General features: G+C 38.3%; 3 protein-coding genes across 11 annotated transcripts; 2 read left to right on the forward strand and 1 right to left on the reverse strand.

Moving 5' to 3' along the window:
* Positions 1-14,523: 14,523 nt before the first annotated feature.
* On the forward strand, positions 14,524-15,634 carry LOC101083537 (olfactory receptor 5K1). The gene has a single exon (XM_003991559.4). It carries the CDS (start codon positions 14,524-14,526, stop codon positions 15,475-15,477), a length of 954 nt encoding a protein of 317 aa, XP_003991608.3. The 3' UTR covers positions 15,478-15,634.
* Positions 15,635-33,963: 18,329 nt separating this feature from the next.
* On the reverse strand, positions 33,964-44,346 carry CLDND1 (claudin domain containing 1). Of its 3 annotated transcripts, none has more exons than XM_045036793.1 (5): positions 44,183-44,346; positions 40,058-40,367; positions 37,864-37,971; positions 35,551-35,688; positions 33,964-35,406 (listed from the first exon to the last, which is right to left on the reverse strand). In XM_045036793.1, the coding sequence occupies exons 2-5, from the start codon at positions 40,347-40,349 to the stop codon at positions 35,186-35,188; spliced, it is 759 nt and encodes a 252-aa protein (XP_044892728.1). In that variant the 5' UTR covers positions 40,350-40,367; positions 44,183-44,346; the 3' UTR covers positions 33,964-35,185. The 3 variants fall into 3 exon arrangements, with proteins under 3 accessions (XP_044892728.1, XP_044892727.1, XP_044892729.1); XM_045036792.1 differs by lacking the exon at positions 44,183-44,346 and adding an exon at positions 42,042-42,199; XM_045036794.1 differs by lacking the exon at positions 44,183-44,346 and adding an exon at positions 40,589-40,643.
* Positions 44,347-50,194: 5,848 nt separating this feature from the next.
* On the forward strand, positions 50,195-70,022 carry GPR15 (G protein-coupled receptor 15). Of its 7 annotated transcripts, none has more exons than XR_002735854.2 (4): positions 50,195-51,119; positions 61,473-61,587; positions 68,906-68,999; positions 69,661-70,022. XR_002735854.2 is itself a non-coding variant. In XM_045036791.1 (3 exons), exons 1-3 carry the CDS (start codon positions 50,265-50,267, stop codon positions 65,953-65,955), a joined length of 1,002 nt encoding a protein of 333 aa, XP_044892726.1. In that variant the 5' UTR covers positions 50,195-50,264; the 3' UTR covers positions 65,956-66,963. The 7 variants fall into 7 exon arrangements, 4 of the variants coding, with proteins under 4 accessions (XP_044892726.1, XP_044892724.1, XP_044892725.1 ...); XR_006584991.1 differs by lacking the exons at positions 68,906-68,999; positions 69,661-70,022 and adding exons at positions 51,724-51,824; positions 65,924-65,938 and having other exon boundaries at positions 50,195-51,331; XM_045036791.1 differs by lacking the exons at positions 68,906-68,999; positions 69,661-70,022 and adding an exon at positions 65,924-66,963.
* The last annotated feature ends 2,067 nt before the right edge of the window (positions 70,023-72,089 follow it).

A 72,089-nucleotide genomic window follows, 5' to 3' on the forward strand; every position in this document is an offset into this window, starting at 1 on the left:
AGTTTTTAATTTTAATTTCCTTTTATTAGTTTCTGGTTTTTATTTGACATTTCATGTTGATAAATGTAAACACATAAAGAACTGGAGAATATTGGCATTATCTGCTGTCCATGAAGCTACCTTCATTTAATGTTTTTATGGCAGTGTCAGATGGACCTATCTGGTCAAGTCTGGCTGGCTTGAGTTAGCAGCTGATCCTGGGGTTTGAAAGCCAGATTGAGTCAATATGATGGAATGAGTGTGTCGCTCATTCATTAAAAGAGGAGCCAGCCTCTTTCTCCCAAGCATTGAGGGTTTGAAGTGGCCAATCGTAGTCATCCCACTTTACTTTCTCTGAAAGTGCTTTGATTTCAGGCCCATCCAGAGCTCTAGCAGGAACCTAGATAGTGAGTGATAAGGTTGAGTGATCAGCTATAATGAGCCCAGGAACATCCACATATACTTGCATAAGTAGAAGAGAGACTAAGTAGGAGAACAAAGGAGAGAATAGAACTGGTCTTATTTTTAAGATTCTATTTATAAGTAATCTCCACACCCAATGTGGGGCTTGAACTTACAACCCTGAGATCAAAAGTCATATGCTCTCCCGAATGAACCAGCTAGGCACCGCTGAAACTGTTATTGCTGTTGCCGAGTGTTTTTGTAGTTGGAAGCACTCACAACATTTTCAGGAGGAGGGCAGGAATATTTGTCGACTAAATTATTGTGGTTTGATGGCACTAGGAGAAACTCAGGCCAATAATACTTCTGGGTTCTTCATTAGAGAAGCCATTATCAGTTTAAAGTTGAAGAGTGTGGAGGTCCTTTATAAAACAAACCTTTGATATAGACTGGGGTTAGGCTACTAACGTGATTTCCCTGACATTGGATTGTTCTCATTTTCTTTAATAAAAAGATTGGTTATCAGCCTTCAGGAGAGACTTTCTAGCATTCTTTGCTTCATACAATCAAAGTATGATCTTTGAAAAATAAACTCAGCCCTAAGTCTTGCTAATGATGTCTCTGGCCCAAAGGGCTGCCTCAGTACAAACTCCCTTCTCATTCTTTCACACTAATGTTCCTTTACTAGAAATCCCTATCTATTTCCTAATAATGTCCATTGTGCATTGTTTGAAAACAAAACAAAACCTGTTTGCAGTTATGGAACTTACCCAATTCCCAGTCTCTGAGGGTCAAACTTTTAATAAAGTCTCTAGTGAGGACCTTCAGGCTTACTAAAAATTTCACTAGGTATTATTAATTCATGCAAATCTCTTCAGCTAACCAGTTAAAATGAACCAATTTATACAAAGCCATTAATGATTTTAGCAGCATGCTCTAAAAAATGGAAAGACACAAAAGCATTAACAAGACAGCAATAATTACAACAAAATTACTATACTAGTATAACAAAACTTCATAATATCTATAAAACATCCACTATTAATGAAAACTTTCCCTGGTGGTCCTTCATACAGTGTTTCTATCTTGAAAAAAAAACTGTTCACTGGTGTTACCAAGCTCTCTTACATATTTGTGAGATGAAATGTTAACATTTTTCAGTGTTATGGTTCACTTCTGACCACCTATTTGCTGTAGGCAACACCTTGCTTTACTATGCCACAGGACCCAGTCAGTTAATGGATAGTACCATCTCAGAATGTATGGTGAGTTGTACAAAAAGTTAAGTTTAAAAATTAACCAAAATATGTAAAAATAACTTGATTAAAATCAATCTTATTGATCTCCAGTTTGTGATCCTCTTGTGCAGAATTTGAAACATGAGCTGAGAATCACGGGACATAGTCTTGAGTGACATGAGAAATGTTTTAAGAATCCATGGAACTTGATGTCAACTTGATGATAAGTTGGACATGGGGGGTGAGGATAATGTCAATGTCATAGATGGTCCTGAAGGTTTGAACCTGAAGGTGTTGAATGTCTCCCTGTTGCTGTTAGGATACACTTGAGAATCTTGCCCCTGGACTATGAGGTCCTGTGATATCTGCCCCCTGACTCCCATTCTAACTTCGTTTGCCACCGCTACTCCACTAATTTACTGTGCTGTAGACACTCTGGTTTCTTAGTTCCCAGAATACACCAGGCTACTTCCCAACTCAGAGCCTACAAATGCTATCTATGTTATAAATGCCATCTGTTTCACTTCTTCCCCAATATCTGGTTAATTCACATATTGTCAAGGCTTTAGCTTATGTGCCGTTTTCTCTAGGAAAATTTCCCAGGTTCTATCCCCAGACTGGGGTAAGACCTCTATTATATATACTTCTCATCATAGCTCTTAGTAGAGTTGTAATGATTTGTTTAGTGTGTTTCTCTCCACCACAAGATGATAAGTTCCATGAGGGCAGGGACCACGTTAGACTTGCTCACTGCCCATCCCAGGAGACTGCCCTCACCTTATGTGTTATTTCCTCAGGGATACTTTTCCTCTCCCATCTTCTACATCCTGTGACAACATGGGGAAGTTAATAGGGAAAGCTCTTTCTTGGTACAGGTAATTTCCCTTGCAAGTGTGGTAAGTTTGAGGCATGATTAGATATTACGGAAATATCCCACAGACATCAGTTATGTGGAGTGATCAGGGCTGTAGGTGATGATCTGGAAGTCAGCTGCATCCAGCTGTGAGTTACTAATTTCTAAGAGAAAAGAAACGGTCAGATGGAACTTCAAAAATGCCTATGTTGAGATGGAAACAATGCTAAGAATGACAGGATGGTTGAGTTTTCAAATATTTTAGAGAGGTCAAAGAGAACAAAGGTTCTGAAAAGATAATTTGACTTGATGGACAGGTCATTGGGGAGTGCAGTCTTTACAAAATGATGGGAACGAAATCTGGGTTGCAGGTAATTTAAGAGAGTTAATGAAAACGGCAGGTATAGAATTCTTTTGAAAAGTGTGGTGCTAAAAATGGAGAGAAATGGGACAAGAACAAAAAGGTGATAGTGAGGTCAATTAAGGTTTTCCAAAATAGGGCAGAACTGTGCAGCTACAGGGGAAAAAAACAACAAACAAACGCCACTTTCACAGTGGGAGTCTGAAGTCCCTTGAATCTTTTGACCACTCTTTTTTTTTTTTTTTAAGAAATACTATTTCTTGGCTTTTACTACACTACACTATCTCTCCTCCTCTTCATTTAGCTCTCTCTCCTCTCTTTTTTTCCTCCCCTTCCCCCACCTTGGAGCTGTGCTTTCCAATAGTAGCTCGTAAACACATAGCTAGTAAGTACTTGAAATGTATATAGTCTGAATTATTATGTGCTGTAAATGTAAAAATCACACCAGATTTTGAAGGCTTGGAAGGAAAATAAGTTAAAATAGCTTATTAATAATTCCCTGTGGATTGTTGAGGCTATAATATTTTATATATATTGAGTTAAATAAAATATATTATTAAAATTAATCTCATATTTTTTGCTGTGTTGTTATGTGGGTCCCTTGCCTATCTCCCCACCCTCTTTTGCACCATTTACCCCAACTGTCTGCCTCATGACCCTCTTTCACTACCTGGAAATTGTCATGCTCCCTCCAGAAATCGGGTCTTTGTATGTTTTTCTCACAACTCACCCACTTTACCTTTTCCTGGTAAAATCTGTTCAGCTTCCAGATTTGAGTTTAGTCATCACTTCTTCAAGGACATCTTTCTATCACTTCCCCCACACCCTTACCCTCCACAAGTACTAATGACAGTGGTGACCATAGTGGTGGTGAGTGATGACAACATTTAGCACTTAGTAAGCATTTACTATATACTGGAATCTCTTCTGTTTTAAACATAATTCATTAAATCTTCAAAACTACCTTTTCGTTCCCCATTTTCAGACTATAATCCATTATAAAAATTCATTTTTTTTTGATGTGCAAATTGACTCACAGAGAAATTAACTAATTTTCCTGAGATCAGTTAGAAAGTGCTTAGCCAAGATTCAAAATTAGGCATTTAACCATAGTGCCTGCCATTGTAGCTGACATAAAGTAGACACACAATATAGTTGAATACAAGTATACAAAATGTGTCAATATATGAAAGAAGGAAGGAAGGAAGGAAGGAAGGAAGGAAGGAAGGAAGGAAGGAAGGAAGGGCAAGTTCCTCCATATCTCCAGTTATGGATTTCTCTACTGAGCACAGCTTAATCTACTACTTTCTATTTCTCAAATCCTACATGTGTCTAAGGAAGTCAGACTCTGGCAACAACAAATTCAATGATCCTGTCTGGTATGTACTAACTTAAGAATTTCTGAGCAATTAGTTGATTATGGATAGCTGATTCATTCAATATTATTTTAGGCAGAGCATGTCAAAATCGGATCAGCCATTAAGTAATCTGCTATGACATAATTATGAGTACCAAGTTCTCTAATTACACCCATACTGCAGCCAGATTTGGGGCTACTTTCTAGTCCTCCAATACTTCATGAGCTTTCGTGCCTCTGACACTTTGCTTAGCATTCCCTTTCCAACTTTTCTCTGCTAAGAAAATGTCTATATATCTTTCAAGGCCAGGGTCAAATGTCCTCTCCTGGGTAATCTATAATAAAACACCCCTTATCACTTTTTGTTGTGTATGTGTGTGTCTTATAGAGATGCTAGACCTAACTGGAGGATATTTTAATATGACTGCTCAGTTGAGGATATGTCTGTACCCTTGTGGTTAAGGTTGGAAGGTCCACCGGAGAGCTAGGCATGCAGTGTCAGTCACAGGGGGAAGGGTTAAGCCCTCAGATTCAGAACCCAGGAATGGAATGCCTGCTCACTCTTTCGTCTTTCACATTTCTAGAAATGGATACCTTGGGGCTGAGCCAGGTCTGAACTTCCAGGTAACTGGGAAAAGACATCTGCCTCTTAGAAGTAGATTTGGAGATAGGTAAGGAGGCCTTGCCATAGCGAACCGTAAGTGTAAGATGAGCGACTCACTCATGTAAACCAGATTATCAAGATCAGCAGGCTTCAGACTATTTCAGCACTCTGATCTGTCACAATCAGTTATGAGATGCATCACAATTGGTGCATTTCTAATAATAAAGTACCATAGTTTAATACGATTTACCTTTTCAAAATATAACTAGAGTCAATTCCAGATTATCTCAGGAATACATTGCTCACTCCTTTGCATCACAATATATCTTGAATGTGAGAAAATAAAGAAGAGTCATAGCTAGCCAGCAGGCAATTGCTCATTACTGGAGGAAGCTGAAAGGAGTGTCAACATCATCTCCCGACTTGCTTTCTCAGTAGAGAGAAAGTGTTGAGAACTGCTCTTCTAGTGGTGTATTAACACATTTTATTTCCCAGTGGTTATCTCCAAGTCTAGTCAAGACATATATACAATGGATCCCTCTTAATCTCTGTGCTGCAGGGATTCGTTTGGGCCAGAGTGAATGGAAGAACAATGTCTTCTTGTGGCTCCCAAGGGTTTCATAGCAGTGGTGACTACTTCTCCGGGGGGAAAATGAGAATCCGGAAAAAGGTTTGGGGGTGTGGAGATTTGCTTCTCCCACATGGAAATTTGATCTCTACTGTCAACCTAAAGTATTATTTTATTTGGGAAGAGACAGTTTTCTTACAGAAAGCCTTTTTAACACCCCCAGGCAAATTAAGTCACTCCCATCTGTTCTCACAGCGTTCTGAATGTATGATTGTACTATAGATTCTATCACTTTGAATTATAATTATTTGTTTACATAACTGCCTCCCCAGTAGAGTAAGTTGTAAGTCACAGCAAACAGGAACTGGGGTCTTATACTGCTATGAAGTACTATGGCTTGTTAGCACTATGCTTGGCATTCTTACAAGCACTACTAATTTTTGATCATGAGTCGAACATGACCAGAAAAGCAAAACAACATTCATCACATTAAATTGGGTCTTTTTTGTTATATTTGATTTTTTATATATAAAAATCTTAGCGTCATCTTCATTCCACAGCTTTCATCTTACATGGTACATAAGGGGCATCCAAACATTTGTTGATTCATTTGTCATCCTTGTCATGTCAACATACAAAATGTCGCATACAGAATAAAGCAATGAGTCACACACAGAATTGTTTTACTGAAACTCAGATCTGATGGAGTCAGTCCCTTAGCAAATTTATTCAGGGCTTACTAAATAAAATTCAAGCTCCTTGATTTGGCATTCTGACCTTATCCTTTTTAGGATACTTCCTGTTTCGATATCACTGTATTTTACTCCCACCAGGCATTTTGTATGCTAGATAATCTGGTCTTATCCAAAACAGAAAGTCCCAGAGGTCTCTTTCGCAATCACCCTTCCTTCTTTTGCCTTCCAGCTTTCTGTAGATGATGTCACTCAGTTCCAAGGCTTTACATGTTCATATGCACATGACTCCTAATCTCTAGCCTTATCTTTCACATTCAGTTGCCTCTCTGACATCTTCACTTAGATAACTGCTATGCATCTGAAACATAACAGTGATCAAATAAAACTCGTGTTTCTAGCTCCCCCAACCCTGCCAAGAAAATATTTCTGCTCATCTCCTTCAATTTGAGAAATGCTACTATCTTCCCCTCAGATGCTCAAGGCAAAAAAATCTAGGCATTTTCTTCACTAGCTCTTTAACCCCCTCACACCTGCCTCTTAAATCCACATTGTCAGCAAATCCTGTTGATTCATCCTCAAAATGTAACTCAAATCCATCTACATTTCTCATGTCAATGACTGTCATCCTTATTCTGAACAGGATACTGTCAGATCCTCCCACCTGGTCTCCCCACCTCCACCCTTAGCTTTCATGATCCATTTTCTGAAGGACTGAATAGAGTGTTTGTTATAAAAATGTAAATAAGGTAATGCCATTTCTCTGCTTTAAAAATCTGGTTTGGTAGGCAGAATAATGGCCTACCAAAGATGTCTTCATCCTAATCTTAGGAAATTGTGAACATGTTATATTACAAACAAGAGGGAATTAAATATTCCTGGATTATCCAGGTGGGCCCAATGCAATTTTATTAACGTTGACACAAAGCAGAAGAGTCAGAATTCGAGTGAAACAATGTGAGAAACATTTGGCCATTTCAGGCTTTGAAGGTGGAAGGGGGCCATGAGCCAAAAAATCCAGGCGGACTCCAGAAGCTAGGAAAGGCAAATATCGATACTCTAATTTTAAACCAATGAAACTCATTTAGGACTTCTAACCTCCAGAATGGCAAAAGAATAAATTTGTGTTATTTTAAATTACTGAGTGTGTGGCAACTTGTTGCAGCGCAATAGAAAACTAATACACCCTCCAAGGCTTCTCAATGCACTGAGAACCCTATACTCAGTGTTACAAACCCTATGAGAACAACTTTTCAATCCCATCACCAACCACTTTCCCCTGGCTTTTGTGGATTCTTCAAACATGCCAATTTTATTTCTGCCTTAAGGAATTTTCACTACTTCTTTTGTACCTATCATACTCTTTCCCAAACTGCTAGGTCTGGCTTCTCACTACCTGGCTTGACTGCTAACCTTTTCCTATAAAGCTTTTCAAACCATCTGATCTAAAGTAACTCCCAGCCATTCCTTTTCACATTACACTATTTTACCCTCAGCATAGCGTTTCCTAATTTTTGCTATTGTTCTTATTTACATATGCACATATTAATGTCTGCTTTCCCACTCTATTAGAATGTAAGCTCCATGAGAACAGAATCTATCATTGTGATAGCCCATAGTAGGCACTGTAAAGTGCTTATCACATGAATGTATGAACTAATAGAGCAATAAATGGCAGGCGTTCTGTGGTACTAAACTCCAAGACTTGCCAAAATCTTAAGTAAGCATAAATTTTTTCATAAATTTGTAAGAAAAGTAGAATACCAACGAATGAGCTACATGATTCTTTTCACTGATTCCATGAATCTTTCACTGACCCCACGTTATATCATGAGCTGAATGGAGTAGTAAGCTAGGAGCAACATTCTTCATTCTTCGACAGTTCCTTTGGTAGTGTCTTCCTCCATCATTTTTTAACTAGCTCTCATTATAGGAGAAAGTTTCCCCTTGGTGCCATACTAGCACAAAAGAGAACTGTGGTCCTCACCTGAAACAATCACATTACTCTAGAATTTAAGTTCTTTTTTTTTTTTTTTTTAATGTTTATTTTTGAGAGAGAGGGAGAGAAAAAGTATGGTTGGGAGAGGAGCAGAGAGAGAGGGTGAGACACAGAATCTGAAGCAGGCTCCAGGCTCTGAGCTGTCAGCACAGAGCCCAGTGCAGGGCTTGAACCCACGAATCATGAGATCATGACCTGGGCTGAAGTCAGATGCTTAACCAACTGAACCACCCAGGCACCACTTTAGAATTTAAGTTCTGATGGGAGGGATTTTTTTTTCTCTTCTTTGTTCTTTGTTATGTCCTTGGGTACATTTCAGAAATATGCATGACCCTGATGTCAATGAGTCTGTAATCAAGCAGAGAAAAGCCACAGTTAACCTATGAAATTCCAGGGAACCACACGATGCAAATAGTGAGACTTGGGAGTCATTAGATGGGTAACAACAGCTTGGGAGGTTGCGAAGAAGGTAGATGAGCTTATCCCAGGAAAGCTATATAGACATTGGTCTAAATATTAAAGGGGGGATAGGATTTTCATAGATGAAAGAAAATGGTGGCAGTAATACAGAAGAGGTAAATACAGATGAGACAAAAGTCACAAAATGAGGAATGGAAGTGACATATTCAGAGAACCATGAGAAGGGCTTGGCTTAGAGATGGTACATTAGGAGAGCAGAATATAAAGAGAGAAAACAAGCTCAAATGGTTAAGAGTTACGATAAGCAGGATGAGTAATTAACCAAACAGAGATTGAGATTGATGGGCAATCTCAATAGTGTAATGGGGATTCATTACACTATAAATGATGGGAGTTCTAAATAAGGGACTAGTTTGAGGAAAGGAGACTTTTTGAGAAGCTGCTTCTGGATTTGCAAGAAAAAAAAGTAAAGTTTATTCTAGTAACTAAGATGTAAGATTAAACACATTATGAATATATTTTTAAAGGAAGATTCTAGGGGCACCCGAGTGGCTCAGTTGGTCAAATGTCCAGCTTCAGCTCAGGTCATGATCTCACAGTTCGTGAGCTTGACCCCCGCGTTGGACTCTGTGCTGACAGCTCGGAGCCTGGAGCCTGCTTCCGATTCTGTGTCTCCCTCTCTCTCTTCCTCCCCCGCTCACACATTCTCTCTCTCCAAAATAAATAAAGATTTAAAAAAAATTTTTTTAATAAAGGAAGATTCTAGAAAGTGTAAACTGATTTTAAAATGAGGTGGGAAAGGTGCCCTTTATGACTTCTGCTCACTCTACACCTTCTTCTCTCTGTGGCAACAAATCCCAGCTTAGTTTCCACTTCTTTTATAAGCCTTTAATGACCAATCCAGTGGGAATTTTTTCCTCCCACTTAGAATTCTATATTCAGATTGATGATAAGGAAAATGGCATAAATGGACATAAATTAAAATCAAAACATAGCCCTTAAAATTTTTTTGGAGATGGGTATTTGCTTTACTATCCAGGTCTCAAGGGATACATTATTTCTATTCAGTATGTCTGTAATGTGTAGGAAATTAGGTCTCCCAGGCTCTGATGTCAATGCCAAGTAAATCCCCTCAGAATTATTTAAAATATTTAAACCATTCTCTATCAATGACATAAACATTAGCACCGACTTGTTGGTAAAAATATTTTCCTGAACAATCAAAAGGATAGAGTTTTATTTCTGCATCTACTTTAGAAATCAACACCAGACAACCAACTAGCTTCCATAAAACTCTTATCAGAGAAAACCAGGTAAGAAACTAAAACTTTTTCTCTCTCTCTCTCTCTCTCTCTCTCTCTCTCTCTCTCTCTCTCTCTCTTTTTGATGGAAATATTAACCTCTAGAAATATTTCTTTTTTTTTTTTAAGTTTATTTATTTTTGAGGCAGAGAGAGACAGAGCATAAGCAGGGGAGGGGCAGAGAGAGAGGGAGACACAGAATCCGAAGCAGGCTCCGGGCTCCGAGCTGTCAGCACAGACCCCGATGTGGGGCTCGAACCCCCGAACCGTGAGATCGTGACCTGAGCCGAAGTCGGACGCCCAACCGACTGAGCCACCCAGGAGCCCTTAGAAACATTTCTTTAAATTCTTTAAGGTTTTGTGGGGTTTTTTTGCAATTCTTACTTTTCAATCTTTTATTTTAAATCTTCCCTTAAATGTAAAGTCTGTTGTGTAAGATTCAACAAATGACTATAGATCATTTGTATCACTTCTGATTTTAAGAGAAGCCTAAATTACCAAAAATAAATAAGTAAAGGTGCACTATCATGGTAATAACAGGAAACATTAACAATATTTTTGAAACTTCTTTGAATAATACGGTTTGCCACTTTTACAACTTAACAGATGAAATAGATTGTTCGCTTGCTTCTACAGTGAACTGGTATTTAAAATGCCTGTGTTGGACATTCCCTCTATATTAAACAAATTGTATGAGAAATGAATAGACAGTTAACCCTGGAACAAAGTGGATGCTAGTGATGCTGACCCTGTGTATAGCTGAAAATCCTCATAGAACTTTTGAGCCCCAAATAGTAGTAGTTCACCTGAACTGTTCACTAGAACCCTTATAAAGTCAGCGAGAGTTTTCTCTATATTATTAGGAAAATCATAAGGAAGAGAAAACACATTTACAGTACTGTACTGTATGGAAAAAAAAAATCAATGTTTAAGTGGAACTGCACAGTTGAAATCTGTGTTGTTCAAGAGTCAGGTGTAATTTTAAGCCATTCTTTTAAAACCTTGATGTAATGTGTGGGAAATTTCTAGTTTCTCTTTTGATTCTTAGAGAAATAAAATACCAGTGTAAAACTTAACTTTTGTCAGACTAATTATAAGCAACTGAGAAAACTGAAGAAACTCTTACTATTTTATGTAACTTCAAGCTGGCAAGTGTAAGGCATTTAATGAAAAAAATTATTCAAATTACACTTATATAGATTTAAAATATTCATTTCTAGACTTCAGGTTGCCAAGAGTAAGTCATTTAATGAAAATCTAATTCAAATTATAGAGACTTCAAATGTTCATTTTTTAAATATTGCTCCTAAAGGAATTAATCCAAAATAGTCTGAGATTTAAAAGTTAATAATATTTTCAGGAAGGCAAAACGAAAGAGATCTCCCTACATCTCTCCAAAACACCTTTCGTCTGTTCCTGGAATACAAAGTGTGGTTCTGGTCAATGAATATCCAGAAAACTATCAACATGGAAATGTCCAGAGGATCAACTGATCTTCTAAGAAAGTACATAGCACAGAGCAGGCATTTAATAAATACCAGGCCAATGAACAAATGATTCTTGAATTAACTAAAATAAACAAAGGTAGATTGAAATAAAACATTCTCCAACAAATTAGAACTCTATCAATAAGGCAAAATGTAAGGGATAGATAATTGAACTTTTACAAATATACTAAAAGTTTAATAGATTATAGAAGCTTAAAATATCATGCTAACATTTGACACTCCAAAGAGAAAAACCTAATACCAAAAATTCATTGCTTTACATAGAGAAAAATGTCCTTATGAATGCATCACCATGGGGCACCTGGGAGCTCAGTAGGTTAAGTATCTTGGCTCAGATCCTGATCTCATGGTTTCGTGGGTTCAAGCCCTGCGTGAGGTTCTGTGCTGACAGCTCAGAGCATGGAGCCTGCTTCAGATTCTGTGTCTCCCTGTTTCTCTGCCCCTCCCCTGCCCACACCCGTGTCCCTCTCTCTCCCTCTCAAAAATAAACATTAAAAAAAAATTTTTTTAAAGAAAAAGAATGCATCACCACAAGATATGAATGTATTCCTGAATGACTCGAGATATACCCAAGAGTGCTGGCAAATTATTATCATTTATAACTGAATGTCATTATCACGAAGATGGAGCAGATACTTCCTCAATGCATCCATTGTGATGTTATCCACAATAGGACTATAACATGCAGAAAACAATAATGATTGTTGTGGAGTAATAAGTTATAAAACACAACAGACCTAAGAGCATGTCATTGAATTTATTTAATAAAAATTGTATTTTCTGATTATAAAAGCAATATTCATTGTTGAGAATTTGAAATAGAGTAAAATATTTAGAAGAAAGTGACCTATAATTCCCATTGCACAGAGAAAACCAGTATTAATTTTTGATGTGTTTCCAAGCTGCCTTTCCTTTATATTTATGTAAGTATTTACTTGGAAAATTAGGATTATTCTGGATATGAACATTATATTTTATTTTTCACACATTTTTTATGTTTATTTTATCATCATATTAAACATTAAATAATGACTGCACAATATCCCATCACATGGATGATTCACATTTACTTAATCGTATTGAGCAAATGTTTACCCTTCAGGTGTTTTGAATTTTTTACAATGGACATTATATGTAAGTCTTTTCCTGAGGTTGTAAATATTTCTTTCTGCAATTAATTACCGAATTATTTTCCAGTGATGGCACCAATTCATACTTCCACTAGGGATGCAGTTGGGTTCCCATCTCAGTGTATTTTAGACAGAACTAGAAAGGATCGTTTGTTTTTTAAAAAATTCTTACTATTTTGAAAAGCAAAACAAATTTGCCCTCTCATTTAAAATGATATCTTTCTGATTAGTAATGAAATAAGACATTTTTATTTTTTCAAAATTGTATTTCTTTCGAGATTTTTCTGTTCCTGTCCTTTATCTGTTTTCTAGTGATCATTTATACTGATTTCTATAAGCTATTTCTAGAATAAAGCCATGGAAGCATTATCATATTTATTGCAATAATTTCTCAGTTTCCATTTGACATTTGATTTAATCATGATGTTTTCGATGTATAATTATATAAATGAATTTATCAATTCTTAGCCCTTAAGATTTCTCCAATTTCTTTTGATAGCATTTAAATTTATTCATGTACATGCATATATGAACAATTTTACGTTGCATGTGTGAATGGTATTATAAATGACCTGAAACTTTTTTTTAATGTTTATTTATTTTTGAGAGAGAGAGAGAGAGAGAGACAGCACAAGTTGGGGAGGGGCAGAGAGAGAGGGAGACACAGAATCGGAAGCAGGCTCTAGGCTCTGAGCTGTCAGCACAGAGCCTGATGCGGGGCTGGAACTCACGACCTGGGAGATCATGACCTGAACGAAACTTGGACGCTTAACTGACTGAGCCACCCAGGCACCCCATTGACCTGAAACATTTTAAATACAGTCATTTTTTTTTCTTTTCCCTCCTTCTTCTCTCTCTTTTCTGCTTCTATCCATATCAGTTTCCCTTCCCAGCCAAAGGGGTATAAATACTTCACAAATAGCCCTACTTTCCCCCCCCCCCCCAAAGCATTTTATTTTTAAATAGGAGCACCTGGGTGACTCAGTTGGTTAAGTATCTAACTCTTGATCTCAGCTCAGGTCATGATCTCAGGGTAGTGCGGTCAAGCTCTGCATTGGGCTCTGCCTCAGGTTCAGAGCTGGGTTCTACATGGGGTTCTGTGCTGGCCGTAAAGCCTATTGAAAAAGTAAAATAAAATAAAAAATAAAAAAAACAAACTTGTATACCACTAGCATTGACAATAGTGAATTGCTAAGAATGTGCAAATGAAAATCGTCTTAAAATTTTTTTTTGTGGTGATAAAATATGCATAACAAAATTTAAACCATATTTAAGTATAAGGTTTAGTGACATTAAGTACATTTATGTTATTATGCAACCATCATCGCTCTCTATTTTCAGAACTTTCTTACCTTCCCAGAATTAAACCCCATACATATTAAACAATAACTATCCATTTCCTCCCTCTCCCTGACAACTATCATTCTACTTTCTGTCTCTATAAATTGACTACTTTAGTTCGTGTAAGTGGAATCATAAAGTATTTGTCCTTTTGTGTCTAGTTTACTTCACTTAACATCTTTGAGGATCATCCATGTTTTAACATGTGTCAGAATTTCATTCCTTTTTAAGGTTGAATGATATTTCATTGTATGTATATACCACATTTTGTTCATCCGTTCATTCATCGATGGACATTTGGGGTGTTTCCAGCTTTGGCTATTGTGAATAATGCTGCTGTGAACATAAGTGTATGAAAGTCGTCTTTTCAACATCACAGTTAATACATATACAGTCCCTGCAATTGTTTGGGAACACTGATACCAATTGCTGACATTGAAATTATGAATCAGCTTTCCCTAATCCATAGAGAGAAGCTTTTTGCACCGAATATTCCTCTTAAGACCTCAAAAGCCATCTCTGTGCATATAATCTGATATATTTCCTGAAAATATACTGGAAAAATGTTAAAGAGTAGCTACATAGGTAATAGCTTCAGGAGATTGATACTAACCCAGAATTAGGCATGTGTCAAATCCACATAACATGTGAAAGCATTATAGAATATGTTCCTCATCCTTATGAACCAGTTAGATTGGCAGTCAAGTTGGACATATTATAAATTAGTACCTAATTTCTCCACAATTTTTTTCTCAACAGAGAATTCAGGAATGGCTGAAGAAAATCATACCATGAAAAGTGAGTTTATCCTGACAGGATTTACAGATCACCCAGAATTGAAGACGCTTCTTTTCTTGGTGTTCCTTGTCATCTATCTGATCACCATGGTAGGGAACCTTGGCCTGGTGATATTGATTTCAAAAGAGCCTCATCTTCACATGCCAATGTACATCTTTCTGGGCAACCTCGCTCTTGTGGATTCTTGCTGTGCCTGTGCCATTACTCCTAAGATGTTAGGGAACTTCTTTTCTGAGAACAGAATGATTTCTCTCTATGAATGCATGGCACAATTTTATTTTCTTTGCACCGTTGAAACTGCAGACTGCTTTCTTCTGGCAGCAATGGCCTATGACCGCTATGTGGCCATATGTAGCCCACTACAGTACCACACCATGATGTCAAAGAAACTCTGCATTCAGATGACCACAGGAGCCTTCATAGCTGGAAATCTACATTCCATGATTCATGTAGGGCTTCTATTTAGGTTAGCTTTCTGTGGATCTAATCACATCAACCACTTTTACTGTGATATTCTTCCTTTATACAGACTCTCCTGTGTTGACCCTTATGTCAATGAGCTGGTACTATTTATCTTTTCAGGGTCAATTCAAGTCTTCACCATAAGCAGTGTCTTAATATCTTACCTGTACATTCTCTTTACTATTTTCAAAATGAAATCCAAAGAAGGAAGGACCAAAGCCTTTTCTACTTGTGCATCCCACTTTTTGTCTGTTTCATTATTCTATGGATCTCTTTTTTTCATGTACATTAGACCAAATTTGCTCGAAGAGGGGGATAAAGATATACCAGCTGCTATTCTGTTTACAATTGTAGTTCCCTTACTAAATCCTTTTATTTATAGCCTGAGGAATAAGGAAGTAATAACTGTCCTGAGAAAAATTATGAAGAAAAAAAAAAATCTCATGAAAATTGGAAACAAATGACATCTACTGTAGCTTAGTGAATTACATGTAAGAAACCCTTCCAAGTGAAATTACACAGAGAAAATGCACAAATTATATGTAAAATACTAAAATATATCATAATATAATCAATTTAGGAAGCAATACATATGGTAGAAAATATACAGGAAAGAGTAAACTGTGCTAAGTCTTAATTCAAAATAACAAAAATCAAAACCAAAGTTTGAATTCATTCAAGAAGCAATTTAGCATGTTGACAAGCTCATGGACTATGTCAGCATCAGGGATTGGGATTATCAGCGCCCAAAAAGAAAACAACAAAACTGACAGTTACACATATAAAGGAAAATTCTATTAAACATTTACAGCCAGTCCACTTTAACTGGAGCATGAGCACTCCAGTTAGGCCAGAAGACTTTAAGGGCATGAGAACCTTTGACCAATGAAATCACTAAACCATGAGAGGCAAAGTTGAAGCAAGTAAATTTTGAGGAAGCAGTTTTAATAGCATTTTGGGCAACACTATAGTTCGGATAGAGGTGTGAGGAAATGAAGGTGTCAAGTAAAAGTGATTATTATATTTTCAAGTTAAAGTTCCCTTGGGGTTAAATGGTTAAACACAGAGTGCCGATTTCAAGAGTGGTTATCTTCAAGGGCGCCTGGGTGGCTCAGTTGGTTAAGCTTCTGACTCTTGATTTCGTCTCTGGTCATGATCTCATGGTTTGTGAGTTTGAGCCCCGCGTTGGGCTTTGTGCTGACAGTAAAGAGCCTGCTTGGGATTTTTTCTCTCTCTTTCTCTGCCTCTCCCACGCACTATCTCTCTCAAAATAAATAAATAAACTTAAAAAAAGAGTAGTTATGAGAGAGGGCTATTTACTCCCATGTACGCTCATAAAGATGCCCATAACATAAAGTTCCAGGCAAGTAGTCAAACTTCATCTAAGATTTGAAGAACCTCCATGGTCAGGGAGCTACACTAAACTCCTCTATCTTGAGAGGTGAGGAAGGGATTCAACAACGAGGACACCATTACATTATACATAGACATGAAGAAAAGCACGATTGTTGAACCATGGATAGGACTTACCTACAATAATAATTCCTTATTTTTTTTCTTTTTCTCCACTGCAAAACCTGAAGTTGTGAAATGTAAGTAGAATTAAATGATCCCATTTATTTTTTTAAGAATTAAAGGATTTTGATGTGACAAAATGAAAGAATAACTTTTATTTATTCAACATAGATTTATTGACAGCTTCTTATGTGGAAGCACTGCTGTAGGTGTTGGGATATATCTGTTACCAAAATATCAGTTTTTTCATCTTCTTAAACAATAGAACATTGCCACGATTTTAATGACTAACTTCTGGATAAAGGAGGACCCGTATCAAAAAGAAAAAAGCCCTCTTCTACCTCTTCTCTTGATGCTCTGAGGTCCCATCTAAATTCCCAAAAGTCAGGGTGCCTGGGTGGCTCAGTCAGTTAAGCAATCGACTTCGAGTCAGGTCGTGGTCTCAAACTACTTCATGGGTTTGAGCCCCGCTGTCAGCACAGAGCCTGCTTTGGATCCTTTGTCTCTCTCTCTCTCTCTCTCTCTCTGCCCCTCCCCTGCTCACACACTGTCTCTCTCTCAAAAATAAATAAACATTAAAAAAAAATAAATTCCCAAAGGCAATTGTCAGGTTGCAGTTATGGTCCAGGCTAGCCAGTCCCTAAAGCTAACTTTGCATGGAAAATCAACATGTTGAGTCTATTTAGAAAAAGTTGTGGGAACATAGATATAGTATTTCCAATCCTCTAATTCACACATACAAAATTATAACCTCTTTGTTTCTATTTGTAACCTCCAAAAAATCTAATCGAGCCAATTCCATAGAATTAGACATTACAAGATTTGAAATGGAGATGTTTCAAGATTTTCCTGGTTGTTTCTAATTTAAATCCCATCAGTTTAAGATTTTCCCAACCCTACCTCCAACCTTCCTTGATTGCATCTAAATGTACAAGTACTTGTTTGATATCATGGCACTGAAGACAGGTGTCATGTTACAGATTGAGCTCTCTCAATCTGTATCCCTCTGAGATGTTTGATCCTCTAACTTTCTGGTGATCTCCTGGTGCCACTACCAGTTTTGGTTTCTGCATTCACATCTAGTTCCCAGGCTAGACATGGAAGCGTGATTTCAGCTAAAGCATCTACTTTTTAACTCCACGAGGCTCCTGTCATGTCTGTCAGCTCAGTCTTGCTCTCTCACTCTGATAATTTCTGAATAAATTCTCTTGACCACCCTTCTGGGATATCTAAGAAGATGGAAAAACTGGGTTAGAGGTTATTGATATACCCTAGCACCTAACTGAAGGAAAGGCCCATGAGAAGACTGGAGGGCACCATTTTTGTACTTCTGATGACACGTGGTGTAGGCTCAGTGCAGGATGTTGAAAGCTTTCATAGGTCCCACCGGAAGGTTCCTCTTGCCATATATCTCCAAACTTCAATGGGCATTTGATTGTCTCCCCATCTCATTCTTAGAACACCCGCTGGGAATATAAGTCACAGAATCCCATCTCATCAAACACTAATTATTTCTCTCTGACTTTCTTTTTATCCCCCAACTCACTACATCCTTATTTCTAGTGTGATACATTGTACTTACCTTATAAATACTTCCCAAAGGTACTTTTATTAAATAAATTTAGACTTTGGAGCTGTCCTTAAAAGTAAGGCTTTCTCAATCTATTCTTCCTGTCTGGATTTTCAAAGTTATGTTTAGGGAAAAAAGCATGTGAGATTCACATTGTTGTGCTCTAATCTTTCCTTAAGTAATAAATCTGAACTGCAAAAGCTACTCTCTAAAACGTCAGAAATGATCACGGGGCAAAACAGAATCACAGACTGTTTTCATCTAAGTACTACTGGTTATAGAGAGAAAAGTCTCATAAAATTAGGCCTTTTAATATCTTGGCCAATATTCCATAGTAACCAAAGAAAAGAGATTTGGTTAAGACTTTACTTTAAAAAATAAAACTAAAGCTTATGGAAGTAAATATTTTATCTTATACTTAACCAAACTTCAGTTATAATCACAAACGCATACTAATTTTGCAAAGAATGAATCAAGCATTGTTTTCCCTGGCATTATTTTCCAGAAGAATAAAGTATGATAACCAGATACAACCTTTACTTCACTTTTGGATTCAAGGGCTAATAGTAACAAATGCTAATAATGGAGCAATTTTGTAAAATATCCAAAAGTCTCCCAAGGATCTTTCCTAATTCTTACTGCACAAACTCTTATCCACTCAATCTGTTTTTATTGTCCTGATCCTACCAGGCCCTATTTGTCAATGGGACTTTGTGTTTCCTTCATGCAGGTCTCCAAGAACACATTCATCAACTTCATGAAGTCTACTGCATCTTTCTCAAGGTCATTTCACATTGGATTTGAATAATGTTTACTATATCAGAATATCAGCAAGTAATATATTGGCACCATGGATAAAGATAGTGGTGCTAAGCAGGGACGAATGTGTACAGGGAGATTAACTCCAAGAGTGATTAGTTCATTCAGGGATATTGTGTGTGATTACAATTCTTCCTTCCCTGAGAAAGCATTGTCACCTCAGAGACTTACAAACTGTTACTGTGATAGCAAGAACCTCTGTGTTGGTTCATCAGTTAATATTGAGGTGTATATTATGTATTATGTATACAGAGGTTAACATTTGAGCTGATTTGTAGACATCTTTAACACTTGCAACACTTTCTTTTTTACATTTTAATTATTGGGGCTTTACCCCTAATATGCCATTTTCTGTTACCAGCTGACTCCAACTATCCGAGTATCCAGAGTTTGGTGAAATGAAGAATATTTATTCTATCCATACACCTCTCGGCATGTCATTTACTTGCCCTTTATAGACCATTCCTTTTTTCGGATGATTAGTCCTCATTTTCTACTCATTTCCAGCCCAGAAAAATTACTCTGAAGTTCACAGTGCTTGCTGCTTTGGTGCAGGTCTGCCTTATCAGTGAGCCAATTTCACCACATGATTTTTTTTTTAATTTTTTTAATTTTTTTTTTTTTTTGAGAGAGAGAGCATGAGCAGGGGAGGGGCTGAGAGAGGGGGAGACACAGAATCTGAAACAGGGTCCAGGCTCTGAGCTGTCAGCACAGAGCCTGGCACCGGGCTCGAACCTACGAACTGCGAGATGAGATCATGGCCTGAGCCGAGGTTGGATGCTTAACTGACAGAACCACCCAGGTGCCCCTCACCACATGATTTTAAATATTGGCTCATAAGTGATGCTGATAAAGTATCAGAGAAGCAGAATGCAAAATCTGTAGCCCATTCAACTCCAGAAATCATACTTACTGTTAAAAGTTTAGTTCAGTTTAATACCATAACTCTCAGGTTATATTTATAATCTGTTGAAATGGGACTATATTTGGACAGTGTACAGGGGAGAAAAAAAAAACCCACGTTTTAGTAGATAACTTTTCCTACATCAGAGCAAATAAAATACCTCCTTGCACACTTGGATGTGCCTGTGTCTTGTATGTCTTTTAGAAATGTAAAGCTAATATAATGTATTATTCATATTAATTTGAAGTTTTCATTAATTTGTTTACCAAAACAGAATTTCAGCTAAATGAAGACATGATTTTTCTATTTAGTTTTCAAAAAAGGTGAACTTGCTAGTGGATTGGGTTCTTTCATTTCTTGAAAAAATATTTATTAAGATGTCTGTGGCACCAGCACTGGGCACATGAGGTAGGAAAGGAAGTATACTTTGGTGCAAAACAATACAAATATACAATATAGCACAGTAACTATGTTTATTCAAAACTATTTTATGTATACACTTAATAGATATAGACATAACTTAGTGCCATCTTCCATAGCTCGTAAGTCATAAGTAAAAGAGGTTATGTTTTACTACAAACATTTACGTTGTACTGATATCATTAAAAATTTACTAATACTCTATGGATCTTGTAGTTAATGGATATACAACATTCAAAACTTCAGAAAACTTAATTTTAAAGATAACTTTTAAAATATATGTAACAATTTTCTTTATGATTCTATAATGACCAAGACAAGATTTTTTAAAATATTTCTTAAGGAAATACTTCCTGGTTAACATTTCAAACTCTTAAAAGTCAAACATGTCTCATGGACATTAAAAGGACAATAAAGAAATATTATGAACAACTCTATGCTCACAAATTTCATGAAATGGACCAATTCCATGAAATACACAGTCTGCCAAAACTCACACACACACACAAATAATCTGTATCTTGCAAGCAGAAATTTTATTTTTCGCGAAGTCCAGCTTATCAATTCTTTCTTTTATGGATCATGCCATTGGCGTTATATCTAAAAAGTCATTGCCAATCCCAATGGCATTCATTTTCTCCTATGTTTGTTTAGAAATACAAAAGTAAATTCAGAAAAGTTAAAAAGAGTTGAAGTGGTTAAGAGTTGGGGACAGCAGAAGTTGCAGTGAGGGTATTTTTCATTTTAAGTAATGTAAAATGATATGATTTCCAAGATCTGCATATAAATTGTTTTGATAAAAATAAAAGATAAATTTTAAAACACGGGTAACAATTAAGCTTGAACATTTTGCTCCTTTCCGCTTGCACTGTTTATGGTAGAAAGCTCAGTTAGCATTTTTGAGGAAGGATACATTAGTTTCAAACCTTTGACATTCCAAGCTACTTTTGGCTTCTGTGCCCATCAAAAATAACAGAAACTCCTTGAGAAAAGTATTCTATTACAAGACGAGGCAAGAAAATATGCATCATATTTGCCAAGGCAGGACCTAAAGAAAAGGTGCATATAGGGAATGAAAGAATTTTTGGTAAAAGGTGAGAGATGAGACTTCCAATATCTAAAAAGGGCAGGACTTTATTATGTTCATCCTGAAAAATGCTAGAGCTGTCCTAAGCAGAACGCAGACAGGGCCTGATCCAGCCCCAGGTCCTACAAAATGTTGCAACTGTAAGATATATTGGGCCACTGTGGGAAGAAAACTTTACCACCCCGCTGTGACTTATGCTCCAGTTAGTTATTGCTAAACAGCCCCAATACTCAGTGACCTAACACAGTAATAATCACTATATTTTTATCTCTCATGGTTGGGGGGTCAACTGTGCTTACCTAGGCAAGTTCTCACTCAATATTATCACAGTTACAGTCAGATGATGCCTGGGGCTTTTCCTAAAAAATCCTAAAGGCTTTTCCACTTGTATGACTGGCCATGGTGTTAGCTGCTACATGGGATCTCAGTCAACATGTGATACGTCTTTGGGACCTGGTGTTATGGGTTGAATTGTGCTCCCTAAAAACATATGTTGATATCCTAACTCCCAGTACCTCAGAATGTGACCTTATTGAGAAATGAGATCTTTAAAGAGGTAATCAAGCTGAAATGAGGCCACTTGAGTGGGCCCTAATCCCCTATGACTGGTGTCTTCTATAAAAGGGGGAATTTGGACACAGAGACAGATATGCAGAAGAAAGACGATGTAGGGAGACACAGGGAGAATGTCATGTGAGGGTACAGAATTGGAGTGATACAGATGTGAGACAAAACATACCCAAAATTGCCAGCAAACCACCCAAAGCTAAGAAGAGGCAGGAAATGATTCTTCTGTACAGGTTTCACAGGGAGCATGGCCCCGCGTACACCTTGCTTTCAAACTCCTAGCCTCCAGATGTGTGAGATGATAAATTGCTGTTGTTTCTAAGCCAGCCCTTTGTGATACTTTAGTCCCAGGAAACATATACATCTGAGTTTCCTTACAGCCAGAACTAGGTTCCAAGAATGAGTGGACCAAGAGAACCAGGCAGAAGTGCATGGCACTCTGAAGGCCTGGTTTTGGACATCCCATAACAGCACTTCCACTATCCTTCATCACTGAGACAGTCACAACATTCATCACTGTTTTACTCACATTCAGGGGGAGGGGCCAGAGACCCCTTGATGGGAAAAGCATCAGCATCACACTGTAAGAAGAGCATGAGGAATGAGATACGGTATGTTGGCCTTCACAACCTATACAAAGTTTAAGAGTTTAGGAAGAGTCGAGAAAGATAATTGGGCAGGGGTGTGGATACATCAAGGGCTGAGTTTAGAGACAGAATGCTAAGGACTACTTGACTCACTCGTTCTTTGTAAAATTTGTTTTCCCCTGAATGAAGGGAAGATGGCTGTTTTGAAACAAAAAGAGGTGAACTCTGAGGTTGTCGCCTTGGTTTCTGGGCTCCTCAGATGTTCCCTCACTTCTATCTCCCCAATAAGCGAGAACACTATGCGGGAGGTATGATTATCATCCCCATGTGGCAGGCAAGAAAATAAAGCCCAGTATGGTTTAGTCACTGGATCAATATCCCACAGTAATATTTGTGATCTGAACTCCAGGCTAACTGCAAAACCAAATCCTCTGTTGTCACATACGAAGTCACAGAAGATCCAGGGGTGGCACACACTTGTTTAGTTTAGCCCACGCGGTACAGAGAACGGTATAGTACTTTTTAAAAATTCATTTCCAAGATTTAACAATTGGGAGAACATTCATAAAAGCAAATTTTAACTTTTCTTGAAAAGTTGAGAGATCTGGCAACAATTCGTTCTTTTTATGCCACCTACCTGCCCCTTTGAACATTCGAATGTGTAATTTTGCATTACAAAATACTCTCTCTCCTCACACTTAATTATTCCAATACTTACTACAGTAAAAATATTTGCTAACTTGCTATTATAAACTATAAAATATGCTGTTTGAATAATTTCTCGCTGTCTCAGCTCACTTTTTATAGTGAAAACACTAAAAAGAAGAGAAATAACCAAAAAGGCTCAGAAGGGATAATCTTTTAATTCACTAATTAATTAATATATAATCAGATATACAGTGGGCTATTTAAAAAGCAAATAAATAACTAATCGTAAATAAATAAGCTAAATAAGTTTATTTACACTTATTAAAAAAGCTTTTTTGTAACATTTATTTATTTTTGAGAGACAGAGACAGAGCACGAACAGAGTGGGACAGAGATAGGGAACACAGAATCTAAAGCAGGCTCCAGGCTCTGAGCCTGATGCGGGTCTCGAACTCACAAACCATGAGATCATGACCTGAGCCAGAGTTGGACACTCAACCAACTGAGCCACCCAGTCTCACCTAAGTTTATTTTTTAAAAGGAAAATCTTATACAGCAGACAGTTGACTGTTGAGCTATACATTTGTTTTTTAAAAAATTATTTGTTTTATTGGGCAGGAGGTACAGGTATGAACTTGATAGAAATATGGTAGAACAAAAGTCAATGTAATTTATTTCAGGCAAATATACTTTTTCTTTTTATTAACTATGAACTTATTATTTTACTTAGTTTAAATTATCTTCAACTCTTCACCTTATGCTTGTATATTTGTTTTGTTGGTGAATCAATACCAATCCCAGAAGACAGACACAACAAAACTAGTTAGTCCTGTTTAATGTTTCACAAGGCAATTCTCTTTCACAAGGGAATGAAAGCCAAACGTTGATGTGGGAAAGAGTGCATTATCAAATTGATATGCTAATTTTGGAGAACTGAATCATTATATACTGATATTACTTACAGATCTACTTTCTTTAATAATTAATAATTTAATAATTTAATAATTAAGTTAATAATAATTTAATAAGAAGATAAGGACGAAAGAGCACATATGAAATAAAGGAAAACTGACTGAGATGAAAATCCAAAACTTTCTGCTAAGAGAAAAAACTGCTGGGAATTTTTTCAAATGCAGAAATATGCATCTGCGTGGAACTAATTCTTCATAAAAGCAAAGAGGGAACATGAGAAAAGAACCGCCTTTGGTTGTGACACGGATGAGCAGGTTAGGCAGGTACTAGGCTCACTAGTATGTCCTTTCAAAGGAGGTTGTGGGACATGCATTCAGCACATTTGCCTTCAGTGTGAACATAGACTGAAAGAATTACTTGAGGTTACCACAACTGGGGACCACAAGGCAGGGAAAATTGATTTATTCACCCCGGGAAGACAACTACATATAGACTAGCTCTGTGAGCATCAAAATGATGTAATTTCAGGAGCTCCAAGCTATTCTCCTAGTTAAAATATCTCTCCGCCTCTAGATCAGTGACATATCCCACCATTAGAATATTGAGACGAACATGGTGAACAGATTATATCTTTCCTGCCAAATGAGCAAGCGATAGCACGATTAATTAATGAAGGATATGGTCCACGGACTCAAAAATGAAGTATGTTATGCTTCCACATTAAAGGAAATGATTTGCGTTGTGTTTTTAGTGGCAGCCCATGCTAAGGGCAGCGTGCAGTTTGCATTCCCAGGGCATCTCACCTTCCTGGCAGCGACTGAGACACTCAAAAAGTATATTAAGAAAGAAAGAAAGGCAAGCAGGAAGGGAGAAATACAGGAAACAAAAAATTAAGAATAAGGTCTTGGAAGTCCAGAGATTAAAATGGAAATCACTTACCTGGAAGGTGTGACTCATTATCCCAATAGTACAGACCAATTCAATAGGTGGTTTGACAGGCGATTCGGAGGGAAACAGCCCAGAGGAACGAGGAACAAATCTGGGAATGAGGCGCCATTATGAGGCCAGATAACACCCCAAATACGTGATTCCTGGAAGGCCAGGGACAGCCTGAGGACACCAGGCTGGACAGAAAGAAACAGAACTAAAAGTAGGAGGGATAGGGGCCCTGAAACAGATTATCTTCTCAGTTTTATGTTGACTGCACTAGAAGTGAGGCTCTTTTTTTTTAACATTTATTAAATGTTTTACATTAAAACATTAAAAATAATGTTTATTATTTTTTAAAGTTTATTTTTGAGAGAGAGAGAGAGAGAGAGAGAGAGAGAGACAGTGTGAGCAGGGGAAGGGCAGAGAGAAAGACACAGAATCTGAAGCAGGCTCCAGGCTCTGAGCTGTCCGCACAGAGCCTGATGTGGGGCTCGAATTCACGAACCGTGAGATCATGATCTAAGCTGAAGTCGGACACTTAACAAACTGAGCCACCCAGGCGCCCCTGGAAGTGTGACTCTTTAAAGAACACATCACCTGAGCCCTCTTGTACTCTTATACTATCACAGGAAACCAATATAATACTGAAATTTATTATGTCAAGGATTCTTGCAGAAGCAAGCTATAACGACCATAGTGATGAAATCTCTGGCATAAATTCCCCTGAGGGTTGTCCTCCTTTTTACTGATCTTCAGTGTCCTCCTCAACCCCTCTTATACAGTGTGTCCTCTTTCTACCTGCCATCCCCAGGGAAGCACGTACTGAGCTCCTGTTAGTGTAGGAAATAACACAGTGCCACACACAGTGAAAAGAACTACATGGGCACAATCCCTGTTCCTTAGAAATGTATCCAATGCAGGCTATTTAAGAAGGAAAGAAAGGGCACCTGGGTGGCTCAACTCGTTGAGTGTCTGACTTCAACTCAGGTCACGATCTCACAGTTCGTGGGTCTGAGCCTGTATCAGGCTCTCTGCTGTCAGCGCAGAGCCTACCTTGGATCCTCTGTCCCCTCTCTGCCCCTCCCCCACTTAAGCTAGCTCTCCCTCTCTCTCTTCTTTCAAAAACAAACACTAAAAAAATTTTTAAAAAAAGAAGGAAAGAAAATGGCATAGGATATTTCTAGTATATTCAGTGTAGTTGACCAGCATAGAACTTCATTCCCCACAGTGCTTCCACTCTCTCAGTTTTTTCTTCTATTTAACCAACTTTTTAATTAAATATGTAGCCCCTACTTAGAGGGAAATACTAATTTTTGAGATAGAAGATATATTAGTCTCCTCCTGAAGCAATATGCACCAATAACTGATAAGAGGAAATAATGAAGCACACAACGTAATAATTATGTGTCTATCTACGTCATGGCATCAGGAAAGTGAGTATTGTGGATAACCAGACTTAAAAGATTAGTTCATGCAGGTGGAAAGTCAGCTGCATAATGTTTATTTATTCAGTAAGTACCCATTGAGCATTTTACCATGTACTATGCACTGTGCTAAGCACTTGCTTACTGTGAGCAAAGTCAGACAGGATTTCTGCTCTTGTGGGCTTTAACTAACCCAGGGGAGGAAGGAGACATTAAAAATGATTACAATTCAATAATGTTTAACAGGATTTAAATAAAACTTATCCTCTCTTTTCAGTTTGGTTTTATCAGAAGCTCCACATGCTAAAATGAGAGGTTAGACCCCTGTGCAGGATTTGCAGAAGGTGGTCTTAAAACCCATCTTGGGGCTTTCAGCAAATCACTCCCCACAAGGATCTGTAAGTGCTTTGGAGGTTAATCAGAATTTGGAGAACTGGGAGAGAATCTCTGGGGAGAGATACTGCAAGCTCACAGGGTTTCCCAAAGTCCCACCCACTGTGGTGAGGAGGGAGCTGGCCCCCTCCTCACCCTACTAAGCCAGTTGAGAGGGGCTTTATTCACTCAGAGAGCTTGCCATGTGCTCCCTGACATTTGAGAAATCTGTGGAAGAAGATTTGACTCATTCTTGAAAAACCTGACAATAAAAGGGCTTGGCCAGATAATTCTGAAGCAGCAAGATCCCAAGTTGAGTTGAGAGGGACTTAGCTGTTTTTGTTTTTTGGGAGCTAAATGTCTTTCTCACAACAGGAGCTGACCTGGCGTCCTGTTTAAGAGAGAGGGAGAAAGAGAGAGAGAGAGAGGAGAGAGAGAACTCCGGAGCAACCTGGGGGCAGTGTGACCCTAACAGAGAGAAATCAGCCTGCCAGGATCCCAGGGACTGTGGGAAGAGTGGTAAGCACACAGCTAAAGGAGAGACATTGATTTTACTTGTTAAAAGAAATATAGTCTGAAGGTCTGCAGAGGGAGGGTCTCTGAGAAACTCCCAAAAGCAGTCTTTAAAAGAGAAAGAGCCAGCAATTGTGCATGGGCTACATGCCCCACGGCCAGATGACAACTGTACTTCTTCCTAAACTTCCTAAACTTCACAAACTGTCCTTCTTCCTAATCTACTCTTTCCAAGTCTCTGTCCATGTAGGAGAAAGTGACTGAGAACTGACAGAAGCTAAGTCCCCTTTCCTATTGTAGGGTTTCCAGACAGAGACAAGCCTAAGCTAAGAGAAGATGCAGTTTCAACTTTGAATGGTGTTTTAATTTTAATATTTCACTAACTGGCCTGAAACGTGATTATCAGACTGGACTGAACTTTTTTCACGTCCCTCTTAAAAAGGATTTCATTATTACTTAGCAACCCTAGAACTTCCCTCAGATTATTTTAAGGTATGGGGAGATTGGATCCAAGGAGTTTAAAAGGAATGATGACAGGGGTGCCTGGGTGGCTCAGTCTGTTAAGCATCTGACTTGATTTTGGCTCAGGTCATGATCTCACTGTTAGGGAGATCATGCCCCGCCTTGGGCTCTACACTGATAGCTCGGAACCTGCTTGGGATTCTCTCTCTCCTCTCTCTCTGCTCCTTCCCCACTGGCTCTCTGTCTCTCTAAAAATAAATAAATAAATAAACATTTTCAAAAAATAAAAAAAATAAAAGAAATGATGACAAGTAGAATCACTTCTCAACTTGGATTTTACTGCCTGCCACATTTGAGAACTTTAGAGTGTAAAATAGAGGGAGAATGAGCCCCAAGGTAGATGGTCAGGGAAATTGTGCTGAATAAGAAAATATTAAGCTTTGATTGGAAAAATGAATAGAAGTTAGCCAGGTAAAAAAGTGGGAAGGTGTAGGGGGAGGGGTATCAGAAAAAGTCGTTCAGGAAGAGAAAAGACCTTTTAAAAGCCTATGGTGGGAAAGAGCATTGTTCTAGATACTATGACTGCATAACAAACAACCCCAAAATGTAGCAGCATAAAACAACAAATCATTATTATCTCTTACAGTTTTGTAGGTTGATTGGGCTTAGCTGAGTGGTTCTTGACTGGAATCTCAAAGGTTATTGTAAGATAATGGAGGGCCAGAGTCATCTGAGACTTCAGCAAGACTAGACAGTCATCCAAGTCAGTTAAGCACATGGCTAGAAGATGATCTTGACTGTCAGCTCAGAGCTTAGCTTGGAAATGTGACTGCATCACTTACCTCCACGGGGTAGTGGAATTGATAGATCATATAATATTTTATTTTTAATTTTTTGAGTAATCATACTGTTTTCCATAGGGGCTACACCAATTTGCATTCCCACCAACAGGGCATGAGGGTTCCCTTTTCTCCACATCCTCACGAACACTTGCTGTTTCTTGTGTTTTTGATTTTAGCCATTCTGATGGGTATGAGAGGATATTTCATTGTGGTTTTAGTTTTAGTTTTAGTTTGCTAGAAGGGGGTTATAACCCCAAATGTTTGAAGTCTTTCTAGAATTTTTCTGGTTAATTTCTTATCTTACGTGTCCTTGAATGCTCCCTTAAGTCCTGGGCAATAAGTGCTGCTCTGCAACTTATTATAAGTGCTCGTGAATAATACCCAGAGGTTGAAGTTAAGGTGTGTGTTCCTGACATCTGTTGACAAGCTTAGCACTTAAAATGAACCATCCAAATCCAATTACATATCAGGGGGCAGTAGTTGATTTTAGGAGCTTGAGAATAAGCCACAGAAATCCAAGTTCTTCCTGTTCCGTCAATGGATGTGGATCCAGTTTAAGCAAGATAATGATGCGGCTGATCTTCAATCACCAACCGATGCTTCTCAAAATCATTGAAGAAACAAATATTCCACATTAGTGCCGTCTTGTTTGAGACAAAGGATAAAAACAGAAGCTTTAAAAATTCTTCCACTTTGAGATGCAAGGATGGCTTAAAAGCCCATGTAGTGAATGAAGCGCCATTTTGAAACGAACCTGAAACTGGAAACTAGACTGCCTCCGTCAATGTAGCACCAGACTGCAGTCACAGGACAAGACACAGCAGCTGCAACTCCTGCACATGCCAGGCAAAGGCTGCCTTCTCCCCCTGTGCTCTGTTGGCCTCCAGACACTAACACCTAACGTTTATTCAGCTCTTACGTTTCAGGATCTATTTCACTGTCACAGTAACCTATCAAGGCACATACTATTTTATACTCATTTTATATGTCCATTGTCAAGTGCTTCTGGCAAGTGTAGAGGTTAATGTCAATCACTCATGCCTCTGTCCTGGGTGATCCTTTTTTTTTTTTAAGGTTTATTTACTTATTTTTAGAGAAAGAGCATGAGTGGGGTAGGGGCAGACAGAGAGAGGGAGACAGAATCCCAAGCAGGCTCTGTGCTGTCAGTGCAGAGCCTGATGCAGGGCTTGATCTCACGACATGTGAGATCATGACCTGAACTGAAATCAAGAGTCAGATGCTTAACCAACTGAGCCACCCAGGCAGCCCTGTCCTATGTGATTCTAACCAAAAGAGTAGAAGTGCAATGAATTGATAAGCAGACAGGGGTCAAAGTATTCACTTTATTTATGGAGGCCTAATTACGCCACAGTACAGGGTCCCAGAAAGTACTGGATTAAATAAAGTAATCTGGTAGTGAAGCCAAAACAAATGAGGCTTCCTAACACCTCCTGCCAAATCTGAACCTTAGGAAGAGCCACGGGGGTGTACTGGGTGTGCAGGCACACTCTCCCTACACATCTCCAACCAGCAGTGGTGTGATGGATTGGGGCTTGTCTCAAAGAGCCAGTGATCAGCAGAAGAGAGTGCTAGAAAGCACAGGAAAGAAATGGCCTCTAGAGAGCAGGCACTGTACCAGGTCTGTTTACTTAACTGTTTACTTAGACTGTCTTTCTTACAATCTGTCTAGGAGACAGGGAATCCTATTTCTTGTTTTTATTTTTATTTTCTGTTTATTTATTTTGAGGGAGAGAGAGAAAGAACAAGAGAGAGAAGGAGAGAACGTGCACACAAGCAGAGGAGGGGCAGAGAGAGAGGGAGGGAGAGAGAATCCCAAGCAAGCTCCACACTGCCAGCACGGAGCCCAATGCAAGGAGCCCAACTCATGAACCGTAAGAAGGAGAACTTTGCTGAAATCAAGAGTGGGTTGCTTAACTCACTAACCCATCCAGGCGCCCCCTATATCTTGCTTTTAAATGTAGTCTCAGATATAGTTTTCAACATAGTTACCCACTGGAGTCACTTTGAAAGATTAAAAAAAACCAAAACACACACACAAAAAAGCCATAGTGACCTGGTCACACCCCAGGCCAAATAAATCAGAAAATCTCTGGGGCACAAATATTGTTTTTAAATTCTCCATGCAAGTCCAATGTGCAGGCTAGGCTGAGAACCACTGCTTTATAGGCTTAGTAACCTCATTCCCTCCTCATGCAGCCAGTCACAGCTAGCAGGTTTTGAGTGGCTACTTTATGTTCAGCAATTTACATAATCCTCACGGCAAGTGTATGAGGCAGGTATAAAAATCCTAGCATTTCACAGATGGGGAAAGTGGAGCTTGGAAAGGCTAAGTGACAGACCTGGAATTACAAATTTAGTATTCTGTCTTCTGAACTAGATCCTTCACCAGCATACACTGTGCTTTTTTGCGGATGCCATGATCCTAGCAATATCTCCAATCATAACATATTCCTTCTTTTTTAGGGGCGAGCAGAAACAGTTGGAGAAACTGGAAGACTTCATTCCAGTACTCCCTCATGGAAAAAACAACAACATAAAACTCCTTCCATGGAAGTTGAGGATGAAGATTGTTTCTCACAACTAACTTTCATAGAGATTTTGAGACTGTGTGGTAGGAAGTAGTAACAAATCAACAGTTGGAGATGGTTAAAATTGTCGAGCAGCTAAAGTCAAAGAGCATCACTTTTTACACAGTCAGTTTACTGGCTTTGAACAGCCGTTCGTGGTATCTTGAGACTGACAAGAAAACTGGATAGCACAGTCTATGAAGATAAGCCAGCGTACGGAATGCGAAGGAAGCGGCCGTGGGAGGTTATGAGAACAAGGGAGTCTAGGCTGCTCATGAACATACCAACTACAACACAAGCTGCATAGAGAGAAACAAGAACAGAAGGCTGGAAGACAGGGAGGGCCGGAAAGGCTGCAGGAGAGCTGAGGTCAAGTTCACACCCTGAGACACTGAGTCAGAAGATAAAAGGTGATGCATTACTCAACAAGCCAAGTATTTTTAAAAGGTGAAGACAAAACAGAAAGAGAATTATCTTTCCCTCCATATTTCATATTTTTAAAACTCCGCAAAGGTACAAAGTAATATGAATTAGATCTCACTTTATGTAAATTTGCTGAGTGTGTGTAAATCTTAATATGTCAAATAGCATGTTAACTTTGCTCATAGAATTTTTAGCACGGAAGATCATTTAAATGAGTCGTGTGGCAATTTCCTCTATAGAGCAAATAACCCACTCTTTTTGCAATTTAAAATTCTCTTATGATGAATCTGCAGGACACTGGCATGTATCATAATTTGATTCAAGGAAAAATGTATGTCGTTACAATTTTATGTTGGAACACCTAATGAGCAACAGAAAAATAATTACACACAGATGTGTTTCCTTGTTTTATTCCTCTCTTTTCAAAGTATGAATCATGATTCCCTTATGAGTAGAGGGCTGAAAGGAGGACAGGACCCCACCCAGCTCTGCCAGCACAGAGCTCCGTCAAGCTTGTGAAATTACAACTTGCATCTTCAGGGCTGCACCCATTCAGTAGCCAGGAAATCTCGGGGAGTGTTGTAACTGGCGAAATCAGGTTAATTCAACAGATGGTTTTCATTTCTGGTGAAAGTTTGCATGAGGCTTACTTCTTAAAATGCCCTCACACTATCTTACAGTCAAATGAAGATAACTGGATCTATATTATAAGTTTTAATAGTGCTAGTCTGCAATTTGCTCTTGTCTCTGGAATGGGAAAACTAAATTGATCTATCCTATGGCCATCTCATTCTTCTCACCGGTGTGACTAAATCAGTTCACCTTTAAGTGACTTTTCAACTCTGTCCTCTCCCCCCAAAACACACACACACACACACACACACACACACATGCAAACACTTTGAGCAGGTAAACCGTAACACATTACTACTATATTAATGACATAGACAGTAGGCACAGTGTTAACTGAACAAATAAATTCTTCCAGGATTATTCTGCCCTTTTTATTGTGTCAACTTTTACGGCTATACCTTAAAATTTTTTGAACTGCATCTTTTGCCAAAAAAAGGATATAAAAGATATTTATTCACATCATTTAATAAGATTAGTTAGGAACTATAAAATTAAGATTTTAAAACACATTTCTTAGGGGCACCTGAGTAGTTCAGCCGGTCAAGCAACCAACTTCTGCACAGGTCATGATCTCACAGTTCTTGGGTTCAAGCCCTGAGTTGGACTCTGTGCTGACAGCTCAGAGCCTGGAGCCTGCTTCAGATTGTGTCTCCCTCTCTCTCTGCCCCTCCCTCGCTCACATTTTGTCTCTCTCACAAAGACATTATAAAAAAACTTTTTAATGCGTTTCTTAAATTACCATGAAACTCGATGTTCTGAAAAACCTGAAAATTAAGTTTTTACTTTGGGGGTTGCTTTCAAAGATTAGGTGAAAAGAGATTAATAAAACTTTACTTGCCACTGATTTTATGTCATTAGTTTTAATCAAAAATGGGTCAAATATCAGCAATTTCATATGGCTCTACCTGGTTAGAACAAGAGACAGGTGAAAAACTAATTTTCACCTCAAATGATACAACCACGGCCCTCTATGTTCCAAAGAAAAAAGTCTTTGCAAGAGAGGATGACCTCAGATATTCTGAAATGTGCTTAAAATATCAACTACAACACATATTCAACCCCAGAGCTTCTGGTGCTGGCTTCCATACTCAAGGAGGCTACCAGTGAGCCTGTAACTCACAAGTCCGATTCTGACGGAGTTTTCACAGTGCATGTGAAAGATTGGTGGCGGACTGACAATCACAGAAAACTTTGGAGGGACAAGTGGCAGGGACACTGTCTAAAATGAGTAACTTCCCAATAAAAAATGTCATGTTGGTCAATAACTTTAAAATCCCATACCTAAGTGCTTTGTGTATATTTACTTAGCTTTTCTGCCTTCTACAGAAGGTGCTGAAAGGCAGTGAACTTCAAGAGTTAGGAAGAGGTAGAAAACTGATAGCCAGTAATTGCACAGGTAATAACTGGTGGCAGAGTAATATTGGCTTTAAGTCAGAAAGTGGAGTATTTTACAATAGAACACAAACATCCACAGCCATTAAATAACTTAAGAAAACTCTAGCCACATTAAAAAGGATACATAGAGGTCACAAAACTACTTTGAAAACATGTTTTAAAACTCTGAAGAGTGTCTTATTTTCTAATGGGCGTAAGGGGTTCCCATATTTTTTGGAAGATAAAACAGAGACCCTAGCAACAACGCATTTTCCAGAGAAACACAGAGATCCTCATTCAGAATCCTGCACTTCTTTATCCTAAAATACTGAGATTTACATCAACTGAGACACTATACAATATTTTCTTCTCATTTTTTATTTTTTAAAAAAGACAGATTTAGGATATTGTAAGAAATTACTAAGTTACATTTTTTAAAATCTGTCAAGTGCTACAGTAATGGAATAAGTAAATAAGATTTTTTTTAAAGTTCAATGTTTATATATAGACATATTTATAAAAAAATGACTGAATTAGAAGATGTTAAATAATGTTGATACACACCAGGAAGGGATTTAGGCAAGGAAAGGCACATCATTTCACCACAAGAAATAAAGACCATAGTTGGAAGTTAATGACTAGCCAAAGCTTTAGGTCTTGTGGTAGTTTTCCTAGCTCCGGAGGGTCATTACGGTGGAACCTTCTTTATGGTACTGAGCTGGAATACATAGACAGCAGTTGGAGAATTTTACTCTATGACCCCAAAGTACTGTTAGAAAGAAAGCACTCTTAAGCCTGATGTGTGAAGAGGCAAGGAGCAAAAATCCAAAATGGTTTGGTGGTACTGAAAATCCTATTGACATACTAAGGAGAGTTAAAAAAAAAAAAATACAAAAAAAGGTAAAGTAAAATAAGGTTAATCCTCTTGTCTGGCTGAATTGGAATTCCTGCAGTTACGAAGTTAAAGTTTCAAGTAAACACTGTATTTTTCACTTCCTTTCTTGTAGACAAACACAGTATAGATAAACAGCTGCCATACTTCACCTTGAATAAAGCTATATGCCAATATTTGGGGAAAAGGCTCTTAGCTAATCTCCTTATTTTATATAGCTTAAGTCTGAAAATAACACTAATACTTCTGGCTGACTGGCTATCTACAACAGCACAGTGACCATTAAGTTTTGACAATGAAAGGTTTCCCAGAGACACTAAAGGGTTTCTAGTGAACAGCTAGCTATTTACTGAAAAGTCTAACCGACATCAGTAGGACTTGCTTTGGGTCAATCTCCCACTATCAATTTTCTTTCAGAAATTTGTGCCAACCATCTACCCACTTCTTGCTCTCTGGACTCTGAACCCACATTGGTTTTTTTAAAAGATGGAATCATTCAGAATAATCCATACACATTTTAGTGGTATTAATAAACAATTGTCTGTGTGAATAAATAAAATAGATTTTCAGGATAAAATGGTAGATCCACTCAAAAAAATTAAATTAAAAACAACGGGAGGGGAGACAAGAGAAAATATTAATATTAAAAACATAATAAAAATGGCAATTGCAAAGCAGGCAACTTCCCACTCATGCCACACGATAGGCCTTCATTAAGGTGTACTCTTTCCGATTGGTGTGAGCAGCCCAGATGAAGAGGGCAGAAGCCATGAACTGTAGGGGAGCTGAGACACACGCCAGGCAGAAGGACCATCCAAATTCACCAGACACGTTCTCAGGTAGTTCTAGTTTCTGGTGGAGTAGTTCAATCCCAGCAACATAACAACTCACTGAGCCCAGTGTGCACAGCCCTTGGAGGAGAACAAAACATAACTGGTGAGAGCTTCTCGGGCAACACAACAGGACGGTACTGCGTGAATGTTTAAGAGTTACGACTCTTTGGTCTCTATGGACACAGGAAGAGGAGAAAAGCGAAGTATCCTGACAAGACCCACCTGCAAGGAGATGCAGAATGCCTGTGGCAATGGTGGGATACAAACTCCGGCAGATGCAAGCACAAAGTCCAATTACGGCTCCAAAGCACATCAAACCCAGACTGACAAAAGGTAAGAGGAATTGGCAACGCCAAAGATCTGATTTTGAAAAAGAGAAAAAAAGAAATGTTACCATGATTTCAGATGGTGTTCTCACAATGTCAATTTCTGTCATATACTAAATAGATCTTTTCTCAACAAGTGAGAAAGGAGTACTTTTAATACTGGATGTTTCTTTTCTAAAGCACTTTGTTCAACAGGATGCTACCTTTGTCCTGATAAAAGTGAAAGGACACTAACAGTTAACAATCACTGAGGGCTTACTATGCATCCGGCACTATTCTTTACATGCGTTGCACGTTAATCCTCCAACATCCCTATGAAGAGGTACTATTATTATCTCCATTTTATGAATGAGGAAACTAAGGCAAGAGGTATAACTAACTTGTACAAGGTAAAACAGTAAGCGGGAGAGCCAGCATTTGAAGCAAAACCTTCTGGCTCTACATACAAATGAATCTAAGTCCTTATAGGATCTCAAGGCGGGAATAACAAGTAAATGAATGGTGATTATAAAAGACCTGTTGAAAGAATATACATGAAACACAAAGCAGAGGATCTCTGCACTCAGTAAATGGCAGTTTTAATTATCATAAATTCCCTCAACAACAGCTGTGGGAAGAAAGCTGATGATCTTCCAAAGCACCCCCTTACACTCTTACATTACTTTAATTATTAGTAATGTATTAATATCAACTCTAAGCCAAATTCTACCCTATAGTGCTAGTTTTACTTTCTGGAACTACATAAAAGTCTTTTCTCCAACTTCCCTTCAAACTCTGTTAGAAATATACTTCTTCCGGGGGCGCCTGGGTGGCGCTGTCGGTTAAGCGTCCGACTTCAGCCAGGTCATGATCTCGCGGTCCGTGAGTTCGAGTCCCGCGTCAGGCTCTGGGCTGATGGCTCAGAGCCTAGAGCCTGTTTCTGATTCTGTGTCTCCCTCTCTCTCTGCCCCTCCCCCGTTCATGCTCTGTCTCTCTCTGTCCCAAAAATAAATAAACGTTGAAAAAAAAAATTAAAAAAAAAAAAAAGAAATATACTTCTTCCTATATATTTGCAATACAAATGTGCAGGTTTAAATGTGCAGGTTGAGGAGCGCCTGGGTGGCTCAGTCGGTTGAGCATCCGACTTCAGCTTAGGTCATGATCTCACGGTTCGTGAGTTCGAGCCCTGTGTGGGGCTCTGCGCGGACAAGCTCAGTCTAGAGCCTACTTCGGATTCTGTGTCTCCCTCTCTCTCTCTGCCCTTCCCTGCTTGTGCTCGGTCTCTCTTGCTCTTGAAATTAAAAAAAAATTTTTTTTAATGTGCAGGTTGACTTATATGCAGATTTTTAACAGAACATACTGCAAATGTATTTTCTCTTCCTTATCATTTTCTTAATAACATTTTTTTCCTCTAATTTATGTTAAGAATACACTATATAATACATATAACATACAAAATACGTGTCAGGCAACTATTTTATGTTATTGGTAAGGCTTCTGATCAACAGTAGACTGTTAGTAATGTATTGGGGAGTCAAAAGTTATATGTGGATTTTCAACCCCGTGGAGGGGTTCATGCTCTTAACCCCTATGCGGTTCGAGGGTCAACTGTACTTGCCATTTCATGGTCTCTCACAACATGGTCATTCTTTTGGACAAGCTCCAGTAAGCCTCTACAGCCGGAAAACCAGGTGCAAATCTGAAGACAGTATTTCTTATGCAGTCTGACCATCAAGGAATGGAACGCTCCTAATAAATACTTTCATTTGTTTTTGATATCTATACTTTTGTTATTACCACCTAAGGCTACATTAACGTTTTTGGTAGCCCTAATCCTTAGTTGACTCTTAGAGCTTATAGTCAACTTTTTTTACATATCCCTATCTGAACTCAGGTAGCTGAAATGTTTAACTCAAATACAAAAATTTATTATTTATTCCTATTAAATTTACTCTTCAAAAGGGCCCACTAATAACATCTTTTGGGGAGGTCTGGATTCTGTCACCTAATGTATTAGCTGCTTCTCTGAACTTTATATTTGCAATTGGTTAGGTACGTACCTAACCTTAAAATATGTTTTCAACAGAAGAGAGTTCATCGGGATACCGTTAGAGATCTTATTTCAAGTTGACATGACATACTGATTCATCTTGTTCCCAAAACAGAAATCAACAAATGGCAAAATTATTTCTTTTTTTCCCAACTGTCCGGCTGAAATCAATGTACTCACAGGTCCGAAGCAGATCAATTCCACTATTGTGGTTTCCAGGATCAACAAATTTCTCCATGAACTGCTCATTTAGCGTGAAACTCATGCATTTTGTGACATCAAATGACTCTGGAACATGAATTAACAATGATTGCTTATTGCTTTAATTATAAACATTTAACAAAAATCCCTTTCAGTAATTATTCTCTAAAATAAAAAGTGATATAGAAATATGTTCCCAGAGGACAGCAACCTCTTTGGCCTTGAATGACACACAAGATTCACTGATGCCCAATGGATGCCAGTGGTTCTCAGCAGTGGGCTTAAGACACTGGTACAAGGAAGGGGAAAAAAAAGTAGGAGCAGTAAAATGAATGCGAATAGATATGCAAGAAGACTAGGAAGGAGAAGACAAATAAATAGGAACTTTCATCTTCTCCCCGAAACCTACTCCCCCAGCTGTCTTCCCCCATCTCAGGTAATGACAATTCCATTCTTCTAGTTCCTCAGACCAGAAACTATAGTCATTGTTGCCCACATGCATCCCACCAGTTAATCCTTGAGGGTCCACCTTCAAAACATATCTAGAATCCAGCCACTTCTCAGTGCTACTACTGTCGTCTAAGCCACAATCATCTCTCACCTGAATCAGTGCAAAAGTCTCCTGGCTTCCACCTTTGCCTACTACCTGTTTTCAAAACATGCGTCTAGGTGACCAGATCATCTGTCCTCTGCTCAAAGCTCCGCAATGCTCCTTCACATGTGGAGTAAAAACCAAAGCCCTCATCACGCCTAGAAAATCTTGCAAGGTTTGCCCCACTCTCACCCCCAGAGTACCTTTCTGACAACTCTCCCCTCCTTACCCTCCATTCCAGCCCAGTGGCTTTCTTGCTGGTCCTTGACTAATTCAGGCATGCTCCCACCACAAATCCTTTGCAGTAGCTTTTCCTTCCAACCCACGATTCCCCCTACCTCTGCAACTTTCCATACAGCCAACTCCTTCACCTACCTCAAGTCTTTACTCAAGTAATGTCTTCTTGTTGAAGCCTATCCTGCCTATGCTATTGAAGATTATAACTTATGCACACCAACATCCCCTTCCCTACATATTCCAAATCCCCTGTATTTTCCTGCATTTTTTCATAGCATGTGTCACCTAACATACTATATAAATAACTACTGTTCATGCTATTACACTTATTTATTCAGTTTACTGCATGCATCCCTTACAAGAATGTTAGCTCCCTCGGACTAAAATTATTGTTTTTCTCTGATGTTCTACATGGAATATGGAGGCATGTAATAAATATTTGCTGAATGAATGATAAACGATTGGTAAGATTCAACCATCAAGTGCTCCTATGCCCTCATAAGTAGAACTGAACCCTTTACAATTAACTTTAACCACCACTCCCCCCTTCCAACTACTTTCTTTTTCCCATTATATAATCACAACTATTGTTCTTCTGATATATGGTAACTCCAGCCTGTTGTGCTGTGATTTAAATACAGTGCTTCCCACAAAGTGGTCAACAGAAGTAGTCATAAGTAGAAACAAATTGTAAAGTTGTTCCTTAGAAACAGTTCTAAAGTTTCCATTTCAATAATTGGAAATTAAACATTTTTAATAGTAAGAATGCTTGCAAAATAAATGGGACAATTTCTTAGGTTTTTATTTCCATAATGCATATTTTTAACCTACAAACTCTATCAAGTTGTTGTAAAACAGACTCAATATACACAGATTTAAACGCAGAGTTGGATCAAATTATATTCTCTAAGATTCACAGGGCAAATGATAATAACTACTAAAACACAGCTAACACTTAAAAGACTATCAATTCATATTTGTTGATTTGATTCTGGATACTAATTCTTTCACCAATTACCAAATATTTAAAGTCTTCCAATGTACTTTCCCAATTATTTCCTCATGACATGTGTGAGACTAATAAAAATAATTTTACTGATTAAGTACAGAGATTTAAACTGGCTTTCCCAAGATAAGGACAGTTACTTATCCAACCAATTGTAACGAGTATCAGGGTAATTCATGGAAGATGGGCAGAGAAGGTGGTAGAGAGAGAAGAGACACATAGGTTTATTTCTTTGGAGAGAGAAAGAACCCACAAACCTCCTTTTACATAACTGGGTCATCACCATCACTTTATTATTGAGTAGATAAAGGAGACAGAAGTTAAAATGAGAGAAATACCTGTCCTTTCTGGTGGGCTGTACCAATATGTGTTTGGAGGTATAGTGATACACCGTCTCCACAATCCCAATGTGCCATTAAATCGGAAAAGCGCATCATTATAAGTCTTTTCATCTGCCTCATCACTCTCGAAGTCGGTCCAGATGCTTTTGGCCAAATCACTGGAATTTTCTTGAACTGGACTTCGATATTCATACCAGAAGTCTGTGCCAATCGAGGCTGCCATGTAGATGGTGGAAATGAGGCTAAGCACACAAGCAATTACAAATGCTGTAGCAAAACGGTTATCCATTCTGGCATTCAGACTGCTCTGTTTAAAAGTCGGAGAAAGAAGAAATGTTAGACTTCATGGACATATAGAGGTTACTTTGAAAGGAATTATCTCAAAAACCACCCTTTATCCTAGTCCCCATCCCTTGGCCCTTAAAGTAATATATAATCATTAAAAAATAAATAAAGGCAAGCATGTTCTCAATTAAGTTCAAAATAAAACTCATTATTATGAAAAGTACTTATTGAATGCTCACATACCCAGGATGCTACGGAGACAGAGGTCTTGTTCTCTAGTCTATCACCTGCACACTAAAACAGACAACACTGAAATGGACATACACATTACAGATACAAACAATAGACATGCTCAGAGTCAGCAGTGTACCATACATAAACTCTTCATTACAGGCTGAATTTTTATGCAAGCTGCAGAGCATTAAGTTTTCTGGGGTTGAGCGGGAACAGAGCATTAGAAAAGGAAGCAGAGGAAGTTGGCTCCTCCCAGTTTCCTCTGAAGAGGAAAACCTTCTAAACCAAGGTTAAGAATCAGGAGCTATTTGGAAAACAGAGTTGAGATGTTCCTTAACCCACACAGAAAAGGTAGTTCTGGGTACACAGAATAGCAAAGAGAACAGTAACTGTGATAATGCTAGATAGCAATCTGCTCTTAACCTATTAAAGCTAAGGAAAACTCCCTTACGCTGCCAAATTCTCCACTCCTGTCTACTCTCCCCATTCCTCACACTTTTTGACTCTCCTCATCTGCAAACTAAATGATTCCCCCTCAGCTAGAAAGAAAACTGAATTAGGCAGAACATGAATACTCCCAATGTAGCAGGATTCTCACACAGAAAGAGTTGGGACACTGAGGCTTTTCTTTCCAGGAAACAGCTTTATTCGGCGGGCTAAGACCCAAAAGGCTGGGCCCCCAGCGCAGGGCGGGGGGGGGGGGGGGGCTTTTGTACAATTTTTGCTCTTTTGTCTCCCATATATGGTAACATACAGTCTGAATAAGCTACGTTACAGAGTCCTGAGGAATGTCACGCACCGGCACAGAGCCAGGTTGCCTTCCCTCCTCTTGAGGTTTTCACCACATTCCTTAGGGAGGGGCTCTACCACACCAAGGTGTGGACAGGACTCAACGGCAGTAGTAGTAAATGGCCGCAGTAAAATGACTCAAGGCGGATCAAGCTGAGTCAAATCCTGCCAAGTATACACCGTGACCGCACCAAACACCTTACAAAGGCGCACGAAAACAGGCTCGCAAACTGGGATTGCCGAGTTTGGAAGATAGCAAGTGTGACACAGGAGAGATGGGGCAATTACACTGATTAACAATAACTCCAGAAGTTGGTTTTGTATTCTTGTTCTTTCTAATTCTCTTTCATCCTGGTGCTCTCAAATGACCTTAAAAGGTCCCGGCACCGAGAGCGGCTGTTTACCCAGGCCGGACAACTGGCGCTATCACCTCGCAGGGCGCACTACCGAGCCGGGGGCCCCCGCAGTCCAGGGCCACCCCAGGCCAGGGGCCCCAGGTACGCGACCAGGCCCCTCCCCAGACCACTCGGCCGAGGGAAAACCCCCGCCGCAGCGCTGCGGCGGGACACCCACCCGCCCGGGCCGCTCCCCGGGAGGGGCCCCTCTTCAAACTGCTGAAAACATCCAACGGCTACGCGACCCCTGCCCGGAGACGCCGACCCCGCTCACTCACCGCCCATCCTCCTGCTCCGCCAGCTTCACCCTCAAGCTCAGACCACAGCACCCTACTCTCCCCGCGCCTCCTCTGACGCACTTCCCTGCAGATCCCGCCCCCTCCATAACTCCCGCGCCTCCGCCTCCGCCTCCACCCGAGGCTGGGCTTAGGCCCGGGGCCGAGGGGGCTTGTGGGAGTTGTAGGAGGGACAGAAGGAAAGCGGCGGGAGGTGGCGGCGGTCCGCATTTCTGGCGCCGCGCGCGGTGCATTGTGGGGGATGTAGTTCAACTCCGGAGGGACAGTAGGTGAGCAAAAGGGGGGTGGGGGGTGGCGGCGCGTCCGGGCTGATGGAATCTTGTATTTTATGAAGGAAGGGAGGAAGGTCCGCAAAGGCGACCTGTCTCTGATCACCGACAGTCATTGATTGTGACTTATATAACAGGTTTTCCAGTTCTGTGCTCTCCCTGTGACATAGCCCTACCTCTAAATGTCAGTAGCAGTGAGATACTTCTGCGATATTAACCCATTTATGTCCTCTCCCACAATCTCACTCCCATTGAAGCAGATAGTCCTTCTGGATTTATTAAGTTTAGACTAAGAAAGATGTGACTTGACCGTATCCATCTAGAATGTAATGTTTGGGTTTCATATAATTTATGTTAATGGCTACTTTCTCTTTATGGCAAGAGATACAAATTTTCTATTTATTATAGTAGAGTTTCGTTTTAATGCTTTTTTAACGTTTATTTTATTTATTTTGAGAGAGAGCACAAGTGGGGGAGGACTAGAGAGAGGGAGAGAGAGAGAGAGAGAGAGAGAATCCCAAGCAGGCTCTGCGCTGTCAGCACGGAGCTGGATGCAGGGGCTCCAACTCACTAATGTGAACTCATGACCTGGGCGGAAATCAACAGATGTCTAGCGGAATGAACCACCCAGACGCCCCAGTACAGTTTCACTTTAAAATAAATTCCAGTTAATTAAAGAAAAATATTAAGTTATGATAATACTGAGGGTACCAGATATGTCAAAAACGGGAATTTAAAAAATTGTTATGTAATGTGAAAAAGACTCGATTTGAGGGAACATTGTCTTAAGCAGATAAGGTCATGGACAGCCTCTGAAAGTGCAGATGGCCATGTGTCACAGCAGTAACAGAATGACTCTTAAGTCTTCAAGTATTGCACAGAAGTTCATGGATAGAAAGCAGAGAAATCTTTGCAATAATGCATGTGGACCCAGGAACATGGCCCAAGACCAGTAAATGATGGATTTCTCAGCACATACTGACAGAGACAGCTTACTCAAGGACCAGAAAAGCTCTCAAACCCTACCCCATCCCCAAATGCCTTGGAATTTAGCTCAAAGTTGATACTAAATTTCTACCATCCTGATAGATTGAAGGCACAGTATCTGTTTTTCTGTCTGTGGTTCTGCTTCTTTCACCGGAGTTGGCAAACTGATATTCATATCTAGCACATAAATAAAATAAGGTAATAGCCAAATATAATATTAAAATGTGACTGGATTTTCATGTAGAATGTCTGACTAAAGGAGAACTTTGTCAGAGGCACCAAATAGAGAAAGTGGTGGAGATGTACAGGCAAATTGTTAATATGCAACTTGACTCCTACCAGAAAGGAGGAGTCATGTACCAGAAAATATCCTTGTCCTTTGGCCTTCATCACAAGTCCCTTATCTTCAGAACTACCTCTCTGGTGAAGTCACATGGTAAATAAACCCAGGTAGAAGGGAAGTTTGAAAGAGGAAGACACTACTTCAATTCATAGTCAAGGAAGCTGATCCCAGGGTGAATAACTGACTAATCAAGCTTGGATAATAGGGCGCACTAACTAGTTTTGTGACATTAGACAAGTTAGTTAACCTCTTAAGTTGCAGTTTTCTTTTCTCCAAAATATGAATGTTGATAAACTCCCTATCCCAAGTGACCATTGGCAAGATTAAATGAAAAAAAGAAATGCATGTAAAGTGCCCAGCACAGGGTCTGGGCATAGTAAACAATCTTTAAATTATTAGTATTTGCAAATATTTGTTGAATATCTATAATATATGGTTAGGGTCAATATAAACAGCAAATGCTCCCAATTCCCCTAGAAGCTGGAAGGAACTAAGCCATTTATAGAGGTAGGTGTCCTGCTTACTTCAGGAGGTTTATGAAACTCGGGGCTAACTGCAGATGATGAGGAAAGACTTGCCACGACCACATTTCAGGCATCCTTGCTGAGCTCAGCTCAGAGCATTCCCAGGCTGGGCTCATGGCATACATAAATCTTCATGATTCAGGAGGTAGATGTTTCTGGGAAAGCCTGCAAAGGAGGAGGCTGCTTTCATTCATCAGGTCTGCAGAATGCCTAGAAAACACATCAGACACATTTACATTTCACTCAATTTAGGGGGCACCTGGATGTGTCTGCGTGTTTGAGGTTGTGACCATCCTACCCACTCAGCACAGGAGACTCGAACTGCCTGACCACACCAGTACCAACAAGCACATAACCATATTTCTCATTTATCTCCGCATCTTGGGTATTTTCTGTTTTGGGTGCTTGCTTATGGTGTGGGTAGGCAAAACAAATCCTTAATAAATTAATGGAGTTAATTCTCCATTCATTACTCTCCCATTCATTACTCTGCTCTTTGGGAAACAGTAGCTAGCCTGACATATTTTCACAAATAAGGGATGATTTAGTGAAACCTAGTACCAATTAGGAAATTTAGATTTAAAACTAAAGTTGAACTAGAACTCTGGCTTGATTTGCTAATGATGATTCTAGTTTCAGGACAAAGGTGTTATGGTTACACTATATTTTAAACAAACCAATAGCTGCAAATCTAGATATGCAAATATTATAACTTGTTTGTATCATGTGCTTAGGTAAAAACTCCTTGTGCAAGAATTCCCTTCAATACCAAATTTCCTAATATACTTAAATTTCATTTTTAATCACATTTTTAAAAAAAAACTAAAAATTACATGAAGAAAGATACATCTACATTATGTTTTTCTCACATAATTTTGTCCTGCTTGTTTTCCTTATAAACTGTGGAAGGCAAAAAGAAGGAAAATAGATATATACACAAGCTGTGGTTTCTAATCAATAACCTTCCTCAGAAAAAAATGCATCAATCTTTGAATTTCCTTGTACCAATCCATTATACAATGGCAAAATTAATCAAGGATGAGGCAAATAGAAAAGTGCATCTAAAATGGTTCTTTGCTTCTAGCAATTCCTATAAAATGCTACACAGAGTAGCAAACTGTAGTTATTTAGATGCCCATGCTTCTGAAGGACAGTGAAGGGACCAAATGTAGGTGAGAAGTTTAAAATTAAATTGTCCTCTATTTTAATATCATCAGTGTGAGTCTTTAGTAAATGACCCTTTTTGAGTCCCAGTGTCCTCATTCACAAAATGGTTATGCTGGATGATCAGTAATATCACTTGAAGCTCTAAAATTTTATGATTCATAAAATTCCATTCTGCTGGAAGAAGAATAATGTAACTCCAAAATATAGTTGTCGTAGATCCACAATGTTCAAGTTTCATTGGGAGATTCCCATGTCCCACACCTCCAAGCTAGGCAATGTACAAGATACAGATACAGGAAATGCAGATGGACAAAGGAAAAGGAGCAAGGCTCTATGCATTCTGATTAGAAAAGATACAGCAACACAGACCATTGCTGTTTCAACAATAAACGGTAATCATGGAAAACGGAAGCTAAGAAGTTTGTGAAACCTCCCTATTCATTGGAAATAATTCAAAATTCAAGCATAATTCAGTCCGGATCTACAAACATTAATTGACCACCTATTGTATGCCAGACACTGTGCTGGGTACCAGGGACACTAATATAAGTGAACACAATTTTTGTTACGCACAACCTAAATCCAGATTAAACCAACTGTTATGAAGAAACCTAAAGTATATGTGCCTAAAATAATATCACTTTTGTTTATGTAAATATGGGGTACCAAGGGAAATAATCTAATAAGTGAAGGGGAGGAGGGCCCTGATAACAGCAAATACATGCCATTTAATTTGGCATGATATATTACATTACAGTACGTTACACTAAACTCTCCAAGTAACGGTCCAAATAAAAAAGCCACTGAGACTTAGAATATAAACTGATCTCTTAAACTGGACTGTTTAAATTGCTATACACTTTATGATATTCAAGTAAGGAATGAACAAGAGAGTGTTTCTAACAAATGAATATGCAATCACTGTAATAAGTTTAATGAAAAACAAAAACTTTGCTTCATAATCTTTGCCACTTATTCAGGAACAAATCAGTAGGGTGTATGAATAGAGATTTCTTTCTCCTGTGCTACTGGCTATATAATCTGATTAATCCCTACCTAATAGAGCGGCCAGAGTGATTGATAGGGAAAAAGCAGAAGCAGAATATGCCAAAATGCCAGTTAGGGTGGCTGTACTCACAAAATCATCAGCCCACCTGTGAAGCAAGTCTGCAAGTCACAGCTAGGGCTGTATGATAGATAATACTGTATTCAGCTGAGCAGACATCTCAGGGGACAACACCCGACTGTCTCCCCATCTTCAACATTTGATGCAATTCTGAACATATCTCAGGAATTGAGGTGCAGAATAGGGAGGGCCCAGAAGTCTAAATTAATTCCAAAAATTTTGTGATATCAGACTAGAAGGTTGCTAAGAAGTTCGAGTTTAGAGGTGATTTTTAAGCTGAAAAAAAAGTTAGCCAAAATCATAACAAAGCATAACATGTAAAGTTGGTGAAGGTATGTAAATTAAAACAGTGCTTCTAAACTTTAGTGTGAGAATCACCTTGGAGGCTTGTTAAATATAATAAGCGACCTTGTTAGGAATCACCTGGAGTTGTCTCCAGATGATTCTGATTCAGTAGATCTGGGACAGGGTTCAGAAAGCTATGGTCTAGGAGGCACCCAGGTAACTCTAAATGGGTAATGTGGCCTGGCATCCAGAGGTTCAAAACATGACTTTGAGAGTCCAAAGAAGACTTAGCTGGGTAACTCCTTTATGTTAGAGATGATGAAGAGGTAATGGATGGCCTCTCCCTTCAAGTTGCTCATGATCAGCTCAGGAAGTCAGACACCAAAACAACTAATCATGTGAAATGAAGTAATGGGAATTTAATAAGCAGTATTGTAAAATATCTTAGAGAACACAAAGGTGGAAGCAATTATCCCTGCTACGGATGGAAAGCATAATATCTAAAGTTGAATATAAACTGTATTTATGTAGTTATAAAATAAAGGAGAGTTGAGCATTTTTTTTCTGGGAAAACAGTTCTTAAAAGGCGGCATGTGTGTGTGCTGTCATTCAGTTATTAATATTTACATCTTACTCTTTTTTTTTTGTCATCACCTTGTTCTTGCTGCTTTTCCACAGGCTTATGGTATCCAGTGTTGTTTCTGGGTTTTGGTCTATGTGTAGTTGGTTATTTATTGTTAGTATCCTCATGTTTATTTCAAAGAGCATTCAAAGTTCTAAACATGACTGTTGTGCTGTTTGTTTGGAACGATGACTTCCCCTACTTTATCTAGTCAGCTTTTATTGTGGATTCTGTCTTATAATAGCTTTGTACTCTTTGAGTTATTAAAAGCCCAGGACTATGCTGTTTGTTTCCTTTTTGCCTCAAAATACTTAATCTGTTTTCTGACTCAGGTCCCAGGATCGTTTTGATCCATGGTGGATATTCTCACATTGCAACATACTACCATGAACTGCCATATTCCAAAGTGACTGTATATGATAAAGCAAGATATTTGGTCCACAGCTGCTCCAAAGTTCAGTGAGGCAGTCGGATTTATTTGAGATAGTTTACATCAACAAGCCAACAACTTGAATGCTAAAAGAAAATTTAAGACCTGCAGAATAAATGTAGGCGAGACATTTTTCTCTGGAATATGAGCATGAACTGTTTTTTCCATTTTATGATACTTTTATTGGAATTCTTGAGATACAAGAAAAATACAGATATATCTATGGATAGATATATGTATAGATATAGTGTTTAAATATTCTATGTTTACTCCACCAATCCTTGTCAAGTAAATATTGCCCTAGTTCAAACTGTTTGACAAAATGAATGATTACATTAAGTATTTAAGGCTTACTCGGTGGGAAAGATTTCTATTCCAGAAATGTCAAAGCATTAGTTTCTCTCATCTGCAGCCAACACTTAGGGAAATATGCCCCCCATGAACAACACAGAAATGGGACACAAGGAAAGGGACACAAAGAAAGGCAGAGCCCAGTTGTAAATCAACTTCTGAGTGACTTGCTGGGGGTGCCCCAGATCAGGGGAGCCCTCGTCTTTCCCTGACCTAGACCCACATGCCTGAGACTCAGGTCACATTAGAACACATCAGGAAACAGTGACAAGAAAGGGTACAAAAGGCAAGATAGTTATTTTCAACATATTAATTATGGGTAAAATAAAAATTCAGTAGAAAGGACTTCAAATGTTAAACAATGGTGTTTTAATTCACAGGCATGCGTTTTTCTATGCAATAGCAGTATCAGCCTGAAACTGTAACTTTGGCTATGAAACCAGATGGAGGGAAAGAGAGAAGGAAAGAGCTATAAGCCACTTTGACCAGTAAAGAACTGAAATCAATGGAGTCGATTTCAGGATTTGTACTCCACGACAGTTTTCCTAATATGAAAAGGAACAGATGACAGGAAGATATGATAGGACCCGTCTGTTGTTAGCCCATTTCTCAAATGCTTTGAATGAACCCCAAATCTTTCTGTTAAAGTGCCTGCACTGGCAACTCCATTATAATGTCACTTATTAGAGGTCCGTCTCTGCTAGGTCAATAATCCCAAAAGTGAAGTTCACTGGTTTGTGGAGGTACTTAAAAATAAGTCACATGTCAAAGGCTGAAAAATCACTGCTCCAGTAGTGAGGTATGAAAAAGACAAGATGGGGGGGGACCCAGAGTCTGATGAAGGGGAGTTACTTGGAGGTAGAGAGAAAATCTCCTGATCAAGGATGTTTATTCTAACAAAAAGGAACTTTGCTGGTTGAATTACAAAGCAGATAGGAGTGTAGGGTGCCTGGATGGCTCAGTTGAGTGAGTGGCCCGCTCTTGATTTCTGCTCATGGTTCATGGGTTGGAGCCCCACGTAGGGCTCTGCACTGACAGTGTGGAGCCTACTTGGGATTCTCTCTCTCACCCGCTCTCTCTGCCCTTCCCCCGCTCATGCGCGCTCTCTCTCTCTCTCTCTCTCTCTCTCTCTCTCTCTCTCACACACACAATAAATAAATTTTAAAAAGAGTGTAAAAATAGCAGTTTGCCATTTCTAAACCTGTTTGTAAGCTACATAAATAACAACAATGCCTGCAGTTGAACCACAATGAATACATACTTGTTGATTACACTAGATCACAAAACCAAGAGTTTTCCTGAATAATTCAAGTAAATTGACATTTCCAAAGGACCTATCACGTGCAAGGTACTGTGCTAATGACAGTGGAAAATTTTTAAAACTAATATTAACAGCACAAGACATGGTCCCAGTCTCTTGAGAATTTTTAAAAACATATTGAATGAAACAGGATTAATTTTGTATAAAGTGAAAGAAGCAATTAAGGGGAAAGAATCTCATACCCTAATTAGAATCATTATGTTTGCTGTAGATGTAGACTGGTATGATTTGGGAAATTTTCAATTCACTCTTTCTGCAGTGAAAGACTACTTTCCTCCCTTTTACCAGGGATGTGAATAAAAGGACTATCTTTGTCATCACCACCTTAAAATTTTAAAAGAAAATAGTACCTTGTTTGTGAAACAGAAAACCAGATCAAAAGGATTTTCAGTGTCAGAAAAGCAAAGGATGTCTTTAAAGTAGGTAAGGAAAAAAAGTTTATTTGTTTCCTAATTTCTGGATTTAAATAAACAAACTGAATATCTTGAAGACAGAAGTCAAGAAAGCACCCCCGTCTCCAGGGCAAATGCAAATAAAGAAAACCACAACCACAACCACCAAACACCAACCAGGGTGGTGTTCTTTCTGAGGATTGGTAGAAACTGCGTTTTTTAATCTCTGTTTTTATGCTTGTCCCAAGATCTTTTAAGGGGTGGGGTGGTGGGGGTGGTGGGGAAGAGGTAGCCACTATATAAAAGAAGCTGCCCTGAGATTTTAAACCTTTATACAAAAACTTCCTAGGTAAGGAAACTTAATCGGATCTGGCAGCTGACCTTAGTGATGGACCCAGAAGCAACTGCTGTTTATTTGGATTATTTCTATGCTACAAGCCAAAATCCTGATATTGAGGAGACCCACTCCCGTGTTGCTTACACATCTGTCTTCCTTCCCATCTTCTACGCAGTTGTGTTCCTGACGGGAGTGTTGGGGAACCTAGTCCTCATGAGTGCATTGCATTTCAAACGGGGCAGCCGAAGACTGATCGACATCTTCATCATCAACCTGGCTGTGTCTGACTTCATTTTCCTTGTCACGTTGCCTCTCTGGGTGGATAAAGAAGCATCTTTAGGACTGTGGAGGACAGGCTCTTTCCTGTGCAAAGGCAGCTCCTACATGATCTCAGTCAACATGCACTGCAATGTCTTCTTGCTCACCTGCATGAGTGTTGACCGCTACCTGGCCATCATGCGCCCAACCGTATCCAGGAAATTCAGGAGGAGAGACTGTGCATATGGAGTCTGTGCCAGTGTCTGGTTTATCTCCTGCCTTTTGGGTTTGCCTACTCTTCTGTCCAGGGAGCTCACCCTGATTGATGATAAGCCATACTGTGCAGAGAGGAGCGCTACTCCAATCAAACTGACTTGGGCCCTGGTGGCCTTAATTTTTACCTTCTTTGTCCCTTTGGTGAGCATTGTGACATGCTATTGTTGCATCACAAGGAAGCTGTATGCCCATTACCAACAGTCGGGAAAACATAACAAAAAGCTGAGGAAATCCATAAAGATCATCTTTATTGTCGTGGCAGCCTTTGTCTTCTCCTGGCTGCCCTTCAATACTTTCAAGCTCCTGGCCATTGTCTCTGGGTTGCAGCAGGAAGTCTACTTTTCCTCATCTTTTATCCAGCTAGGCATGGAGGTGAGTGGGCCTTTGGCATTTGCCAACAGCTGTGTCAACCCTTTCATTTACTATATCTTTGACAGTTACATCCGCCGGGCTATCTTGCACTGCTTGTTCCCTTGCCTGAAGAACTATGACTTTGGGAGCAGCACTGAGACATCAGATAGTCACCTCCCCAAGGCTCTCTCCAACTTCATTCATGTGGAAAATTCGGCCAGAAGGAGGAAGAGGTCTGTGTCACTCTAAAAGTCACTGTGACATTTCAAGCTCTGTTAGTAGATTGGAGACTTAATTTGTGTCAGCGATAAAGAAGGAAAAAAAGTATTGCTGTTGGTATTCATATTCGCATCGCTTCACGAATACAAGGAAGAGTTTATTTTTAAAGAGATGAATGAAAAGTCCCTGTGTTCATGGCTATAATTAAACCATATGCTGTCTTTTTTGTTTTGTTTTGTTTTCCTTTTTTTGTTTTTTTTTTTTTTTTTTTTTTTTTAGCTGAATGGCCTTTAACTCTGGTCAGTCTAGTTTACCCGGCAAAATACGACTCCTGTAGACCTTGAACTCTGACATAAAGGCCGGCTTGGATCAATTCCTTTCTTCATGATTGTTTATGTACATTCAGGCCTTTTCCTCTCTCAAGAACAATGGTACCTTGACCCACACCGTCCTTCATAATGGGCTTCAATTGGACTACATCTAAAGGATTCTGCCCACTTTCATCTGGTGAGAAATGTGTTAACAATACAGGTAGCAAAAAATATACGTGCGCCCTTTAGTTAATTATTACTGAGTAACAAAGCGAGAGTCTGGCCTTAATCTTTAAAACTTTGTATGGCGATTCTTTACTGCCTTCCAATGTTATCTTTCACCCTAAGCCATTCACAATAACTTTGGACTGTCAAAAAATTCATGGGGATAAAATCATTCTGTATTGTGCTTATGATTTAGGACTTCCTTTATCACCTGGTCTTCTAGAGTATTTTAACAAGAGAGCACAGGGCAAAGTTTGACCTTTATTTTCCTTATAAGATATATTGGTAAAAATGTATCTCATTATCATGGCATAGTAACTACTTTTCAAGAGGGTTTTACTGTGCTTTTTTGTTTTCATTGACTTCATACATTAGGATATGACTTTGTTTTAATTACATGTTTTTAATTACTAGTTATTGAGTTATCAAATGAAATGTAACTGCTAATATAATTGGAGGTCCTCAAATGCTTAGCTACATCACCATGTGTATTATCATTTTACATTTTAATTAAAATGTTAGTGCTACACATTTTCTATAGCATCATTTGCTTGGTGTATATCATTTCAAGACTTGATTCAGTAATATAGGAAGACAGTATGCTCTGTATTTAGCTGAAGTGAAAAATACAAAATGAAGATATTACTGATATTTTATATACATTTTTCCAAACCCAGAGACTTTGCTGAATTCTTTCACCCAATAAAAATGTATTAGGTCTACTTGCATGTATATTCCTTTTAAAGACTTTGAAGTGAAAAACATGTAATTAGCAGCAACCACAAAAGGCTTTTGCTACAGAAAACATACTATTGTAAATATCTTTTGATTCAAGAGAAAGTGGGTTATGTGTTGACCCTCAGTGTTGACGCAAATGAGTTACTATTTTACTTCTAAATATTAGGTTTGAAAATCAGAGAAAGCTTAGAATCTTTTCAGAAACTAGGTAATTCAAGCTCATCCCATGTATCTTTCACATTAAAAGAAATCTCAAATATTGGGCATACCATAATCTATTTAGAAGTTGAAAATACAGTGTTTTGTTTTATAAATTGGTTAATTTATTAATTTCTCTTAACCTTTATTAAATAAAAATATAATTTTCTTATTTAAGTATTCTTCTATGTTGTATTAATTTCTATCAACACAGTTATTAACATTGATATTATAAAAGCTTTTAATACTTTATTATAGATATAGAAAAAAAGGACAGTAAATGATAAGAAATAAGGTTTCTTGGAAAACTTTAAACTGAATTTAAAACAGTTAAATAGATCTCCTAAAGTTAAATAAAAACAAAATATAAAAGGTAGAAGCCATTCATGTTATAAAAACAAATCAGCAAAAGCACTATTACTAATCAGGAAAATAAATGTCTTTGAGAAATGCTACTTTTAAAAAATAGCTCAATAAATCAGGTAAAGTATTTATTAGGAAATGAGAAAAAATGGGTTATTAGATTCAGCTTCATTCTTTTTTTTTTTTTTTAATTTTTTTTCAACGTTTATTTATTTTTGGGACAGAGAGAGACAGAGCATGAACGGGGGAGGGGCAGAGAGAGAGGGAGACACAGAATTGGAAACAGGCTCCAGGCTCTGAGCCATCAGCCCAGAGCCTGACATGGGGCTCGAACTCCCGGACCACGAGATCGTGACCTGGCTGAAGTCGGACGCTTAACCGACTGCACCACCCAGGCGCCCCAGATTCAGCTTCATTCTTAATGTTGGGACATTGAGTAAATCATTGTAATTTTTCATACCTAAAGTAGTTGGTAATATCTATGTCTATAGAATTGTCAAGAATATTATATTATATAAAGCTATTGGTTCCTATTATTAATTACTGAGTGTTACTTTAAAATTTCCAAACTACGGGGGCGCCTGCGTGGCTCAGTCAGTTGAGCATCTGACTTAGGCTCAGGTCATGATCTCACAGCCTGTGAGTTGGAGCCCCATATCGGGCTCTGTGCTGACAGCTCGGAGCCTGGAGCCCGCTTCAGATTCTGTGTCTCCCTCTCTCTCTGCCTCTCCCCTGCTCGTGCTCTGTCTCTCTCTGTCTCTCAAAAATAAATAAAAATGCTAAAAAATTTTAAAAATAAGAGTAAATAAAGAAAGAAAGAAAGAAAATTTCCAAACTACAGTATCTATCAAGTGACAATCACTCTCATTTAACAAATATTAAGAATATGCCTTACAAAAATCTTAGCATATTGCATATATTATACTCATAATGTTCCAATGATGGAAGGACAAGCAGATATAAATTTATAGATAGAATAACTCTGATAGTAAAAAGTTCAAAACTTGATTAAGTTGGTATTTTACGATGTCATATATGGAGTCTTCTGGTATGAAATGTAATTTACGTTATAATAGCATTAAAAGGCTTATTATAAATTGTATCAGCAGGTCTCATTTTGCAGATTTTTAAACCAGGATATTTCCACATTTTAAGACAAATTCATTTATATACTTATATACATATAGATACATGTAGAAACATAGCTTATCAAGATTTTTGTTATCTCAAACTATTCTGAGAGCTGCTTTGTGGTCATTTCATGTCATTAGTAAAACAAATCAACACACATTTCCATGAATTTCTAGAAAATTAATCTGACATCCTAACAACCACATCTGGCCAGTTACATCTAAAGTTAGAAAAACAAAATAAAACTTAGCAAGAATAAGTATATGTGGAAATCACTACAGATTAACCTCATTTGTTGTCATTTTTTAAAGTGATCCAAAGCCACTGCCAGGTCTTTAAGGACAAATATAAAAGGATAGTCATCCCCCAAACATTTCTCAAACAATTTTTCTTGAACTCACCACAAAAAAGTTCTCCAAGAAAGTCTGTATAAGATGTCGTTGAATAACTTGTAATTAAGTTTAAAATCCATGTACTCAAGGTTCACATATCACAAACACACATTTACTCCATTCAGGCCATACCCAAAGAGTAACACTAACCTGATAGTTCTGGAAGGCCCACCATTTGTCCCCTCTAACAAGCCAAAATCACCTCTGAGTGAGAGTAACGCTAGTGAGAATAATGGTCTTAAAGGAAACCAATGTGCGTGACTGAGGGTGGAATATTACTAGGGGGTCACGAGTTAATTTTTAAATAGATGCAGAAATGCACAGTATGATGGTGAGCTGAGTGAAAGAACTCTTCTCCTATGATTCATCTTGGCTCCTCCAATCATTCTCTATTCCTCCTGGCAATCTCAAAAGTGAGAAATGACTCATTAGGTGTGTGTGCCACAGTGAACAGGAGGTCTCAGTTTTCCTGCAGAGCTCATTCACAAAAGACAAGCAATATTAGAAGAATTATGAATTTACTGTAGCAGAGCCACTGGTGTAGCCAGCTAGCAAGATGATGGCCTCCAGCACCGTGAGAGAAAGAAGTGTCATCTGGAGAAAAAGCGGGAGGATTATTCCAACCATCAGAGTATTTGTAAATGGTTATTGGATTTTGCCTTCCACAGAGATTGGGATGGGATGGTTTGTCTATTGCAAATGCCGGTTTTTATTTTAAGTTCTTTTCTTTGAGTCAACATTCTCTGTTTTTATCAAGTCTATGAGTAAACAATCATGACTAGACTTTACATATAAGTGGACAGGGAAAATCAACAGTAACAGTGACGTGTGACTTACTCTTGGCACTTCTGGTTATCTTTGTCATTTCCTTTGTAGAGTTACATTTCCTAAATGGGAATTGCATCCTAAGACTGCATCCTGCAACATTAAAAAACAAACAAACAAACCTACATTAAATATTCAATGTGCCAAACTGTTAATGAAGCGAAGGTTCTTATGGCAACTTAAGTCACAGTAAAATGTAAACTTACATGAAATTCCCATTCACTAATCTAAAAGTGGGGGGAACTATTCTGTTAGTTGACAGACATTATTAAAGTAAAAAGTTCTCGATTTAACTATATAAGTAACAAATTTCTAAGACCCAAAGGTACTTTAAAATTACAGTTGTCTTTTTTAGGGGGTCCTGGGTGGCTCAGTCAGTTAAGCATCTGACTGAGGCTCAGGTCATGATCTCACAGTTCTTGAGTTTGAGCCCTGCATCAGGCTCTGTGCTGACAGCTCAGAGCCTGGAGCCTGCTTCAGATGTAGTGTCTCCCTCTCTTTCTGGCTCTCTCCCGCGCTGTCTCTCTCCCTCTCTCTCAAAAATAAATAAGCGTTAAAAAAAATCTTTTAAATTACGGTGGGCCTTTTTAAAGTTGACCACATGCGATTAAGTTGAATTGTTGTTAACTTAGGCAAGTGGCCCGTTTAAAGAATTTATGATACAATGTTCATAATACTTTTATAATGTTCTACAGATCTAGTACAGGTTATCATCATCTATCTGACATCACTCAGTGACTTTCTTATTTGCTAATTAAGAAGATTTAATAATTAGCTAGTTTCCTATCATTGCCATACTACAAAGAGTTAGGCTTCATCTACAAGTACTTCGTGATGTCAACACCGATGGGAAAAAACATTTTTATTTGCTATCTCCTATCATTTCTAATTAGAAAGATTTCATTTCCATATTACAATTAGTTCAAAATGAAATATAAATGGTTCTCCCTGCTAGAATTCTTTATGACCTGTACTTTATAAATGTACTCTTCCATTTGCTCTTAATTACATACAAGCAGGAGATATAAATATTCTTGTGATGTTTTTAGATGAAATAAAATGTTATGCATCAAAAAATACGTGCGACGAAAAGACTATTTTTAATTTGTAAAAAATTTTCTCGGGCAGAGTCTTCAACAAACAACTTTGCTCTTTTTATTTATAGAGTATAGAAAGTATTTAAGAACTTTGTATGGCAAAACTGTCACAAATCTCTAAACCTGCAAATTCTAGAAGAACATATGATTACTTCATGTAAGCTTAATACAGTGTAGCCTGTGCAGATCTACTGTATGAGGTGTAGAAAATGAAACAGAATCGAAAGGTCAATCCTGGGTGTTGGGCCTTTCCCGATGGGTTATTTGTTCATCACATCAGGGGACAGTGGCTTAAATTGAAGCTTTTTATGCCACAGACTTGTGGAGTTCCTTGAAAATAGTCAATAACTAAAAAATCAAACTGTTATTGCAAAGTGTCTATTGTACACAATGCACTATGATAGCCCAAAATTTGTTAGCATAAGTGACGGATTTCAAAATAGGCAAATAACAGTCACTTACAAAATTTCTCTCACTTTCTCATACATACACCCAGACACACACACACACACACACACACACACACACACAAATACACAAACATGTTATGTACAAATGCAGCTGATGAGTATCTGTTGAATCTTGTTGCTAATACTCAGTCTAAAGTACTTGAAAGAGTGCAAGAAAGAAAATAAAAATAAAGCAAACATATAGTGAAATGGCATATATAAATATGTAAATATATCAACAATTACAATAAAAATATAAGTGGATCACATTCCCTATTAAAAGGTTGAACAAGTAGCCTGTTTCCACAATAATTTACTATATATATATATATGTATATATATATATATATACATATATACATACATATATATACATATATATATATAGCACTATTAGACTCTTGTAGGATGTAAACAAGTAGAACTTGTTTCTTCATGGAATTTATAATCCCCATTGTTACTTGTTTTTTGAACAAAAGAATGAAGTACTAATGCTCAAGAAGAGCTTGTTAGATAATGATAATTATAAGTCAAATCGCTTTCTTTTTTTTTTAATTTTTTAACATTTATTTATTTTTTGAGAGACAGAGTGTGAGCAGTAGAGGGGCAGACAGAGAGGGAGACACACAATCCAAAGCAGGCTCCAGGCTCTGAGCTGTCAGCACAGAGCTGGACGCGGGGCTCCAACTCAGGAACTGTGAGATCGTGACCTGAGTCGAAGTTGGACGCTTAAACAACTGAGCCGTGCAGGCGCTCCATAAGTCAAATCACTTTCTTTGATCTTTTCTAATGTTTAGGGAAAGGCCCATAAATAGTCCATATCCAAGTCATTTCAGGTAAGTGCTATTTTGACACGATTGTTTCCTAAATGTTGTCACATTTCCTTAAAGAAGTGTTCACACTGACATCCCCAAATAAAAATTCTTTTGTTGTTTTTAAAAGGGTCTCAAGTGTAAATGATGATTTTAAACAGGAGAACGCACATTGAGCAGTATTAAGTTTAAATTTATTTTCAAATGACAAACTAAAATAAGATATGCAAAGAAGATAACTCTATACAAATCTTGCCCAAAGACAGTGATTTATTGAGATGCCCTCTCACTTACCCTCACTTTAGACCAAAAGCAAAACTGACAACTCAGGTGGAGAAGTGGTAAATGAGAAATGAAACTTGGCCTGTGGTTTTATGTTTAAAGCAAAAAAAAAAAGAAAAAGAAAAAGAAAAGAACAAAAACAGATTCAGACCAGTTAAAGGTAGATGGAAATGGCCACTCTATTTCTAATTAAAAAGTAAATGCAGAAGTGCATAACTTATGCAGCGTTTTAGGATTATAAATAACAGTAATTTCAACTCTATAATTCAAATATAGAAAAGATACTACCAATAAATTTATGAAAATATTTAGCCTAATAATCAAAGATGGCCAAATTAAAATAACAAAATACAAATTTTACCTATTATATTGGCAAAGATTTAAACATTAAATACTGAGGTTGACCAGGATTGGAGGGGTGGGGTGTGGGTAGAAATTCTTGGACAGTCTACTGAGTGCAAGTTGATTAAGCTAGAGAAAATTTAGAAACATTTACAAAAAGCAATTCCACTTCTAGGATTTTAATGTAATTATGTATATAACTATGGTCATGTGCAAACATATATGTACATGCATTTTTATTGCAACATTGTTCGCAAAAGTAGAAAAGTGAAAATAATCTAAATGTCCCTGATAGAGAATTGACTGAATAAATTAAGGTTCCTACACATCCTTACAATGTAGGACTACATAGCCTTTATAAGTACCGTACCATGTACTGACATGAAAGAAATCTTCATAATAAATTAAATAAAATTAAGTCAAAAGAAAAGCAGGCTACAAAATAGTACAATTTTCTACAGAATATTCTACAAATATTCTATCCTATTCTATTTGTAGAATATTTTATTCTACAAATATTCTACAGAATAATTGCATGTTTATGACTATTTCATTTATATAAGAATACAGGACTACCAGAACCCTATACAGCAAAATGTTAACTTTATTCGTCACTATGTAGGTGATTTTTAATATTTTATTTTATTTTTATTTTTGTGATTTTTATTTTTGTTATAACTTGTATTTTCCAAAAAGAATATGCATTAATATTGCATTAAGGAAAAAAAAAAAAGTAAAGCTAGTTCCATTTTTTAAAAATGAAGTACACAGGTAAAAATAGTAGCTAAAAGTAAATTTGTTGTAAAACATCAATTCTGCAATCACAGGTCCTCTGGTTCTTCTGATTTCTGAGTGAGTATAACCCCTACATTGGCCTTGAAACCTTCCCGAATATCTGCTGATTCTCTTTCGTAAGGCCTTTCTGTTACCTGTACGTGTGCTTGTTTCCTTAAGAGCAACAATTTCAGAACTATCAGACATCTATAGTTTTTTTTAATGTTTGTTTATTTTTAAGAGAGAGAGAGCAGAAGCAGAGGAGGAGCAGAGAGAGAGGGAGACACAGAACCCAAAGCAGGCTCCAGGCTCTGAGCTGTCAGCACAGAGCCCAACACGGGGTTCAAACTCATGAACAGTTAGATCATGACCTGAGCTGAAGTTGGATGCTTAACCACTAAACCACCCAGGCACCCCATACACGTTTACAATTTTTAAATGGTGATGAGAGATTGGCTGTTTTAGCATTCATTCCCCGTTTCCCAGTGCCTTCCCTCAGCACAGCAGCTCCTGCAACCTGCCTATGGAATCATTGGTGGTCTTTCCCCCGGCTTGGGAGCTTGGGAGAGATCTCCCCCAGGGGGAGGGGGAGAGCCATGTCTTCATTTTTGTATGTCTATATCCTATTCCAAATCAGGCATTCATGATTGTTGAACTAAACAGAACATCCTAGAAACATGCCATCTCTGGCTTAAATTAAATTTAAGGATTTTTACAAATGTTAAATATTCCCATTTTTAATTTTTACTTTACTTCTAATATGTTGTAATTATGAGGGGCTAGAAGACTATACCAGTTACACTTCATTTAGGAACACGAATCCTTCCATTCTCCTTGAATTTTGTAGGTCATTCTAGTGGTATTATGATTAGCAAAATGAGTGGTATAGTAACTTTCACTTGATTCCTAGTCATTTCCTTCTCTCTGTGACATTTATGTCCTATTTAAATGGAAGACTTTTCTTAGTGCAAATCTGATTATGATTTGTAATAAAAATTAGTGATTTGCAGTTATAATCATGTGATAGTTGAACATTCCTCCTGTGATCGCAAGGATATTGTCAACCTTTTCACAAACTCCAAGCCTATATTCCAGATGTGACAGATGTGACTCTGTACTTTTGAGAGGACATGAAAGCAGCATTATGGGTCACATAATTGGAAGATAATCTCCATAAAAAGTAAGGAAAATGCAACAGCAATTAATAATCTATTTCTGGCACTACCTGGAAAAAGCAGAGCTAATTCAAATACCATGACATAAAACATTTAAATCTTTAGCTTGTGATAGTCATTGTAATACAGCTATTACTGCAGGGAGCATGGTATAGCATTGTGGCTAAAGAACACAGATCCAAATTTGCTATTTATTGTCTGTGAAAGGTGAGCAAGTTTCTCAGTATTCCTGAGTCTATTTCTCTCTACAAAATGGGGACAGTTATACTTGCCTTAGATCACGGCGGTTCTAAGAAATTAAAGTGAGAATGTAAGGAATTTGGCACAGTATCTGGTACATATTAAGAGCTTGTTAAGTCACTGCTGAGAACTCCATTTTATAGATAAAGGAAATAGGATTCAAAGAAATCAGACTTCACATAATTCTTAGTGAAGTGTACCAAAAATGCAACCTTGATTTCAATGAAATCTAGGCTTACCTATGTGATTCCAAAACTCATGCTTTTTCCACTTCATATTTTTTTCCTCTGAGTCCCAGATTTTTCAATAGATTCTGTTAACATTACAAGCTTGGTTTGGTTTATTTTTTTCTGTCTCCAATTCCTTTTCAAATTCAAACATGTTTCTTATTTTTTTCTAATGCAAATACCTCAAATCACCAAAATGTCTGCCTATTTGTGGCTAAATAGTGAAGATATTGCTCAAGGGAAGAGGAAGTCCATTTTATTGAAAATACAATCTCGAACGAATCATATTTTCTTGTAGCATGTTTCCCTCTTCATCGCGTTTTATTAGAAATGACATTTTCCATCCTGTTCCGTGGTCACTAAACATCTTATATAGGCAATCAAATGTATGTTGCATGTAAGAAATGGACAGCTGTCTCCTTCTACTCCCTCTCACACTCAATCCCACATTAAAGGACAGTAACATCTATGACAGTTACCCTCACAGGAAAACATTTTTTTTTTTTTTACAGAGCACATACATACGAGGGAAGAATTATAGTTTCATTTTCTTTATTTTTCCATTTTGTTCTAGTCACAGATTTCTTGTAATATTCCTATGGCAAGAAGAAAAGATAAATCCAGTGCCAAAGCTCCCACTATAGACTGTGTGCCTATGGGCTCTGCCACCCAAACTGGTATGAGACACTGTAAGTATCACCGTCTTTCCTATTCGGTGCTGTTTGTTAGGCCAAGAAGCTGCACTCACTGGTCTATGTGCAGAGAGAGCAATTTGAATACACACTATTCCTGCATTCCAGGAAACTTGTTTACACTTTTCAGAAAGCACATTTGTATAAATGACTTCCTAATTTTAATAAGGATTTCCAAAAGGAGTTTAAAAAAAAAACATAGTGGTTTCTCAAATTAGTAACATCATAAACTGCCCCAAACATTTGAAACTTGATTTACATTTACTTTACTTAAGAAATAATATTTCCGTGCAGCATTTTTCGGAGGGGCAGTTAAGAATGTTCTGAAGTAAAATGATAATAAGGTCAATAACTGAATGACCACAATCAAGAAGAAAAGGAAACATAGTTTTTAAGAATAAGAAAGCATAGTGTTCCAACATTAAACCTGCTACTAATTTTCTAAATATATATTTTTTTGAGCGTAATTACCTCAGCTTGCTTTATTTAGGAAGGATATTAAAATGTTAACAATAGTTGTTGTAGGTAGTAGAACCAAGGACAGATTCATTTTTAATTTTAAATATTTTTATGAATGTTATCCATTTTTTATAATGAATATGTATTTCTTAAAGTTTATAATAAGGGATGCTAAAAGAAATGTCATATGTGGCATAAAGCATATATTAATATTTCAGCACAATTTTACCTCTTCCTCTAAAGTCAAAATAGGATTTTTTTAAATGTCATGCTCAGTTTTAAGTTTAATATCCGTAACTTTGAGATGATTTAACTTTAGACAAAGCCTCAATAAATTAAAATTCAACCAAATCATATTTGTTCTCATATCAAATGCAGCAAGTCATTATGTGGTTCAAAGCTTCTAATTTACTTTTACTAAATTGGCTTGTCCGTTAAGTCAAAGGTCAGGCCAGGTTGTGTGTATAGATGCAGTTCTTTATCTTATTTTAAAATATTTCAACTTTTCAATCAAGTGCAAATTAGAATTGGTTGGATAATAGTTGACTGTGAGTTATACCATTTATTCCAAATGCTCTATTGAAAAGTATTTGCAAATAACATATTTCTTGAAAAGTGCAAATGCCTCCAAATGAAAGATTTCTAAAATAAAAGGAATGATTTTTTAATTTGAGCAATCATATGAGGAAGAATGTTGGTTTTTAACGTCTTTCTCTGTCATGTGGATTTATCTACAAACTTTTCTAGCGTTGAGGCTGTGTAAACATTGTTTGCTAAGTTCTCAAGGAAGCCGAACCACCAGCCTGACATCAATTTTCCATTGTAACAGTACAGTTCTGTTACCAAGAAAAATGCACAGGGCAGATGAATTGTAACAGGTATCTACGGTTCTCATTGCAACGATTTTTAAAAATGGAGCTTAAGAATGAGACCCATGTTTATGGAGTATTCATTTAGTACCAAGGAGCTGTTAAATGGTTCACATATGTTATCACACTTAATTTAATCCATAAACCAACCTGTGAAAAAAAACTGATGCAGTCCTCCTTCCTTTTCTCTCTTTTTCCACCGTGGTCAGATCTTCCTTTCAGTCTGAAGCTTTCTCCCCAGCTTCTCTAGCTGCTTCTCTCAATAAATCTTTCCTACTCCTGTCTTGAGGTCTGTTTCTCTGCAAACTTGAACACATAAAGAGAAAAAAAAATTTTTTTCTGACAGAATATAAATTTTCTAGAGTTAAAGAACCCTTTGGAAAATGCTTTCTCCCAGACATGTCAAAGATGGAGCATGCTATGCTTTGGAGTAACAAGTGTTCTGTGTGTTTTCATACTGCTGAAGTCATATATTTAGCCGAGAATTCTAAAAATGTGCCTCTGAGAAGTATCTTGATTAGCTGTCTTAAGAAAAGCCCTTGATGGGGGTGCCTGGATGGCTCAGTTGGTTAAGCGTCTGATTTCAGCTCAAGTCATGATCTCACAGTCTATGATTTCACAGTCCATGAGTTCAAGCCCTGCCTTGGGTTCTGTCCTGACAGCTCAGAACCTGGAGCCCGCTTTGGATTCTGTGTCCCCCCCCCCTCTGCCCCTCTCCCACTTGTTCTCTCTCTCTCTCTCTCTCTCCCCCTCCCAAAAAAACCCAAATAAACATTTACTAAAAAAAAAACATTTAAGGTGTCGATGACATGTTAGGTGATAATTCTCACCACTATAGTGATGGTTACTATTGTAACCATTATTAGATTTTATCTATTTGCACCTTTCCACTATTTTCAACCTTTCACCCACATCCCTAGAAAACTAAAATGAGGAATGCCTTCAAATAATGGAGTAAAAAAAACATGGTGCGAGGTGATGGAAAACATAAAGGCTTTAGAATTAGCAAACTTTGTTTTGGAAACCACAACAACAAACCACTGGTGAAGTCTGTGTGAACTGCACAAGTTATTGACATTCTCTGCCTCAATTTTCTCACCTGTGAAATGAAGGTAACACTATGTTCCTTGGGGTTACTGAGGATTAAATAAATGAGCAAACTTATGAAGGTCATGAGAGTAATGTTTGTTTTGTCTTTAAATTCTTTATCAATCCTGTATGCACAGATACAAATACATATATATTGTAAAAAAAACTTAATTTAAAATAATTTAATTGTGGAGACTTAAGATTTATGAAGATGTTTTTGCAGTATATATATATATATATGTATATATATATATATATATATATATATATATATATATACATATATGTGTGTGTGTGTGTGTATATATATATACCATTAAATATTAGGCAGACTGTATACATATCCAAACATGCAGACCCCCCAAAACAGGGTCTTCACTCATGGTTAATAAATTTACTGTGGCCTCTGGGCAGCGAATTTTATAAATTATGTTTGAAAGCTATTTTATTCAAAGCATTATAATACATTTATTATTTAGTTCTAGCTATTGCCATAACAGAAAATACCTTTAAAGGGATAAGATGATCAGTCCTAATCCCTGTGACTATGTATTTTCTTAGCAGTCTCTGTATGATTTTCATCTGGTTTAATTAACGCAGATGTGTGTATACCTATAAATCTATCAGAAATTATGTATAAAGAAGGAGGGAGCGACCTAAGGCTCCACCAAACCAGGATAGCTTTTTGCTCTGAAGATAAAAGAAAATATTGGCTGTTGTCAAAAAGTTCTCTCTCTGAAAGTCAAAACCTTTCTCAGCTTTGACATTTCTGATGTCTTAAAGTACAGGGGGAAAAAATCTACAAAGATAGGTCTGCAAATATTTTAAATGATCCTCAGTCTAAAAATTCAAAATATCACAAATATTTTAGGCATGTCTCTATGCAGAAAAAAACAGGAAACATATACAATACTCTTCCCTCTTGCCTGCAGTTCTGGTGACTATAAACAACACTGCCCTCTGGAATAATTAACTCTGTATGGGGGCAAGGGATTGGGGGAGGGGGGACGTAGAAGGGATGAGGAAGAGGATATGAAATGGGAAAAAGGATCATCATTGTTGCTGATTTTCCATTTATTTTAGGAAAATATTCCTTCCTTGTGGTTTTTTGTATCTGAGATGACTGGCCAGTTGAGGACCTAAGAGGTTCGGAAGGCTTCTCAGGACGGTTAGGGCAGGCAGGCGAAGCCCTGGAGAAAAACTCACGTTCTCAAACTGCACGTCAGCTCTGCCCTTGACGGCACTGACCCATGGGAGAGGGAATGGCCCGTGGCTGCTCCTCCCTCTCGATCCCTCCCCTTGGGTGGCCCCAATGAACCATCTTCAGGTGAATGCACGGCTTCCATCCAACTCTGATTTTTCTTTAGCCGTTTCTGTTTTTGTACCTCTGCCTTCTGTTGAGGCCAAAGCAACATTAATGGTTTTTAACATGTTAGATGGTAGTTTCCCCCCTTGTTTTACCAAAAAACACAGAAAATGAGAAACAAGAACCCTCTCGGGGTCTTTAGAAATAGCACATTTGAAAATTTCAACATAAAGATCTAGTTAAATTCAGACTTAAATTCAGTTAAATTTAATGTGCCAAGTTTTAGATGACAGTTTGGTTCTCTGCATTTTAAAATGCGTAACTGTTTACAATATTCTATTTAATGCAGACATGTCACAATGTACATGATAGATAAAATTAAAGGCTTATTTATATATATTTTTACAGAATATAACACAAACATTGCTGTCAAAGGAGTTGTAAAATCATCTAATTTGACTCACTCATTTTTCAAATAAGGAAATTAAGTGAAGAATCTTATTCAGAAACAAAACTTTTTTTTGGTATTCTTTTAAAGTCATTGAGCTAGTACACATGGACATAATTATAAGCATCATTAAATTAAGATAAGGACATATTTTTATTTCAGCTAATAAAGTGCTACTTCCCTGCGTCCTCTGAGTGCCTACCTATCAAAACCTTCTGACATCTTCCTCAAAAGCTCCTGGACCCTTCAACATTAAGCAACCAAAAGGTTAACCCTTTACAAGCAAGAGGCCTTTGGGAGCTAGGCACCCCCCCTGACGAGAGTGTCTTTTCAGACTGGCTGGTGCCCAAGAGGGTGCAGGCTGTTAACAGTTTTGAGTATTGTCCCTGCATGCAGCCAATGACAGCAACTTAAATTCCCAGCTGTACTGGACATTTGTTGGTTGACCTAGCATGCATTCTCACACTCCGCTTCCACCCCCAGGCAATCATCTACCTCTTCTTCCTCACACAGCTCATGTGTTTTGGTAAAGGTTGAACCCACCCTGAGTTCCATGGAAAAGACTCCGTAAACTTCAGGTCCTTGGTACCTTCCATCCTCTGGCCACAGGTATTACAGGGCGAGCATGTGATCGGCCAACCAGGCTATTTGGAATGCTAGGACAACACTGCTCTCTCCACCCCCCCCACCCCAGTCCCTGTTGAAATTTGCAACAACCTTATTAGGAGCAAGAGACCCAGTCTTGGAATGAAATTAACATTGTTGACACTAAAGAGATACAACAGAAAAACTAAGCAGCACAAAGCAAATCAAAATAAACTGAGTCCTTCCTGGCATGGCTGAACTACTAGATCAACCAATGCTGAAGTCCTCCCGAATTTGGACTTCCCAGTCACCTGAACCTAAGTATTTCTTTTGTTGTTTAAGCTCATCTGAGTTGGGTTTTCTTTTACCTGAAAGTTTATGGGACCTCATATATTAATACACTGGTCCACCAGCAAAGTTTAGCCAAAGGTCTCCAGTATAGCCCTTTAGTTAGTTATACCACAAAGTTATGAAACAAAGCAGAATTTCTCAAAATGTGTTCTGAAGAATGGCTAAAATAAAAAATACAAGAAACAAGTGTTGGCAAGGATGTGGAGAAAAAGGAACCCTCTCACACCGTTGATGGAAATGCAAATCGGGGCAACCACTGTGGAAAACTGTATGGAGGTTTCTCAAAAAAAAAAAAAAAATAGAACTACTCTATGATCCAGCAAGTACACTACTCATATTTCCCCAAAGAATACAAAAACATTAATTCAAAGGGATACATGCACCCTTATGTTTATAGCAGCATTATTTGCAATAGCAAACTATGGAAGCAGCCCAAGTGTTCATCAACAAATGAAGGGATAAAGAAGTTGTGATATATTATATATATATATATATATATATATATATATATATATATTAATGATAGAAACAATGAAATCTTGCCATTTGCGATGACGTGTATGGAGCTAGAGAGTATCATGCTGAGTAAAATAAGTCAGTTGGAGAAAGACAAATACCATATGATCTTACTTATATGTGGAATTTAAGAAACAAAACAAACAAGCAAAGAAAAAAGAGAAAGGGAGAGAACGAGACAAACCAAGAAACAGAGTCTTAACTGTAGAGAATGAATTGATAATTACTAGAGGGGAGGTAGGTGAGCAGATTGATTCCCTGCCCATGCCGCATGACCTTGACAGGTCTGTTGACTTTTCTACTTTTCTTTGGGAAGACCTTTAAATCTCTTTAAAAAGCATTAATTCAGAAAACAGAACAACTTCTGTTCTTTCCTTCCCTTCACCATTCACCTACTCACCAGCTGCCAGGGTAAAGGTGGGGTGGGGGTAAGTTTTCCAGATTTTGTAGATAAAAATACAGGATCCCTACTTAATTTAAATTTCAGATGAATAACGAATAATTTTTAATATAAGTATGACCCAAATATTGCAGAGGATATACTTATAATAAAAAATTGTTGGGGCGCCTGGGTGGCTCAGTCGGTTAAGCGTCCGACTTCGGCTCAGGTCATGATCTCATGGTCTGTGAGTTCGAGCCCCGCGTCGGGCTCTGTGTTGACAGCTCAGAGCCTGGAGCCTGCTTTGGATTCTGTGTCTTCCTCTCTCTCTGACCCTCCCCCGTTCATGCTCTGTCTCTCTCTGTCTCAAAAATAAATAAACATTAAAAAAATTAAAAAAAAATTGTTTATCGTTCATCTGAAATTCAAAATTAACTGAGAATCTTGTATTTTATCTGGCAGCCCTAGGTAAGCACAGGGAAAAGAGGTTCCTCTTTTATAGTCCCTAGTTTCCTGAGTGCCTTCACATTCCTTGGAGAGGGCAAATGGTGAAGATGATTCTTCTGTGCCAACTTGGGAAGTTCTTTGGTCCTAGGGGACCTCTCTAGTATCAACTCTCAAGATCTGAAGGATATTCCTCATTCCCTCAGGATGCCCTTAATCTGCCCTACACCCCATGTAGCCCTTAATCTGCCAGCCGTGGGGCCCCACAGCAGTTACAACCCTCTGCATTGTCTCATGGGAAGCAATGAGACATCTTTGCCCCATGCAGCAGCAAGCTCCTAGATTGGCCACCAAAGTGCTAATGAGCCAACTTTTGCATCTACGTTTCGAGGAGGGCATCGACCTCAGTCTGCAGTGTCCCTGAAATATGGGAGCACATATCTCCTCAAGTAGTCACACTGAAGCCACTGGGCTTGGTGTTGGAGGCAGCAACTTTCCCCAGGGGAAAAGGTGGGGGCCCCATCGCACAGCTGCTAGTCTTTCCTCAGAAAATCTCACAAAAACCTCCTCCTCTGAAAGGATCCAAAAATCGTGGAATAGGTTCCCAGATATTTTGCTTGTAGAGTCTGTGCAGGGTGACTTAGCAACTCGCTTGAGAATTCAGCATTTACTTTATCTTGATGCCTAGTTGAAATTTCAATTTTACATTCTGTTATATAGGTTTCTTTTCTGGGAGAATTCTCACAACTTTTAATATAGCATACATTATGAGTCTACAAGAAGGGGTGGGAATTTGCAGTGGTTCCCAAATGTTTTTAATTACATAAACTTTTTTTCTTTTTCTTTCTTTCTTTCTTTTTTTTTTTCAGGAGATTTGAATAAAATTGCTGTTTTGTGGCACAGACTTGGGAATGGATTGTCCTAGAACATATATATTTTGGTGATCAAGAGCAAGATTAAGAGGTCTGAGTCCATATTTGAATTCCAGCTCTTCCACTTACTTACCTTTAGGCCCTGTGCCCCAGTTTCTTTATTTAATTATAGAGAATGATATCTACTTTACTGAGTTGCTGTGGAAGGGAAATTAGTCAAAACATGGCGAAGCCCCTGGAACAGTGCCTGGCACAGAACATGTGCTCAATAAACCTCAGCTGCTATTTGTAGCAACCACATCGGTAGCAATAAAAGCAGCAGTCCTGGGGCTGCTTAGGTGATCGTTGTAAAATGGCAGAGTTTTAAATGCATTGGGACACTGTGTCATTGTGCAAATCCCCGGGTTTCTAATTTTACAGATATGTAAAGCAAATGTTTCCATACATTTGAATATGGCTAAGTGAATCAAAGTGCCCCAGAGAGTCCTTCAAATAATACTACAAAGTTTGTATCCTCTTGTGTTTAGAAATACAAAACTTTTTTGAAATGTCGAGCATCATTTTCACAGAGTTAGAAGATTATATAAGTAGGAGTTACGTTTATTGTTATCACTGGGTAATTTTTAGAGAAGAGAAAGGGCTTAATCTGAAAGAAAAAGAACATCCTTAGCAACTTCAGGTGGGAATAATGATTGCGATACACAAAGTTGTGTACTGTATAACCAAATTTCTAAACATGTACCATCATTCAGGTCCTGTGATTTTTCATCAGTCGCAGTTCTGCCCGAGGCCACCGTCCCCTGACTGAGCGGTGCCTCCCTTGCATATGAAACTGGGAAAGGCAGAGAGAAAACACCAAAAACACCAAGCCCAGCCAGCCCACACCTCAAGACCACTCATTTTAGACACATGGCTGTATCTAGCTTGCAGTAAACAGCACAACAAGCAAAGGTGCGCTCTGGATATGCCAATGAAAAGTCCCAGTCAGAACATTTGGTTCTGAGTAGCGGAGAAACTTTGAGCAATTTCATTCACAGTTTTGACAGACTGTATTGTTATTATTATGAACTGTGCCTACCCGACCCTCAATAAAAATGATGTGTTCAAGTCCTAACCATTAGCACCTTGGGATGTGACCCTATTTGAAGACAGAGTCTTCCCAGGGGTAATCAAATTAGGGTGGGCTCTGTTCCAATAGGACTGATGTTCTTATACAAGGGGGAAATCTGTACACAGACATACACAGGGGGAACATGATGGGAAGAGACACAGGGAAAAGATGTTATCTACAAGCCAAGGAATGATGGAAGCTACCAGAAACTGGGACAGAGAATACAGCAGATCCTTCCCTAGAGACTTTAGGGGGAACATGGCCCAGCTGACACTCAGCTTTCAGAATTCTGGCCCCCAGCACTGGGAAAGGACACATCTCTATGGTCCTAAGCCACCCAGTTTGTAGTACAATTACAGCAACCCCAAGAAACTAATACACTGTATGAAAGTATGTCTCTCCCAACATGCTAATGACTAAACATGGCTGTCCTATACTTTTTCCTGCCTGCTGTCAACAGCTCATCAAAGCTCAGGACCTCCCCTCTGAAGTTGGTAGAAATTTCACATAGAAGAAGCCCACACCACATCATGAAGACACAAGGGAGATAAAATTAAACTGGCAAGAATGCCATTTTACTACTCTCAACTTTTTTTAAGTTTATTTATTTTTGAGAGAGAGAGAGAATGATCTGGGGGGGGGGGGGTTGGTGGGGCAGAGAGAGAGGGAGCCACAGAATCTGAAGCAGGCTCCAGGCTCCAAGCTGTCAGCACATAGCCTGAGTTGGGGCATGAACCCAACAACCACGAGATCTTGACCTGAGCCGAAGTCGGATGCTTAACCAACTGAGCCACCCTGGCATCCCTCAACTTTTATTTCAAATGGTTAAGAGAGTATCTCTTTTACTGAACGGATCACAGGTATATTCTTCTGAGGTTGCCACATTTAAAAAGAAAATATTAGTGTTAAAAACCAGCCATGTTACATACGAATACAGGCATGCCTCAGACATACTACAGGTTTGGTTCCAGACCACTGAAATAAAGCATGTATTGCAATAAAGCCAAGTATATTTTTGGTTTCCCAGTGCATATAAAAGTTACATTTACACTATACTATAGTTTATTAAGTACACAAAGCACTATGTCTAAAAAATAATATAATACTATAAATTAGAAAATACTTCATTGCTAAAAAAAAAGCAAACCATCATCTAAGCTTTCAACAAGTCATAATCGCTAATCACAAACAAATACAATAATAATGAAAAAATTTGAAATATTGCCAGAACAACCAAGATGTAACACAGAGACATGAAGTGAACAAATGCTGTTTGCAAAAAATGGCACTGAGGGGCACCTGGGAGGCTCAGTCGGTTAAGCATCTGACTTCAGCTCAGGTCATGATCTCAAGATTCTTGAGTTCAAGCCCTGCATCGGGGTCTGTGCTGACAGCTCAGAGCCTGGAGCCTGCTTCAGATTCTGTGTCTCCCTCTCTCTCTGCCCCTCCCTTGCTTGTGCTCTGTCTCTGTCTCTCCAAAAATAAACATTAAAAATTTTAAAATTAAAAAAAAATGGCGCTGATAGACTTGTCCATCACAGAGTTGTCACAAACCTTCAGTTTGTAAAAAAAAAAAAAAAAAAAAAAAAAAAATGCAGTATCTGTGACGTGCAATAAAGTAGCACACAATAAGATAAGGGGTGCCTCTAAATTTTAATTATAATGTATAAATCCTGGGATCCAAGGAATGATAGCAAAGCTGTAGCCTTTACCAGTGTGACTCCATTCCCAGTAACTAACAGGTAGAAGGTTGAGCTGGCTTGGCCCTGAACTTGCCAGCCTCTGAGCCACCCTGGTGCCCTCATTCACTGGGCAAGGCTAAAGCAAAGCAGAGGGAAAAAGTGAATTACTTTCACGGGCTACCTGCCTCAGCATGACCTGACTGACCCCTGGCTATCTGCTGAAAATGTCTTCCCTATAAAAAAAAAATGGCAGAAATTTTTGGTGGCTGCATTGTTGTAAGATTCCTGGTAAAGCACATTCCTCAAAGCACACCTCAGAAAATTCTCACAGGAGTTAAAAACATTTTCCCTTTCCTCTATTGTTCTCTTCTCTTCATTCTTCTTGCAA

Source organism: Felis catus, chromosome C2 (assembly GCF_018350175.1).
Source record: "Felis catus isolate Fca126 chromosome C2, F.catus_Fca126_mat1.0, whole genome shotgun sequence".
In the NCBI taxonomy this organism is placed as follows: domain Eukaryota; kingdom Metazoa; phylum Chordata; class Mammalia; order Carnivora; family Felidae; genus Felis; species Felis catus.

What these genes read in the sequence shown, in the direction of transcription:
- GPR15 (XM_045036789.1), top strand. Translation starts at nt 50,265, where the DNA reads ATGGACCCAGAAGCAACTGCTGTTTATTTGGATTATTTCTATGCTACA. An exon ending in TTATCCAGCTAGGCATGGAG is followed by an intron (nt 51,120 to 61,472) that starts GTGAGTGGGCCT and finishes ATTTTGTTCTAG; the next exon opens with TCACAGATTTCTTGTAATAT.
- CLDND1 (XM_045036793.1), bottom strand. Translation starts at nt 40,349, where the DNA reads ATGGATAACCGTTTTGCTACAGCATTTGTAATTGCTTGTGTGCTTAGC. An exon ending in CAGCCCACCAGAAAGGACAG is followed by an intron (nt 37,972 to 40,057) that starts GTATTTCTCTCA and finishes TTCATGTTCCAG; the next exon opens with AGTCATTTGATGTCACAAAA. An exon ending in AATTGATCTGCTTCGGACCT is followed by an intron (nt 35,689 to 37,863) that starts GTGAGTACATTG and finishes TTTCAAAATCAG; the next exon opens with ATCTTTGGCGTTGCCAATTC.
- LOC101083537 (XM_003991559.4), top strand. Translation starts at nt 14,524, where the DNA reads ATGGCTGAAGAAAATCATACCATGAAAAGTGAGTTTATCCTGACAGGA.